Below are 72,089 nucleotides of genomic sequence, written 5' to 3'. Positions count from 1 at the left end.
TGTTTTCAGATGTATTGCTGGCAAATATGTTTTCCCATGCTTCAGTCTATTATGCAGTGTTTTAGTTCTACTTATCAAAATCTGTGATGTGTTGAGAATGAGGCTCCGTGGTAGAGTGCTTGCCAAGCATGCATGAAAACCATGGTTTGATTCCTCCGTACCACATAAACAGAAAAAGCTGGAAATGGCACTGTGGCTCAAGTGGTAGAGTGCTAGTCTTTTTTTTTTTTTTTTTGGGTCCGGTCGTGGGGCCTGAACTCTGGGCCTGGGCGCTGTCCCTCAGCTCTTCAGCTCAAAGCTAGCGTTCTACCACTTGAGCCATAGCGCCACTTCCGGCTTTTTTCATTTTGCTTATGTGGTGCTGAGGAATCGAACCCAGGGCCTCAGGCATGTAAGGCAAGCACTCTACCACTGAGCCACCTTCCCAGCCCATAGTCTTAAGCAAAAGAACTTCATGTACAATGCCAAGGCCCTGAGTTCAAACCTCAGGACTGGCAAAATAAATAGAATCTGTCATAAAATTATTCAAATACCTAAAGGCCTTACACTGTTATTTCATACATATCTGCTATGATCCTAAGAACAATATACTCCCTGTTCTCCAGATAGCTGATTTATATTTTAAATTGGCTCATGCCTATTTGCTTATTTTTGCCAGTACATGAGCTAGAACTCAGGTTTTGTGCTTGTTCACTTTCCTCTCTCCTGGGTCAAGGATATGTGAGCCATGCCTCCCATTCAGCTTTTTTGCTGGTTAATTGAAGCAAATGTCTTGTAGGCTTCTGGGTCTGTGCTTGCTCTATTCCTTGATCCTCATATCTCAGCCTCCTGACTATGGGGGCTTACAGGCAAATTCCATCAATCCCTTGCAGGCACAAGCCAACAGTGCCTACATGGTTTTTTGCTTTTATCTCTTTTGCCATACAAAATAAGATGAATATTCAAATGCCATAAAGCATGTCCCAATCTGTTTGGACCATACTCTCTCTCTATATATATACATATACATATACTCCGTTTTAGTTGGGGAAACTCAGGCATTCACACACACACATATATGAGAAAACAACACACTGTCTGTGGTTTGACATCATCAGCAGAGAAACCATGACCATTAATATTCCTTACAAATAACAAATTTCTTTATATGTATGCACCTATGTTTGTATATAAATATATAAACATATACACACATGCATATATATACACACTTGCACACTCATGTATATATTATATGGTATATATTAACATATATTTTGTATATACAAATGAAGCAGAGTTTCGCTATGTAGCCTATGTTGCTCTCAAAGAGGTGAAAATCCTGTCTTCCTTCACTATGTTTTGAATTATAAACCGGCTAAAACATACCTAGCTTACTCTATTAATTTCAGATGAATACACTACTGTGCTCAAATCAAATGAGTTCCTAATTATTAAGGAAGGGAAATGTTTAGAGGAACTACTAAATGAACTAGCTTCACAACCCTATCAAAGAAACTTATCTTTCTGTTTTAAGAGGATTCCTTAAAAGTGTGCATTATTACAAAATGAAGTTCAATTACTACAATGGTATTGATTCCTGTACATCAGTCAAACATGCAAATGTTAGTACTTGATCTCATTTCCTAGGTGCTGTTCTTGATCTTCTTTGCTTAAGGCTAGTCCTCTACCACTTGAGCCACATATCTTTTACTTATGACCTTTATGGTGGTTAATTGGGGAGAAGAGTCCCCTGTTCATTTTGCCCAGGCAAGCTTCAAAGATTGATCTTCAGCTTTCAGAATTGCAAGCATGAGCGGCCTAAGTCCAGCAGCTTTACATATTGGTATTTACATGCCTTGAATTATTGCTGGTACTGAATAAGGGCTTCGATGTTTGTTTGCTTTTTTGCTGGTCCTGGGGCTTGAACTCAGGGCCTAGGTGCTGTCCCTACACTTGATTGCTCATGACTAGTACTGTATCACTTGAGCCACATGTTCCCTTCAAGCCATTGGGTGAATTGGAAATAGTAATTTCAATGACTTCTGCAGCTGGGCTGGTTTTGAAATATGATCCTCAGATCTCAGCCTTCTGAGTAGATAGGAGTACATGTGTGAACCACAGGTGCCCAGCTGCTTCACAAGTGTTCTGAGACCTCTTAAAATCAGCCAAATACTTTACACTGACCCAACAGTTTTCATCAGGTGAGTTTCAGACACTCCTCAGGGTGAAAGGGAGAAAAAAGCTGAGTTGGGAACTAGGAATATTCTCAGGTGCTAATGTGTCAGAGAAACTATTCATGGGAGATGAATGTGTTTTTCTTTTATTAAGGAGGTGCCATGGACTGGCTCTGTCGGGACTCGGAGGACACCTAGTGGAGGTAACTGGAATAGGTGGGGAGATGGCCAACAGACAATTCACACAAGAGGAGTGACTGCTGAATGCGATTTACTGCAGAGGATAACAAGCTTTTATAGAATAAGTCTCCATGAGAAAGGGCAAAAGGTTACACAATCTTGCTGCAAGGCTTCGTTCTTGGGTGGTCATCAGCTGCTCGCCTGATCTTGTTTTTTGCATGATGAGCTATGACGATAGGCACTTGTTTTTGGCTTTACCTCTATTTTTAAGAAATACAATTGTTTCGAGATGTTTATCACCTATTAACCATTAACCAGAGCATATGGGCAAGGTGCTGGACAGAAAGGCATGAACTCTAGTACTTTATTGTTACTTTTGTTTAGTTTTGTACTTTATGCATTTCAAATCTTTTCTAAGCAAATATTCTTCTTTGCCATTTTTTAGAGGGTCCCCATTTTGTGGCCAAAAATCATGATATTCAGTATACTTAGTTAAATCTGGCCATGTATCTAATTCAAGCTCATAGTGTCTTCTCTGTAACCCTTTCACATAATCGTTTTCTCCTCTCCATAGAGGCCTTGACTGTCTCATAAGATCATTCTTGTTCCTTTTTTGATAGTAAGCACCAAGGAGGCCTAGATCTAGCAAGTCTCTCAGTAAATGCAAGAGAGTAATAGGAAGTTCTTTCTCCTAAGTAGTTTTCCCAATGGTTGCCATCCTTATCATACACACCTGCAAAAGGTTATGGATCTGGGTAAGTCTCTGGGGTCCTCTTGAAAATGGAGGATCCCAATATTTTCCTCTGACCCATTGCCACCTTCCATCTACCAACCTTTTAGGAATCTTATTAAGCTTTTGGTCTAAATATTCCTCTACTTCTTTCTTATCTACAGGATATCTATATGAGTCTATTGTCTATGCTCCAGGATTAAAGGGAAGTCTCCAATAGCCATACACTCTTTCTGCTCTAGCCATGCCTACAGCTTCTTGTAAATTTCTTACAAACAATTCCTTTTGCTGAAGTGACGTCATGAAACCTCCCAATACTTTTATATTTGCTTATGACTTGTCTAATAGCCTCCATAAGAGGGGCTTTCAGGGTAGCACTTAACTCTGGTGAGTAGTCATGTTCTCAGGACACTCATCAGATGTTGGAGTCGTCAACACTTCCAAGAAAGAGCCCTGAATAAGGGAAAGTTGAGCATGAGTAAGTAGAACAAGCAACAGGAGCAGTAAAAGATTAATAGGCACTCCTATTCAGCGAACAAAAGAAAAACAGGAACATATCTTTCCCAGGGGCTTGCCAGCCTTTTTAGGAGGTAGGCCTCTTTGAAGCCCCATTCTCTGAGGTAGACTTCTGTGAAGTCCCATTCTCTGAGGTAGGCTCCTGTGAAGTCCCATTCTCAGAGGTAGGCTTCTGTGAAGCCCATTGTCTGAAGTAGACTTTTGTGAAATCCCAAACTCAGAGGTAGGCTTCTGCTTAGTAGCACCAATGATTGTGGAAAAGATCTACCAAAATGAATGGTGATATGGAGGGTTATGGATGGATTCAAGTGACTGGTTGAATTTGTACTGATATATATGTATATTTACATACATAGATATGCACACACACACACACACACAATGTAATCACACCGGTGACCTGCTGATGCATGCCTTCCCTTGTAATTTGTCACTCAAAGCCAAGAGGTTCACATTCATGAACCATTGGGACATTCTCAAGTATGTCTCTAAAGTCCTCATAAGCTGTTGCTATGGAGACATGTTCATGTGGGGCTTCAGAATGCTGTTTTTACACATGGGATTGTGGAATGTTAAGTGTATATTATGTTTTGTATTTTTTAGCTCCAGGACTGGGACTCAAAGCCAGTACATGATACTTTTGCTCACTTGCTAATGCTCTAACAACTATGCCATACCTATATTCCTTAAAGTATGTATTTTGTCTATTCTGTTGTGAAAGACAATATGAATATATGACAAATTCTACCAGCTCTATAAAAATTATAGAACTGTTCATTTCCGGGGGGGGGGGGGGGAAGACACTGTTATAGAAGGTATTCTAGGTTTACAGAAAAATTTGAAAATTGCTTTCCACATAAAATCTGAATGGACTCTATGTCACTTTAATTGAATTTCACCACATAAAATAAGTATTTACTAAATCAACTTTATTACTCATCTTTAATCCTCAAATATTTCTCATTTTTAAGTGTTACAAATTCCTTAAATCAATTTCTTTATAGATTCTATAAACTACTTATTTTCCTAATTTATAACATTTCAGTTTTACTTTCGTAAGTTTTGTAAACACCTTTGAAGAAAGTAGACTGCTTCCCAATGATAGGACTCATGATACTAAATACAACAACCTCAAAATTAGAGATGTGGCACAAAGGGTAGAGTGCTAAGCTTGAGAATAAAAGCCAAAGGGAACTAAAGGGCTATGAGTTCAAATGAAACTAACAGCAAAATAAAAGGAAAAAGGTAAATATCATCCTAGAATTTGGGAGATCTACAAGAAGATGATCTCCCAATAGAGAATGTTAGAAATGGAACTTGAGATATTTTAGAAGATGGACATTCAGGGAAGAATGACTGAGAGTTTACTTAGAACGTTTTTGAAAAAATTTCTACATGTTTTACATTGCCATGATTTCTCTTGTGTGTGTGTGTGTGTGTGTGTGTGTGTTCAATGATGAACCCTGAGCTGTGCCTACTGGTTGAAGAACTCCACATTTGCTACCTTGAGAAGGTTTGTATCCTGTGTTGGTTCTCTATTGCAAACTGACTTTTCTTCTAGATGAAAGACTTTCCCTACTTGTTACATTCTAGAGATTTCTCATTTGGGTGAATTTTCTTATATGCTAGGCTGTGGCCTCCTGTTGACGGTTCTTTCCACATTTGTTGCATTCATAAGGCTTCTCTCCTGTGTTGTGCTCTCTGATGAAAAATAAGGGTTGATTTCTGTGTGAAACTCTTTCCATAGCTGTTACATTCCTAAAGTTTTACTCCTGTGTGTTCTCCAATGGACAGTAAGGTTTCCCCTGTGGCTGAATGACTTTCCACACAGATTACATTCATAAGGTTTCTCTCCTGTGTGTTTTGTCAGATGGACAGTAAGGTGTGTCTTCTGGCTGAAAGACGTTCCACACACATTACATTCATAAGGTTTCTCTCCTGTGTGTGTTAGCTGATGGACAGTAAGCTGTGCCTTCTGAGTGAAAGACTTTCCACACAGGTTACATTCAAAAGGTTTCTCTCCTATGTGTGTTGTCTGATGGACATTAAGGGTTGTCTTCTGGGTGAAAGACTTCCCACATTTCTTACATTCATAAGGTTTCTCTCCTGTGTGTGTTCTCTGAAGGACAGGAAGATATGCCTTCACGTGAAAAGATTTTCCACACTTGTTACATTCATAAAGGGTCTTTCTTGTGTGAATATTCTGATGAAAAGTAAGGTTTCCCTTCCGGGTGAAAGACTTTCCACACACGTTACATTCATAAGGTTTCTCTCCTGTGTGTGTTTTCTGATGGACAGTAAGGTGTGCCTTCTGGATGAAAGACTTTCCACACACATTACATTCATAAGGTTTCTCGCCTATGTGTATCCTGTGGTGATATGTAAGTTTTGACTTCCGCATGAAAGACTTTCCACACAGGTTACATTCATAAGGTTTCTCACCTGTGTGTGTTCTCTCGTGGGCAGTAAGGATTGCCTTCTGGGTGAAAGACTTCCCACACTGGATACATTCATAAGGCTTCTCTCCTGTGTGTGTTCTCTGATGGACAGTGAGGTATGACTTCTTGCTGAAAGACTTTCCACAAAGCTTACATTCATAAGGTTTCTCTCCTGTGTGTGTTGTCAGATGGACAGTGAGGTGTGCCTTCTGGCTGAAAGACTTTCCACACACATTACATTCATAAGGTTTCTCTCCTGTGTGTGTTAGCTGATGGACAGTAAGGTGTGCCTTCTGGCTGAAAGACTTTCCACACAGGTTACATTCATAAGGTTTCTCTCCTGTGTGTGTTGTCAGATGGACAGTAAGGTGTGACTTCTGGCTGAAAGACTTTCCACACACATTACATTCATGAGGTTTCTCTCCTGTGTGTGTTAGCTGATGGACAGTAAGATTTGCCTTCAAGTGAAAAGATTTTCCACATTTGTTACATTCATAAAGTGTCTTTCTTGTGTGAATTTTCTGATGAAAAGTAAGGTTTCCTTGCCGGATGAAAGACTTTCCACACACGTTACATTTATAAGGTTTCTTTCCTGTGTGTATTCTCTGATGGACAGTAAGATTTGCCTTCAAGTGAAAAGATTTTCCACATTTGTTACATTCATAAAGTGTCTTTCTTGTGTGAATTTTCTGATGAAAAGTAAGGTTTCCCTTCCGGATGAAAGACTTTCCACACACGTTACATTCATAGGGTTTCTCTCTTGTGTGTGTTGTCTGATGGACAGTAAGGTGTGCCTTCTGGCTGAAAGATTTTCCACACACATTACATTCATAAGGTTTCTCTCCTGTGTGTGTTCTCTGATGGACAGTAAGGTGTGTCTTCCGGGTGAAAGACTGTCCACATTGGTTAGATTCTTTAACTACAGGAGATACTCCAGGACTATAAGCAGCACACATCCCATTAGACTCGCCATGGAGAAGCATGTTCTGACACTGCCTGAAGTCCTCTGTCCTTATCCCTAAGGAGTTCCTATTATTCCTAATCAGCTCTGACTTAGGTTTGGATCTCAAATTAAAAGTTGTTATTAATTTCACATTTTTCTCCCCTGTGTTAGTATTCATGACTCCGACTTCAGACAGACAATCATAGGGACTCCTCTGAGAGGTCTTAGTCCTGTACTCCTTTTCTTGGACATCTACAATGAGATATAGAAAGACAGATAAAAACAGAAATGAGACCTCAAGATTCCTTAATGTAACAGTAAAGGCATTTCCGTACATCCTAACTGTTACCAGATTTTAAAAGATCAAAGCAGGAACTCTTTGATGCAGAATATAAGCTTTTCTCTGTAATGTATTAGTTAACAAAGTAGTACTGACATTTTACAATGGTAAATAATGTTTTTCTGTTTGTTTTTTTTCAGTTTTTCTCAAGGAATTAATTACGCAAATGATTCAGCTACACACTATTAGTTATAAACTGAGTACTGAACATTTGCCTTTAATACCCTCGAGGTTTGGTCCTAAGGGAATAGCTATTATTTTTCTTTTAATTTGTGGAAATAATTTATCCATTTTGCTGCTTTGCTTCTCAACCACTAGGTGAGGAACAGAAATACTGTCTAGATTTAGGGACCATTAGGGTGTTTGATACATCCCTTGGCCTTTCCGCTAAGCATGGAAGGTTCCTGAGAGTAAGGATTTATACCTCCATCTCTTCAGTTCTAACTTCTCACTAAGAATTACTTTAGGGATTGGTGGCATTTTTAAAATTGGTTTCCCTCACCCTTAGTCAAATTCTCATCAAATTTCCTTTTCTAACACTCCTGCTCCTTCACAACCATTCAAGACCAAAGATACTACAGCTCACCACCCAGGTAGTCATCCCCTATGAACCAAAAGCTTTGCTTCTGAATCTCACTCACTTCCACCATCACCAAGAAGCAATTTTCCTCTTCACAGGATAGCAGTCCTGGCATACTCCTTATTTCCTCATACCTGCATAGCCCTTGTTTCAATGAAAATGAGACCTCATTTTCTACATTTCTCATTTTCTTTTTCTGTTTAAGAATGACTTCTACAAAGTAAAAGAAAATTGCTCACTTTAACTATACTGGGACAGCCAAATCAGTTTGTTTCCATGTAAATTCTTGATTGTCATGTCCTTAAGACAAAGGATCACCTAGTTCTCTGCCACACATGACTCAGGGAACTAGGAACATTATTGCTCAGTACAGCTCATTAAACTTACCAAGTGGACTCTGGCTACAAAACCACCATGCAAGATGCTTTATCTCACCTGTGAGATTCTTGTCTGAGGCTTCTCTTATCCATGCTTCTGCACCTTGCTCTAGCTTGGCAATCAATTTAGGTTTAGGAACACAGTGTCCTGTTATTAACAAGTGGAGAAGAACTATTGGTAGGCTGGGTCATCATTACTGTAAGGTCTTAGACATCATGTTCACAAACTTGCTCCTAAACCTTGTTTCTCATTTCTTAACAACTTCCTGGTTGATATTCCCCAGCTTTCAACTTATTTTGCCAATTGGGTGGCTTGAACTCAGCTCTTTTGCTCAAAGCTAGCATTCTGCTAGTTTTAGTCCCAGCTACATTTGTAGATTGTGAGGGGATTTGGAGATAAAAGCCTCATGGTCACTTTTCTGTAGTTGCTGGCTTCAAACCAAAATCCTCACATTTCTGCCTCCAGAGAAGCTAAGATTACAGGTGTTAGCCACTGCACCCAGGATCAGGGTTGATTAAAAATAACCACTTTCAACTAGTGATTTTCAGATCATACTTCAAATAGTGATGTACTTTCTATTCTAGAGTATATTTACACCTACAATAATCACCCCAAGTTTAGGAAGACAGTCTTCTTTCTATTAGTGGAATGCAGTTTAGATTTTGGGTCCAAGTGCTGATTGGGTTTCTTGATGAATGGGAATAAAATTGTCTCCAATTACATAATGAAGTGGAAAAAATGGACAGGAATTTTATATTCCCACGGACTGGAATCGTCTACCGAAACAACATAAATATTTATATATCTACTTAAAAAAGAAAACAGCCTTTGATCTCGCATGTTCAAATGACTTTTGCTCACCTAAAGACAAGAGGTTGCTGTAGGTCTCCAGCATTACATCTTTATGCAGGGTCCTCTGAGCATGATCCAGGTCTTGCCACTCCTCCCAGCTGAAGTCCACAGCCACATCATCAAATGATACCAGCTTCTGTAATGGCACATTTGAATCAAGTAATTAGCCCAAGTCAGGAAGGTCTGTGGGACTCATCCCCAATTAGTCACCAGGAGAAAAGCAGAACTGGTGCTATGGCTCATGTGGTAGAGCACTAGCCTTGAGGGGAAGAATTCAGGTACAGTGCTCAGGTCCAGAAATCAAACCTCACAACCAACCAATACACACACACACACACACACACACACACACACACACACACACACACACACGGTATCTCATAAGCAATCACAACACATTTAGGACATCACATGGAATACATAGCACATTACTGATTCATGAAAAGTAAGTGTCCACATAAATGTTAAAGGCAGTAACAGTACTTAAAACGTCACTAATGATGGATTGGCCCTTATAAGATCTGATTTACTTCCCATATATAAATATCCTATGTTAACTATATTGTAGTTTAAGTGCTAAATACTGAAGTATGGTCATAGATACCCTGATATTTCTTTCCTATGTATAAAAGAACTGCTAGAAGGAAGTTTTGTGAACTTGGCCTATCTTCTACAATCCACAATATAGTTGTGAGGGGCATACCATGTTCCCTGACTACATTTTCATTTAAATATGCCTTCATGGAAGGATGGAGGATGGATAGAGGCTCAAGGAACATTCAAGATGACAAAAAATGAAAAATAGGACCACGACAAGCAAGACAGAGAAAAATTAGAAGAGGGATGTAATCTAAAGATACAGAAGACAAATTTACAAGTTGGAAGGAAATAAGAGTGCTAATTTGCCTGCAGAGGCTAAGAGGAGAGGTTTTGAACTCCCACACTGAACCCTATTACAAATGATGAATGGCCAAGCCAGCCATGCTTGGCAATAGCAGAGGTGAATGCTGACTAAGACACCAAAGGGAAATATATATGTGAAGAATTGAAAGAAAATAACATTCAATTCACAATCCATTGGGCAGAGGAACTCTACTAAAAATGTAGATTGAAGATATGGTCAGGGAAAGAGAGTTGATTAATTACACATCTGCATTTTACGAGTGTTACAAGAGAAGTGCTTCAAGAGAAGAGCAAAATGAGTGCACATATATATACAGGTAGGACAAAAAAACTAAAATGGTAAATGTGTAGGTAAGTATAAAGGAATATATTGGTCATATATTTTATGTAATATTTCTGCAATAGTTTGTTGAAATAAAACTTATAGTACCATATTCATGATTCACAATGCATGAAGATCCAATATATAAACTCATCACTTTTTTAAAAGAAATGTATGTAGAATACTCATATGCATAAATAAATATTGCAATTACAAGGCAAATCGGAAGGCCTCAGTTCAAAGAATTAATTGTACCAAAAAACAGGGTACTAGATTTAGGGCTGGGAATGTGGCTTACTCCAGAGCGCTAGTCTAGAATGCACGGGTTCAATTATTCAATGCCATGTGAACAGAAAAACTAGAAATGGGGAAAACGATTGAAGACACTTTAAAAAAAATCTACAAATAATTCCTTGAAATATACAAAGCTCAGTATCAATAGTCAGGAGAAGAATTCAAATCAAAATTCTACAGAAATAACTACTTTATATATGTTACTATGGACAGTTTTAAATAAAAACAACAAATATCCTTCCAAAGTCTAACAAAGGCTGGGAAGGATGTGAATTCAATTTGAACCTTGCTGCATGTCTGGCAGGAATGTAAAACAATCAAAGATGGTATGGACAGAGCTAAAAAGAACTAAATAGAGAATTACATAGGAATATGGTCCAGCACTTCTATTTCTAGATTTGTACCCAGCAGAAGAGAAAGCAGGGAGGAGAAGTAGTATTAGAGAATTACTTCAGAGCAAATACTGACAAGAACCAAAAGACAGACACAGGTAAAAGAATAGATAAAGACATTGAAAAGGAAGACAAGTTTGCTACATTTTATAGCAGGGTTGATCTTTGAATACATTAAGCTAAGTAAAATACACCAGTCATAAAAGCACAGCCATGGTATGATTTCCCTGACTGAGCTTTCAAGGATCAACAAAGTCATAGAGCCAAAAAGTAAGATGGTTCCAGAGACTGGGGTAGAGAGGAAAAGGAGCTGCCTATTAATGATTATACAGCTTCATACATGGAAAATGAAACATGCTGTACATGGATGGAAGAGATGGCTGCACAACAACGCAGACATATGAACGATCAGTGAACTCTGAATTGAAAATGGGTAATGTAGCCACACAGGATGGAACATACCTATACACCCTGACCTTGGGAAATTCAAAAAGGATGACCAGCCAGGCTAGCTTCCATAACAATTTCAAGAGCATGCTGGACTACATATCAAGACCTGTCTTCAAAAGGAATAGGGAATGATTTGTATTGACAAAGCTCATAAAATTCACAAACTTTATAGACCATGACAATGACAATTTGCCTTGAAGGTGAAAATGTGTTTTTGACTTCAACTAAGCATCTCTGTTCCACAATACTGTGACATATGTGAAATTTAAATAATCACTTTCTCTCAATGTAAACAACAAAAAAAGAAAATTCAGAGAAGGGGTGGTTTAGGAGCAATGGGTGACAGACATCTTCTATTCACATATTGTTTTGTAGAATGGCAACTTCTTTGTACAACTACTTAAACCTAATAATAAAATAAATTGTTTGAAAAAAGGAATATGGAAAAATCAAATTTTAGACTCTCTGAATAGGATCAGAGATATAGGTGCCATGTGTGTCTATTTTCCAGTTAAAATAACAAATTAAAATTTAAGAACAAACGTTAAGTCACATTTTAGCTGGAAACATACAGCTACAAATAGCATTAGTAACAAACACACATAGACCAAAAATGCAAAGTATTCCTTTTTTTTTTTTTTTTAATCGGTTGTGTAGCTTGAACTCTAGGCTTGGGCACTCTCCCTCAGGTCTTCAACTAAAGCCTAATGCTCCACCACTTGATCCACTGTGCCACTTCCGGTGTTCTGAGTGATTTATTGGAGATAAGTGTCTCATGGACTTTCCTGTCCAGGCTGGCTTTGAACCAGGATCCTCAGCTCTCAACCTCCTGAGTAGCTAGGATGACAGGTGTGGGCCACCGGAACCTGAACAAAAATGCAAATTACTCTAATCTGTGCATCTTAATTTTAGTTTTTGTATATCTTTTCACTGACTATTTTTCAAGTGTATCTCATATTGCTGAATCAGTTCTCTAGTAAGCTTCCCAAGGATATTTCTTGCTGTTCTTTTTGATGGGCTTATAATGTACTATATGATTTTTTTTTTGTTTCTTTGTATGTTCTTCTGCCATGGCATAAACCTTGTTGTCACTCTCTTTGATTCTGGTGTCTTGCATATTGTATATACATTTTTCTAATTGAGGAGGGGAACAGAAATTATAAAATGCTGAAATAAGAATACAGGATGGCCCATTGTAACAATGACTTGTACAAGGAACTATGTTGAAAAGGAACCTAACCTGACCTGCTAGGCTCAGCTCCACACAAAGGGAAGTCTCCCAGCCAGGGCTCCAGCCCCAGGAGTGGCTTTCTTCACTGAGAAGAAAGAGGCTGCCCCTCCCTATAAGAGCCTTGACAATCAATTGAAATTCAGTAAACATAAACCCTGAGAATGGCTTCAGGCTGGGCTCTGAGAGTCTCTCAGAAGCTAGTCCCTCAGGGAAAAGCTACTGTTTGCTGAAAGGCCTCAACTCTATCCAGAACCTAGCCTCTTCACAGCATCTCCACACTAGAGGAAACAGCCAACTCCATCTTTTGTGATACTCAGAACAGATCTCCCTCCCATTAAATTGCCCTGGGAGAAGGATCACAAACTCCTGTGTAAAGCAGAGCAGTTTTCTGCCTGCTCAAACAAATTGACCTAAGAAACCAACCAAGCCACAGGAAAATCAAATACTGCAAGAGGATCAGAGACTGTAACAAGAGACTGGTTAAGGACACAAGGGATCTTCCCATAACCTTCCCCCACAAAAAAATCAAATAGTCTTTTTTTTTGTACCTTTCATAAAAGTTTTTTTCTAAAACTTTAATTTCATGTTTTTATTGTGAAAATACTGCACAGATGGGTTACAATTACATGGGCAAGATAATGAATACATTTCTTATCAAGCATTGTAGCCTCCTCCTTTGTTTCCCCTTCCCATCCCTTCCCAGCCTCTCCTGGCGCCCCCACACAATCCTCCCCTGCACCAAATTTGAAAAGTTTGTCTAAATCTTTCTTTAATTTTTAACTTAAAAAATTGTTTTGTATTAACTTTTTTTTCCCCTCCTCTTATAATTTTTATTTTAGGGGTATAAGTTTGTGTGCTTTTTTTTCTTTAAAAAAATTTTTTTTGAGCTGGAAGTGGTGCTGTGGCTCAGGTGGTAGAGCGCTAGCCTTGAGCTGAAAAAGCTGAGGGACAGTGTCCAGGCCCAGAGTTCAGTCCCCACGACCGGACCAAAAAAAAAAAAAAAAAAAATAATAAAAAAAAAAAATTTTTTTTGTTTAGCTCTACTGACCTTTTGATCCTTTTTTTCTTTCATTCCCATTCTTTTCACCTTTTCTTCTCTTTCATTTTTTTTGCGTGACAATTGGTTTTCTGCTTATCCTGATATACCCTTAGTCGATTACTAGACCTAATACCCCATTGTGTACAACTTAATCCAGAAATTTATTACTGAATTCAAAACCTCTTAGACTTCAATTCATTAATAGCAGTACTCTTTATACCTATATAATATTTTAAGCATTTTAAAAACATTTTTTCTAGTCTCTTTAGCCCTCCACTTCTATCATTCTATCCACCTTCTTCTTGGAAATTATGTTTTTAAATTTGAAGTCAGTGTTTCACTGTTTAATTTTTAATTTTTATTTTCCTATTTTTTCTTGTCTCTTTGTTTCTTTCTCTTTCTCCTTTTTTAAGCTCTCTTACTTTCATTCTATCCAATCTATTTCCCACTTTGAGATTAGGACTTAGTTAATTCTCCCTCTGCCTTTCCACATCCCTCTATTCCTATTTTTACCCACATCTCTCAATAAACCTAATAATTTCTGGTTTGTCAAATTCTTCTTTGCGCTTCTTAGCCCATGAATACACAGTTGTTTGATGTTGAATAGTATATCTGTTGAACTAGATTGTATCTGCAGACTTTTGACTGTGCAACTACAGACTTTGGATGATGCTGGCCTTAAGATAGTGTTCTAGCATAAAAGTGGTGTTACTTTCATCTCTAATGGGCAGAGCAAGCCAGAAAAACACAAGAAAAATGGCAAGTCCAGGCATCTCAACTCCCACTAAGGATAATCAGCTGACAGACCAGATAATGAATAATCCAGAGGGGAGTTCCCAAATAGCTCTACAAACACTGCTTGTAAACATTGTAAATGAAAAGACTGAAAACCTGCAAAGGACTCTGTGAGCATGATACGGAGAGAGAGGAGACAAACCAAAGGTTAATACAGGAATATCATGAACGTGAGGAAGCTACTCAAAAATTGATACAGGAATTGGTTGAACACCTTGAGAACACTCAAAGAGAAATAAAGGAATCCATGAGCTGGCAGAGATCAGTCAAAGGGAAAGAGGAATGGCGTGAGCAGGCTGAGAACACTCAAGGAGAACTACAGGAATTGGATGAACTTGAGGAAGCTAAGCAAAGAGTAATACAGGAATTGAGAGATAAGGATGAGCATACACAAAAATCACTAAATGCATTCATGGAATCCATTAACAGAGAACTGAAAGAAGTAAAGGAGACCACAATGGGAATGCTGAATGGAACCCAACAGAAGGAATGATAGCCAACAGAAACCATAACCAATCACCTAAGTGATTTGTGAATAAACAATACCAAATTAAGGAAGTCCAGTGCTTCATACACGATCTAAAACAAAGTTCCAACAAAGAATTTGAAGCCATCAAAGCTGACCAATTAGAAGGAAAAGAAGTAAAAAAACAAAGTAGAAAAATCTTGACAGTAGGTTAGACCATTCAGAAGATCAAATCTTAGGGACTGAAGACAACCTAGATATTACAGAGAAAGAACATATAACCATCCAAGACAAATCTAAGAAATATGATAGATCTATTCAACACTTGGAAGACACCATCAGAAGGCCCAATTGGAGGAGAATAGGTGTAGAGGAGAACCTAGAGACAGTAGTTAATGGTCTAGAAAATTTGTTTAACAGGATCCTAGCAGAGAACTCCCAAACATGCAAAAAGATAGGCCTATTCAGATACAAGAAGCAAACGGCCCCCATAAACAGGCTGCAGTTGCAATCCTAATACCAGGTAAAATAGACTTCAAAGTAAAATTTGTGAGAAGAGATAACGAAGGTTGCTACATACTAATTAAGGGATCTGTCCTTCAGGAGGATATTACAATTCTAAATATCTATTCACCAAACAACGGAGCACCCAAATTTATCCAAGAAACACTACTTACCCTCAAATCCCACATAGATTCAAAGACAGTAATTGTTGGGCACTTTAACACACCACTCTCCCCACTGGATAGATCAACTCGGCAAAAACTCAACAGGGAAACCTAACAGATCCTAACAACTGCATAGATCAACTAGATTTAACAGACATCTACCAAATATTTCACGCAACAGCATCAGAATACATGTTTTCCTCAGAAGCACATAGAACATTTTCCAAAATAGACCACATTTTAGACCACAAAGCAAACTTGTCCAAATTCAGAAACATTGAAGTAATACCTTGCATTCTCTTAGACCAGAAGGGAATAAAATCAGAACTCCACACCAAAAGCAACCAAAGAAAGTCCTGTAATACATGGAGGCTGAACAACACACTGCTGAATCACGAGTGGGTCACGGAAGAGATTAGAAAGAACATTCAAATATTCATGATATTCAACCAAAATGAACACACAAATTACCAGCTCCTCTGGGACACAGCAAAGGCAGTAGGCAGGGGCAAGTTTAGAGATCTGAGTTCCTACATCAACAAATTGCAGAGATCTGAAATCAACAATTTAATGAGACATCTGAGTCTCCTTGTAAAAGAGCAGCAAGATAAACCCCAATCCAGTAGACAGAAAGAAATAATAAAAATTAAATCAGAATTACATGAATTACAATCCAAATAAAGTATAGAAAGAATCAACAAAACAAAGAGTTGGTTCTTCTAAAAAATTAACAATATTAACAGACCCTTAGCAAATCTTCTTAGAAAAAGAAGAGAACACACCCAAATAAATAAACTCAGAGATGAGAATGGAAACCACCACAGAAACAACCAAGATTCAGAACATTACAAAGGAATACTTCTTAAACATTTATGATAAGTTTGAGAACTTGGCAGAAATGGACCTTTTCCTAGCAAATATTGACTTGTCGAAACTAAACCAAGATGAGTTAAACCATCTAAACAGGCCCATAACAAGCATTAAAATAGAAACATCTAAGAAAAGTCCAGGACCAGATGGTTTTACAGCGGAATTCTACAAGGCCTTCTAAGCAGAGCTCACACCAATACTCCTCCAACTCTTCAATGAAATTCAAAGAGAAAGTTCACTACCGAACTCATCCAATGAAGCCCTCATAACCCTCATCTCAAAACGAGGCAGGGACTCATCAAAGAAAGAGAACTTATAGACCCATTTCTTTGATGAACATTGATTCAAAACTTCTGAACAAAATTTTGGCCAACTGACTTCAACAATTCATCCAAAAAATCATACAACACAATGAAATAGGATTCCTTTCAGGGTTGCAAAGCTGGTTCAATATATGCAAATCAACTAATATAATTCATCACATCAACAGGAGCAAGAATAAGAACCACATGGTTATCTAAATAGATGCAGAAAAAGCATTGGACAAGATCCAACACCCCTTTATGATGAAGGTTGTGTAAAAATTAGGAATCCATGGAACATTCCTCAATACAATAAGGCTGTATATGACAAACCTACAGCCAGCATTATACTCAATGGTGAAAAACGAAAGCCATTTCCTCAACTCAGGAACGAGACAAGGATGTCCACTATTTGCACTTATCTTCAATCTAGTATTAGAATGCCTAGCTACTGCAATAAGACAAGATGCAAACATAAAGGGGATTCAAATAGGGAAAGAAGAAATAAAACTCTCCCTCTTTGCAGATGACATGATCTTATATTTAAAGAATCCCACAAACTGCACTCCCAAATTACTCAAGTTGATTCAAAAGTTAGGTGAAGTATCAGGGTATAAAATTAACCCTCAAAAACCAATGGCTTTTTTGTATGCCAACAATGAGAAAAGTGTGGCTGAATTTAGGAAAGCAACTCTATTCGTAATAGCCCCCCAAAAATAAAATACCTAGGAATTAACTTAACCAAAGAAGTGAAGGGCCTCTATGCTGAAAACTGAAAAACTTGAAAAAGGAAATCAAAACAGAACTTAGAAAGTGGCAAAAACTCCCATGCTCCTGGATTGGAAAGATCAACATGGTGAAAATGGCAATACTTCCCAAGGCAATCTACAAATTCAATGCGATACCAATAAATATTTCAACTTCCTTCTTCAAGGAAATAGAAGAGGCAATCCAAAAATCCGTATTCAACAATAAAAGACCCCGATAGCAAAAACGATCCTCAATGGAAAGAACACAGCTGGAGGAATAAGAATACCAAATTTCAAACTCTTCTACAATGCTATAGTAATCACAACATCTTCTTACTGGCACAAGAACAGACTTCAGGACCAATGGAATAGATTGAAAATCCAGAAATGAACCTACAGACCTATAGCCATTTAATCTTGGATAAGGGAGCAAAAAAAGAAAAAAAAAAGAATGGAAGAAAGACAGCCTCTTCAGTAAATGGTGCTGGCAAAATTGGTTAACTACTTGTAAAAAACTAAAGCTGGATCCTTATATATCACCCTGCAACAGAAGCAATTCCAAATGAATCAAAGCCCGCAGTGTCAAGGCAGACACTCTATAAACCATACAGGATGGAATAGGAGAAACCATAAGTCTCCATGGCATAGGCCAAAATTTAAAAATAGAAATCCAGAAACAAAAAAATCATAGAAAGGTTGGATAAATGGGATTGCATGAAATTGCAGCACTTCTGCATGGCAAAGGCCATAGCTAGCAAGATCAATATAAAGCACAGGGATAGGAAGAAGATCTTCACTAGCCATACAATGGATAAGAATCTCATATCTAAAATATACCTGGAGCTCAAAAAATTAAATCCTCCAACAACAAATCTTCATAGAAACAACTGCCCAATAAATAAGTGGGCTAAAACTTAAAGAGAAACTTCTCTGAAGAGGAAAGAAGGATGGCCAATAGACACATGAAGAAATGCTCAACTTCTCTAGACATAAAAGAAATGCAAATCAGGGGCTGGCAACATAGCTCAGTGGTAAAGTGCTTGCCTTGCATGCCTGATGACCTGGGTTCAATTCTTCAGCACCACATAAGCAAAAGAAAAAAGTCAGAAGTGGTGCTGTGGCCCAAGTGGTAGAACGCTAGCCTTAAGCTGAAGAGCTGAGGGACAGTTCAGGCCCCACGACCTGACCGCAGAAAAAAAAAAAAAAGAAATGTAAATGAAAACAACATTGAGATACTACCTCACCCCAGTTAGAATGGCAAAAATCAAGAACTCTAATTAAACAACATATGCTGGAGGGGATGGGGACAGAAGGGAACATTACTGCATTAGTGGTGGGAGTGTAAAATTGTTCAACCACTTTGGAAAGCAGTATGGAGGTTCCTGAAAGAACTCCACATAGAGCTCCCCTATGACCCAACAATCCCACTTTGGGGCATTTACCCAAATGTTCACAAACAAGACCACACTAAAACTACCCTCACAACTATGTTTCTTGCAGCCTTATTTACCATAGCTAGGATATGGAACCAACCCAGATGCCCCTCAGTAGATTATGGATCAAGAAAATGTGGTAAACATGGGTGAGGAGAGGATGGAAAGGGATGAGAAGGAGAAACAAAGGAGAAGGCTATAATGCTTGATAAGAAATGTACCCATTATCTTGCCCATGTAATTGTAACCCCTCTGTACAGTATTTTCACACACACCAAAAAAGAATAACATAGGAAAGGTCTCTCACAAACTCTGTTTGGCTCTAAATGTAATATTAATAGAGATTTTTAATTTTTTTTTTTGATGTACTCATGGTAACCTTCCTTGTGTGAACCCAAATGAAGATGCTTAGTTGAAGGAATTCGGGGCACAACTGGCAGTGAGCTTTAGGACCCCTACTTCCTCCCTATCTCTCTGTCTGTGCTTTTGTGTTTTTCTAATTTTCTTTAGCTCTGGACTCTTCATAGAAGTACCTCGGCTTACATTTAGCAACATGTTTCCTTCATAATGGGTAAAAACATGTTAATTCTAAGAGTCATGTCAATAAAGGAAAAGTGATCAGTAAGAAAAACTAGTTCTAGTAGGGCACTGGTGACTCACGCCTGGAATCCTAGCTACTGAGGAGGCTGAGATCTGAGGATCACGCTTTAAAGCCAGCTCAGACAGAGAAGTCCCTTAGACGCATAGCTCTAATAAACAACCACAAAACTGGACGAGGGACTGTGACTCAAGTGGTAGAGTACTCGCCTTGAGCTGAAGAAGTGAGAGACAGTACCCAGGTCCAAGAATTCAAGCCCTACAATGGACAAAAAAAAAAAGAAAACAGAAATACTAGCTCCTAGATACAGCATTTGAAGCAAAGAAAAAAGCAAGAGACAGATGGAGGGAGGAGGGTCTGAGAGAAACAATGAGAAAGAGAGAGAGAAAAACAGATGAAATCAAAGAGAAGAGAGAAAGAAAGCTAGAGAGCAAGAAACAGAGAATGAATAGACAAAATACAGACAAAAATCTAGTCAGGAGTTCTTTGAGAAACATGGAGGGATTTCTAGAAAGGATATACACTATATAATGAAATATAGCCTAAGTTTCAAGTAGAAAAAGCCTATGAAGCAGTCGAAGAACTAGTAATTTAAGTACACATATGTTACTCAGTACACTTCAATAGTTGAAGGTATATGTGACTACAGTTTTCAGAAAGTATAGTAAAAATTTCATTAGGACAGTTTAATGTTATTCATAGGGATGTGATCTCTGACCAGTTGCTTCCATGAGCAGTCACCTCCTCGGTGTCAGTGAATCCCTTAACAATTTTGACTACTTCTAACAACATCAGAACAACTAGAAACAAACTGAAGTAATCTACTCATTTTAGCCAGAATGTCAGATTAATAATGTGCAAAATCTACAAGCCATCTTTATCTGATTTAGGAGCATGTTCCTCAAGTTGAATCTGTTTTTCTGTTTTTCAATCTTGTCCACTATTAGGTTCAAAAAATGGAATGTAAAACAGAGAAATCAAAAGCAACTTACCACAGATCCTTTCATTCTTTCTTGCTGTTGACAATGGACAGAAGATTCTGGAAGCATGGCTGGGAGAAAAGGCAAATGAGGTAGTCAGGAAAGAGTCTGTGTGATTTTGCCCCAGGTTTTCCTGCTTATAACATTACCCATGGGCCGGAAAAGCATAAAGCCTTCTTATGGGAGAACAAGTATGGTTTATGTCTGAAGTAGTGCATTAATCAAACATTCCAGTAAAGATGAAGCCATAGTCGATTAATTGGTAGATAGATAGAATAAAAGCAATTCATTTCTAGGTTAAGATACATTCCGTATTCCTAAAAACTAATACCCCACAAAAATAATTGAAAAATAAAAACATACCACATTTCATTAAAACTAGTTTTTACTGAAATATACTTAGGGATGCAAGAACTATTTTTTCCTTTAACGCAAAGGGATCCTAGCACTCCACTGGGCATTTGTACTCCACCTCATTCATTTCCAGATTCTCATACCAGGGAAATCATGTATAGTATAGCTCAGTATTTTTCACAAAGGGTATACAGGAAGGACATATGCAATGCATGTTTCTAGTGCTATAATGTTGGAAATGGCACATTTCCTTATATCCAAATACGCAGAGCACCCTTATACCAGGACTTTCAATTTGCCATTTAAGCTACTTTGGCCAAATGGACATCACTGAAGATCTTATGTCAGTAATGCTCACTTTCCTGAACAGTCATATGAAGAACCTTGGCCATAATGCTGAAGGTACAGGGCCTAATAAGATGAACATAAAATACTGGGTCATAGGAGAGACACAATTCCAATCAACCATCCTCAGGGAAGGATTTAGAAGATTAAAGTCTTATCTGTGATTTAAACAATATTAACACAAAATAGCAAGTTGAGGGCACCCCAAAATGTAGATCCATAAAAGTTAAATCGGTATGGGAATTGTTTGGTACTTGTTGGTTGGTTTCTTACACAGGAAATGCTGTTATCCACAGATCATTTGTTTCTTTGCACAATTATGTAGAATTGCGTTTAAATTATATTATTAGATTATATTTAACTTAATTTTCTATATTATTAAATGATTTATCAAGTGTTTGGGAATGCATGTTGAGGCAGTCTCTCTCATTTTAAGTAATGTAAAATAGCCTCATTAGCATATGGAGAAGTTGCTGTTTCTCAGAAACAAATATAGTGCAGAATATCCCTAACATTTTAAAGTTGCAGAAGCCATAGGATATGAAGAGGATAAAAATAGGATCAATATGTATCTATACGATATTTTAAAGGACTGTTTATGATTCACTGACTTCAAATACCAAAAAGAATTTTCTATGTAAAATAATACTTCTTTGAGCAGATTTTAACACAACGGATAACACAAGCTAAATCTTCAGGACAGGTTATATCTATGCATCATATATCCTTGAGCAATATACATTACCTCCAACTTTTTTCTATATATTTTTCATAGAAGTCCAAGTTTCTAGATCAACACTTCCTGAACGGCCAGGAAAAACTTAACATGTTACAAGTAGCTTCAGGAAATCCACTGATGAGACATCTGGATTAAGTCTGAGGGATCCCATACTAGAAATGAGAGTGGGAAGAGGTTGAATCAATCAGTGGGAATAGGATTAGGGATCTAGTACATAGAGAGACACTTTCAGATGTGACATTTATCCCTCCAGCCCAAACCACAGTCTCATGCCCCCTCTGATTACTAGGCTTCGGCTTAATCCTCAGGCCAGATGCGTCCCTCCTGAAAGAGGGTCTAAACCTTCCAACAGAACCAAGTGATTTGAGAAGAGTTGGCGGGAAGAGTATCACGTCAATCTTGTGCTCTGGGAAGGAGATTCCACAAGCTGGATCCAAACCCGTGTGAACTCCAGCCCAGAGTGCTAAGAAGGCTGCCAAGCAGGGGCAGAGCAGAGACACCTCTAGCAGAAACAACACAGAAGCCCAAAAGGCAACTGCCATGGAAGGAGACTCAACCCTGGCACACACACTTCACAAGGTCACGACAACCGTTTCCGTGCTCAGCTTACAGCTGGGCAAAGTGAATCAGGTGGCGTGGGTGCCGGCAGCATCTCTCAGTCGTGGCGTTCACACGCACAGCTCCCGGCTCTCCTAGTCTGGAGAGCCACCCAGCTTGCTCTTGGGGTTCCGGGAGCCAGTGTCCGGTTTCTGGAGGCTCGCGGGCCAATGGCAGCACAAGCACTTGAACCCCAAACAAATCACCAAGCCCAGACAGGAGGCACACGTGGGGCTGACTCCGGTCCTGCACCCAGCTTGCCGTTCATACCTGAAATCGGATCCGCAGCCTGAGATTCCTTCAAGTTACAGCTCCCAAGGTCCCCTGAAGAGCGGCTGGGCGCCTGCCTCGGGGCTTGGACCTCGGGAAAGCAACACCGAACTTCCCAGAACTTCTAGCAGAGGGGGAAAAGGAAAGAACCCGGAATTACCGGACAGAAAAAAAAATCAACAGTGGGTGGGGAGACGCATGCGCAGAAAGAACTTCCCGCCCCTTGCCCCAAATCATCTGGTTCCAAGGTCTGTGCCTCAACTAAGACTACAATTCCCACAATGCACGGCGCACAGAGCCACCTGGACCTGGTTGGGATTGGCCCTGGGATTCTGACCAGTACCACACCTCAGGTCCCAGAATTGCATGGAGGTCTGCAGATCTTGCTCTCTTGGCAGTGGGAGCAAAGGCGAGTTTCTTCCTGAAAATTATTGTGTGGCTCCTGAAATATTCAACGACTAACCCGAAGATGGAAATGTGTTAGGAGCATTGCATAAGTTGGCTTTTTAATTCTTAGTTCTAATCATGCAATTGAGGTGATGAGACTGTGTTGTTATTTTCAGTTTTGTTCAACTCTTATGTTCTCCTGAATATAAATTACATCTCCGTTTTGCCTTCAGTTTTTTAATATCTCTCGTCTCACTTTAAAACGGTATTCGCAGCCCCTAACATTTTCCACTGCTGTAATGTAGACGTTGAAATAAAATAGGTAGATAGGCAGCATAATCCTTTTCTCAATTTAGATTTCTCAAAATCGATTTCCCTGAAACTCCCAAATTCCACCTATGAAAGCATAAGGAGTTTTTGGTTGTTTGTTTCTGAATTTTGTCTTTCCGCTTAGACATTTTTATTTTCTTTTCCTTTTTTTGCTGTTGGTCCTGTGGCTTGAACTCAGACCTTGGGCACCATGTGTGAGTTTTTTTCTGTGCTCCATTTACCAGTTCTTTAATAGTTTCTTCAGCTAATTTGTGACACGTTCCCTCACAGGGCTTTCTTAGACCATGGATCATCACCTCCCTTGCTCTTCAAAGAGATGGTGTTTTGGGGGATCTGGAAGAGTGTGGGTTTGGGTAGAAGAGTGAAGTTTAGGGTAGGTCTGTTTTGATGTGAAGTTTGATCATTTCCCCCATCCAGTCTGTTTTTGTGTTTCAATCTTTGTTTTGAATTCCTATCTCTTCTGTGATCCTAAATGTTCCTTCCTCTCGGTAACTCAATGCTGCATACCTAGGAAACCTCAGACTGGTCTTCCCAGACCTTATCCATTAAACTGTGGAATACATCTGTTGTCTCCTTCCCTCATATCTGAGATCCTATTCGTGTCTCTTAAAGGTTTACTGTGATATTTGCTGAACCTGTTCATTGGTTCCTGCAAGGTTTAGGGAGGGAAACTTTCGTGCCTACTATTCAGTCCTCCAGTGTGTGGGTTCTCCAGGACTCTTCAGTGGACCTCAGTTATTCCTTATGAAAGTGGAGATCATAGAACATAGATGGGTATATAGACTTCAACGAAGTGCATATATAAAAATATACAGAAAAACCCAATAAATATATTCTGTAAAAGTCAATAGGTTCAGAGGCAAGGAGAAAAGGATCAAGTAAAAACTGGAGTGATTCCAAGACTAGGTTTGACATGTACTTTTCATTGTTCAAGATTATATTTCTCATCAATTTCTCTTTTATTCTCTTTCTTTATTTCCTTTATTTTCCTTTACCATTCCTAGGACTTCAACTCAGGGCCTAGGCACTGTCTGTGAGCTGCTTTAGTTCAAGACTAGCACCTTACTATTTTAAGTCATAGCAGTGCTTTCTGCTTTTTCTGTGGATGTGGTACTGAGGAATTGAACCCAGGGCTTCATGCATGCTAAGCAAGCACCCTAACTCTAGCCACAGTCCCAACCCATATATGTATTTTTCATTTCTTTAAAGCAGTATAAATAGTCTTGACTTCCTACATTAAATTAAAATTGTTCATTGCTCACATATATGTCCAATTATATTTATACAAAAATTATATCCTGTTAGTGCAGTGTATTCCACTAGTGACTCTAATAACTTTCAGTGTATCCTTGTGATTTTCTAATTAAAAATAATGTCAGCTTTGGGAGTCAGTGGCTGCTACCTGTCATCCTAGCTACTCAGCAGTCTGACTTCAGAGCCTTGGTCTTGGAAGACAGCCTGGGCATGGAAGTATATGGGAGCCTTATTGCCAGTTAACCATCAGAAAGCCAGAAGTAGAGCTGCAGCTCTAGTGGTAGAGCTCTAGCATTGAGTGAAAACGCACAGAGACAGCACATAGTCCCTGAGTTAAAGCCCCAGGATGGCACAAATAGAAAGTTAATGTTACCTGCACATAAAGATAATAACACCCCTTCTATGTGAAGTCTTTTGAGGAACCTCCATACTGCTTTCCAAAGTGGTTGAACAAGTTTACATTCCCACCAACAATGAAGTAAGGTTCCTTTCTGTCCACATCCCCTCCAGCATCTGTTGTTGTTAAACTTCTTGATTTTTGCCGTTCTAACTGGAGTGATGTGATATCTCAATGTTGTTTTGATTTGCATTTCTTTTATGGCTAGGGATGTTGAACATTTCTTCATTTGTCTATTGGCCATCCTTCTTTCTTCTTCAGAGAAGTTTCTCTTTAAGTCTTTCGCCCACTTATTTATTAGGCAGTTGTTTCTTTGAGGATTTGTTGTTGGATGGTTTAATTTTTTGAGTTCCAAGTATATTTTAGATATGAGACCCTTGTCCGTTGTATGGCTAGTAAAGATCTTCTCCCAATCCGTGGGCTTTCTATTGGTCTTGCTAGCTATGTCATTTGCCCTGCAGAAGCTCTGCAACTTTATGCAATCCCATTTGTCCAACCTTTCTTTGATTTGTTGTGTTTCCGGGTCTCTATTCAGAAAATTTTGGCCTGAGCCACGGAGACCTAGGGTTTCTCCTATTCTATCCTGTAATGTTTTCAGAGTGTCTGCTTTGAGTTCAAGGTCTTTGATCCATTTGGAGTTGATTCTGGTGCAGGGTGATATATAAGGATCTAGCTTAAGTTTTCTACATGTAGTTAACCAATTTTGCCAGCACCATTTACTGAAGAGGTTGTCTTTCTTCCATTCTATTGTTTTAGCTCCCTTATCAAAGATTAGATGGCTATAGTTCTGTACGTTCATTTCTGGGTTTTCAATTCTATTCCATTGGTCCTGAGGTCTGTTCTTATGCCAATACCAAGCTGTTTTGATTACTATGGCTTTATAGTAGAGTTTGAAATTTGGTATTGATATTCCTCCAGCAGTGTTTTTTCCATTGAGGAGCGTTTTTGCTATTTGGGTCTTTTATTGTTCCATATGAATTTTTGGATTGCCTCTTCTATTTCCTTGAAGAATGAGGTTGGAATTTTGATAGGTATTGCATTGAATTTGTAGATAGCCTTGGGAAGTATTGCCATTTTCACAATGTTAATCTTTCCAATCCAGGAGCATGGGAGTTTTTGCCATTTTTTAAGTTCTGTGTTGACTTCCTTTTTTAAGATTTTAAAGTTTTCATCATAGAGGTCCTTCACTTCTTTAGTTAAGTTAATTCCTAGGTATTTTATTTTTTGTGGGGCTCTTACAAATGGAGTTGCTTTCCAAATTTCAGCCACACTTTTCTCATTGTTGGCATACAGAAAAGCCATTGATTTTTGGGGGTTAATTTTATAACCTGCTACTTTGCCAAAGTTTTGAATCAGCTTGAGTAATTTGGGAGTGAAGTCTATGGGATTCTTTAAATACAAGATCATGTCGTCTGCAAAGAGGGAGAGTTTTATTTCTTCTTTCCCTATTTGGATCCCCTTTATGTCTGCATCTTGTCGTATTGCTGTAGCTAGGCATTCTAATACTAGATTGAAGAGAAGTGGAGAGAGTGTGTATCCTTGTCTTGTTCCTGAGTTAAGAGGAAATGGCTTTAGTTTTTCACCATTGAGTATAATGCTGGCTGTAGGTTTGTCATATACAGCCTTTATTGTATTGAGGAGTGTCTCATGGATTCCTAATTTTTCCAAAACCTTCATCATAAAGGGGTATTGGATCTTGTCGAATGCTTTTTCTGCATCTATTGAGATAACCATGTGGTTCTTATTCTTGCTCCTTTTGATGTACTGAATAATATTAATTGATTTGCGTATATTGAACCAGTTTTACATCCCTGAAATGAATCCTGTTTGATTGTGGTGTGTGACTTTTTTGGATGTTTTTTTTGTTGATGTCGATTGGCCAAAATTTTGTTGAGAAGTTTTGCAACAATATTCATCAAAGAAATCAGTCTATAGTTCTCTTTCTTTGAAGAGTCCCTGAATGGTTTTGGGATGAGGGTTATGATGGCTTCATAGAATGTGTTGGGTAGTGAGCTTTCTCTTTCAATTTCATTGAAGAGTTGGAGGAGTATTGGTGTGAGCTCTGCTTTGAAGGCCTTGTAAAATTTGTGGAATGATATTTTAGTGTGTGCTTGGCTTACAGTGCTTGGACGCTGTCCTTGAGCTTTTTTTTTGGTCAAGACTAGTGCTCTACTCGTTAAGTCAAAGCTCAACATTCACCTTTTTTGATTGTTTTGTATCCTTTCATAATCAACTGGAGATATAAGTGTTCTAGGCTTTTCTAATAGGGATAATTTGGAACTATTATCCTCAGATCCCAGCCTCCGGAGTAGTTAGGATTACCGGCAAGAGTCACCAGCACCTGGCTGACTGAACATTTGTAAAAAATATCTTGGATATATTATTTTACACACACACACACACACACACACACACACACACACACACACACACACACACACACACACAAACAGACACAGGTACATATGATAGTGTCCTGAAGGATTGCAGTTACATGAGCAAGGTAATGAGTCCATTTCTTAATGAGCATTTGTTACCCCCTCATTTGTTTTTCCCCTACCATCCCTTTACTCCTCACCTCCCCAAGGCTTCCTGCCCACCAAAATTGTAAAGTTCCTTTTCAACATAGTTCCTTGTACATGAGATTGTTACAATGTGTCATCCTGTATCGTTATTTCAGCATTTTGTTACTTCCCTTCCCCTCCTCAATTAGAAAAAGCTATATACAAGATGCAAGACACCGGAATCCAAGAGAGTGACAACAAGGTTTATGCCATGGCAGAAGAACATACAAAGAAACAAAAAATATCATATAATACATTATAAGCCTATCAAAAACAACAGCAAGAAAAATAAAATTTCTTCTTTCCCTTCTTGGGCTTCATTTCGCTTAGCATCAGCTTATATGGTCATATGTACACAGCTTTTGGCCACTTCTGCTTGTCCTAGACATGGACTAGTTATTGCACATAAGGGAAACTACTTTTTCCCTTACATTTAATTAGTGTATATTTGTTGAACAAAGGAGGTTCATTGTGTATTTCCATTATGTATGTGAATGGACACTCATTCTATTCCTTTAATAACCAGTGGGGTGGGAAGGATACACCCCGTGGTGATGTCATTGCCCAAGGGTCTGGGCCACTGAAAGGGGCACAGGGTGTCCATCATGGTTGTGAGTGGGTGGTTTGGGGGAGGAGGGTGAGTGGCAGATGAAAGTGTTGGAGGCGGGAAGGGGACACTGCCTATATATAGCCTGCATATTCCCATGGTGAGGGGTGGAGATTGAGATGGCATAGAAAAGGACAGTAAGAGGAGCCTATTGCAGCAGATCAGGGCCTGATCAGGCAGCAGATCTGAGGCTCCAGGCCTCTGGAGAGGCCAGTGGCAAGGCATAAGACCTGCAAAGAGGCCTGAGTTGAGTGGAGAGGCCTGCAGAGAAGGAAGAAGGAAGCAAAAGGAAAAGCCTTCCCCTTTGGAGCTTGGCAGCTTTGGAGCATTGGAGCTTTGGAGATTTTCAGACTGACTAATAGGAGGTTTGCAGTCCAACTAGTAAAGGTAGGAGCTGCCCATTGGAGGCTTGGAGGTTGAGGCTGCTCTTGGTTCTGGGTACGCAGGCATGCACAAGGTAGTCGCAGGCCCTCTTTCTGGTGTAAGTAGTGTAAATAACGTTCCTTTCTCACCTTTAACTGTGCTTTGATAGATTGTCATGACATTCCCTTCCTCATCCCCTTTCTGAAAACAATATGAACACATTCCATTGTTACATTTGCATAAATATATATAAGGATTGTTTCATCATTCAGGCCTCTTTATCCTATCTTCCCTGCTCCTACTGGTACTCCTATCCTCATCAGAAACTATTAGTGTTACTTGTTTATTCTTTTTAATTTTTACTATAATGGTGATGTACAAACAGATCACAGTTCAATAGTCATGCATTGAGAACATTACTTTTTGAACTGTGTTATTTTTTGTTTTTTATATTTTTGTTAGTTGCGCAAATTTGTTTCACCTAGGGACAGAGCCCACCCCAACAAAGTTGTTAATAAAGAAGCAACATGATTGAGAATATTCCTACACTGACCAGTCAGAGCCGCAGCACAGTCTTGTGAGCTGAAACTGGGACCTGGAGCAGCCAGATTCTTTGTTTTTAAAGGCAAAATCCATGAGGTCGAACCTGGTCACTTGCAGGTGACCAATGGGATAGTAACACACGAAGGATTGTACAGTCCTACCAGACCACAAACAGGTGGCCAACAGCCGGAGTTTACCATAAGCATGTGCAAAACACAGGGTTACCTGAAGCACCTGGTGTCAGTAGTTGGAGCCAGATTACAATGTATCTGTCTCAAGGGTGAGACTTTAAGTCAACAATCAATGGTCGGTTAGGTTGTTAAAGGGAGGGGTACCAGATGCATTTTTTTAATTCTGGGAATTAGGTCCATCAAGACTAAAATCCCTAAAACAAAGGCAAAGCTCAAAATGGAATCATACCAGCTGGGGCCTCATCTCAGGGTCCACTTCAATATTACAATTTTGGTTTAAGAATGTGATTGTACAATATGCATATGCATATCCCTTAAGACCCCATTCCATTCCTTTATAGAAGACAAAAAACATAATATTTACCTGTAATAACCTAATTTATTTCGAATAACAAGTCACTATATAGTTACATTCTTTTAGCAGTAAATGCTGTATTATCTCGTTTGTAGCTGAATAAGGGCCCAATGAATATGCATATTACATTTTCTTTTTATTTATCCTGAAGGTGTTTATGTTGCTGTTTATCCAGCGATAACTAGGAATACAAATCTGGTAGGCAGAAAGAGGGCTACACCATGTGGGCATACACAAAGCTTATTGAAATAGCACATGCTTGCATACAGTATACAGGCAGGAAAGTAAATCTTCACACAAGGGCAAGAAAGTCAATCTTAAACAGTTTAAGCAGAATACAGATGATGAGAATTTACTTTAAGTCAGTTAGCAGAAAGAATTAATCCTTGACAACAAAGGTGAGGTAACTCTAGTGATCAAAGATTACTGAGAGTAAGCAAGGCACAGATGACCTACGTTAGACACACAAAGGGAGTCTAGAGGCCTTGTTCTATGGGATGAATAGGAGGGGCAAAACCTTCACTTTAGACTTGATGCTTGGCGTGGGACTTTTGCACTGACTTGGAAGGGGCGTTCCCCTTTTCTGTGCCCAAGGGAATGCATGCGGGCATATTGCATCCTCATGGCACCCAGGACCTCAGATGGGGTCACAAACGTTCATGCTTTCAAGAGTTGTTAATACAATATCTCTTGATCAATGTCACTCAGGTCGACATACTCATTCATCCCTCCCCTACTTATCCTTTGGCTTTTCTTAATTTTGTAAGGTATACATTGGATTTCAGACTGCATTTTCCTCTTCTTTTCTTGTCTTTCTCTTTAACCCAACCGCATGCTTTTCAAGTACCCACTTCCTGGTACAAATTTTGCAAATCTGATTCCCACCACCTTTTGTACCTACTCTACTTAATTTTTGTCAGTTAGTCCTTCTGCCTACTAAGAGGAGAAGTATCATAATACCCTAATACAAAGATGGAAGTTGAGTTGTAGTTCTTTGCATTATAGTGATTGATACAAACTGAGACATATATATTTTTTTGGGGGGTCCAATCATGGGGCCTGAACTCTGGGCCTGGGCTCTTCAGCTCAAGGCTAGCGCTATACCACTTGAGCCACAGCACCACTTCCAGCTTTTTTCTTTTTGCTTATGTGGTGCTGAGGAATGGAACCCAGTGCCTCAGGCATGCAAGGCAAGCGCTCTACCACTGAGCCACCTTCCCAGCCCTAAGCTGAGATATCTTAATCCTTAATTATGTAATTTTTTTAAACTGTGGTACAGAGGTCAGGCACATATTCCTGAATTCAAGAAATAAGAACCCACTCATTTAATCATGGAAAAAACAGACCCCTTTTACTTGGGATTTCATTAAATATTCCAGAGTTTCAATCATTTCCACATTCTTTAACATCTTCACAGACTACCCTGTCTTTAGCTGACCGTGTAGATTACGGTATACTGAATCAAGTTGACTGTTTTTGTAATTCACTAACACTGAGACTCAGGCATAGTTAAAAAAACCCTTTGGATCTCTCATATCCCTTCTATACAATGGCAGAAATAAATCCATGCCTCTGTAATGTGGAGATTGATAGTTCTGACATGATAGCATTGTTAGCAGAAGGGAAGGATATCATATAGAAACTGCCTAGATCTTGGTCTATGTAAGCCACATTTTCTTTGTCTATTCATCAACGGTAGTACTTCCAGACTGCTTCCAGTTTGGCTCTTGGGTATAGGGGTACAATAAAGTGGGTGTAAACATGACCCTGTTCTCTCCTGACAAATTCCTTGAGTTCCAGAAGGATGGTGGAGCAGAAGCTGGAGGCTAATCAAGCTCTCCCATAAAAGCAGTTTTTAATGTTCCAGTGAATAGTCCTAAGCCAAAGAATCACACCAAGTGTGCCATGACATTACAGAGAGTTAGTCCAGAGAGGGAAAATCCAGGCAAGGAGACAGATCTGAGAACTTGCAAGCAGCCGTGGCTGTGGCTGTGGCGGTGGTGGCAGCGGCGCCGTAGCCGCCATACCTGCAACATAGAGAGTCTGGGACAAAGGTGTCAGACCCTGCAGATGAGCCGATTCTACTCAACACCAGCAAGAACTGACAAGGAGCAGACATCTTCATCCTGCAGTTTGCAGACGAGAGACGACCCAGGAACCAAGACTCCAGTGTGAGTAGAAGCCTGACATTCTCACTCCTTTTCAGGGAGCAGAGGAGGGAAGGCCACCCCTCCCCATCCACTACTGAAGATCTCCATCTTTGATACTGACAAAGGCCTGGCTGAGCATCTAGCTCCAACTCAGGCCTTGGAAGAAAACTAGAGTCATTTAGCAGGTCACTGGAGTCTATAATGGCCTGCCAGGCTCAGCTCCACCCACGGAAATATCACCAAGCCTGGGCTGGCTGCCATCCCCAAGAGTGGCTTTCTGCACTGGGTAAACAGAGAAAGAGGCTGCCCCTCCCTACAGCAGCCTTGACAATCAATTGAAATTCAGTAACCATAAACCCTGACAATGGCTCCAGGCTGGGCTCTGTGAGTGTCTCAGAAACTAGCCCCTCAGGGAAAAGCTACTGTTTGCTGAAAAGGCCTCAACTCTACCCAGAACCTAGCCTGGTCACAGCATCTCCAAACTAGAGTCAACAGTCATCTCCTTCTTTTGTGATACTCAGAGCAGATCCAACTCCCATTGAAATAGCCTGGGAAGAGGATCACAAACTCCTGGGTAAAGCAGAGCATTTTTCTGCCTGGTCAAACAAACTGACTTAAGAAACCAACGAGCAAATGATTTGCATTTTAATGATAAATAAACGAAAGCCGGCAAAAAAAAAAAAAAAAAAAGAAACCAACGAATCGACAGGAAAATCAAACACCACGAGCAGACCAGAGACTCCAACAAGAGACTGGTTACAGACACAAGAGAGATACAGGATCTTCCAATCCCCTCTAAAAATATCAAAGAAGTCTTTTTTGTACCTTGAATAAAATTTTTTTTCTAAAACATTTTTTAATTTTTCATTTTTAACTTTAGAAAAATTGTTTTCTATTAACTTCTTTTTCTTCCCCTTATAATTTTTATTTTAGGGGTACATGTGTGTGAGGTTTTATCTTTTTTGCTTTTTTCAGTTTTTTTGTTTAGCTCTACTGAACTTTTGATCTTTTTTTGTCTTTCTCATTCTTTTCATCTTTTCTTTACTTTTGTTCTTCTTTGCGTGACTTAATTGCTGTTCTGCTCATCCTCAGATACACCCAGAGTCCATTATTAGCTCTTATTCCCCATTGTGTATACACTTAATCCAGAAATTTATTACTCAATTCAAAACTTCTTAGACTTAAATTCCTTTATAGCAGCACTACCTCTTTTTACCTGTGTAACATTTTAAGCATTTTTATTTTTAAATTTTTCGTGTCTCCTTTATATTCCTCCCCTTCTCTCATTCTATCCACATTCTTCTCTGAATATTTCGTTTTCAAATTTGCATAACTTTTAAGTGTTGCAGTTTTTAATTTCTAATTTTTGCTTTTCTATTTTATCTTGTCTTTTTTTTCTTTCCCTTTCTTTTTTCTCTTTGTCTACTTTCATTCTATTCAACCTATTTCCTGCTTTGAGAATAGGACTTAGTTAACTGTCCCTCTGCCTTTCCACATCCCTCAATTCCTTTTTTACCCACATCTCTCCTCAAACCTAATAATTTCTGGTTTGCCAAATTCTTTTTTCTGGTGTAGCCTATTAATACATAATTGTTTGATGTGGAATCGGTATATCTGTTGAACTAGATTGTATCTGCAGACTATTGACTGTGCAACTACAGACTTTGGTTGATGCTTGCCTTAAGATAGTGTTCTAGCATAAAACGTGTTACTTTCATCCCTAATGGGCAGAACAAGCTGGAAAAACAAAGAATAATGGCAAGTCCAGGTACCTCAACTCCCACTCATGATAATCAGGGGACAGATCAGATAATGAATAATCCAGAGGAGAGTTCCCAAATAGCTCTACAAACACTGCTGGTAAACATGGAAATGAAAAGATTGAAAACTTGCAAAGGACTCTCTATGATCATGATAGGAAGAGAGAGGAGGCAAACCAAAGTTTCATATAGGAAAATATTTGATACAGGATTTGCGTGAGCAGCTTGAGAACACTCAAAGAGAAAGACAGAAATTCGAGGAGAAAGCTGATTAGTCAAAGAGAAAGTCAGTAATGGCATGAGCAGACTGAGAACACTCAAAGAGAGCTACAGGAATTAGGTGAACATGAGGAAGCTAATCAAAGAGAAATAGAGGAATTGCGAGAACAGTATGAGAATACACAAAGATCACTAAAGGCTTGCATGGAATTCATTAACAGAGAGCTGAAAGAAGTCAGGAAGACCACAAAGGGAATGCTGAATGAACCCAACAGAAAAAATGGGAGTCCAAGGAAACCATAACCAATCAACTAAGTGATTTGAGAATAAACAGTGAACACCAAATTAAGGAAGTCAAGTGGTTCATACACGATCTAAAACAAAGCTCCAACAAAGAATTTGAAGCCAGCCATCAAAGCTGACCAATTAGAAGGAAAATAAATAAAAAAAAACAAAGTAGAAAGCCTTGACAGTACATTACACCATGCAGAAGATCGAATCTCGGGGATTGAAGACAGCCTAGATATTATAGAGCAAGACCATACAACCATCCAAGACAAATCCAAGAAATATGATAGATCTATTCAACACTTGGAAGATACCATCAGAAGGCCTAATCTGAGGATAATGGGTGCAGAGGAGCACCTAGAAACAGAAGTTAATGGTCTAGGAAAATTGTTTAACAGGATCCTAGGAGAGGACTTCCCAAACACGAAAAAAGATGGGCATATTCAGATACAAGAAAGTTTTAGAAGTTAAAATAGACCAGACCAGAATAGAACATCCCACCATCACATTATATTCCTCACAGAATCAAGTCAGACCAAGGAAAAGATCCTTAAGCTATCAAGGAGAAAAGATCAATCACCTATAAAGGGAAACAAATTAGAATCACCTCAGATTTCTCAGCAGAGACAATGAAAGCAAGAAGAGCCTGGAATGATATATGCCATGTCCTAAAGACAAACAACTATCAGCCAAGAATACTGTACCCAGCTAAGCTCTCATTTATAACCGAAGGTCAAATTAAAACCTTCCACAAGAAAGAAAAATTGAAACAATATATCTTCACCAAATGAGCCCTACAAAAGATTCTTAAAGATGTCCTACACATAGAAAACCAACAAGAACACAATAAAGGCCAAGAAACCGCACCCAAACTGAGAATCCAAGAACCATAAGAAGAACCCAGTTGCTGCAGCCTCCAACAAGGTGGATTAAATGGCAGGAACTCCCAAATACCTCTCAGTCCTCTCTCTCTACATAAACGGACTTAACTCTCCAATTAAGGGACATAGACTGTCTAGTTGGATTAAAAAGCAAGATCCTTCTATCTGCTTCCTTCAGGAGTCACATCTTTCCCATAAAAACAAACACATTTTCGATGTGAAAGGCTGGAACAAAATCTCCCAAACAAATGGCCCCCATAAACAGGTGGAGTTGTAATCCTAATATGAGATAAAATAGACTTCAAATTAAAAGTTGTGACATGAGATAAAGAAAGTCGCTACATACTAATTAAGGGATCTCTCCTTCAGGAGGATATTACAATTCCAAATATCTATTTGTCAAACAACGATGCACCCAAATTTATCCAAGATACACTACTATCCCTCAAATCCCACATAGATACAAAGGCATTAATTGTTGTGAACTTTAACACAACACTTTCCCCACTAGACAGATCAACTCAGCAAAACTCAACAGAAATCACAGATCTAAACAACTGCCTAGATCAACTAGATTTAACAGACATCTACCGAATATTTCACTCAGCAGCATCAGAATAACGCTTTTCTCAGCAGCACATGGTTCATTTTCCAAAATAGACCACATTTTAGGCCAGAAAGCAGACTTGTCCAAATTCAGAAACATTGAATTTATACCTTGCATTCTCTCAGACCACAAGGGAATAAAATTAGAACTCAACACCAAAAGCCACCAAAGAAAGTCCTGTAACACATGGAGGCTGAACAACACACTGCTGAATCACCAGCGGGTCATGGAAGAGATTAGAAAGAAATTCAAATGTTCATAATATTCAACAAAAAGGATCAAACAAATTACCAGCTCCTCTAGGACAGAGCAAAGGCAGTACTCAGATGCAAGATTATAGATCTGAGTTCCTACATCAACAAATTGTAGAGATCTGAAACCAGCAATTTAATGAGACATCTGATCCTACTTGAAAAAGAGCAGAAAGATAAACCCCGATGAAGGAGATATAAAGAAATAATTAAAATTAGATCCGAATTAAATGAATTAGAATCCAAAAAGAAGTATAGAACGAATCAACAAAACAAAGAGTTGGTTCTTTGAAAAAATTAACAAAATTGATAGACCCTTAGCAAATCTTCTCAGAAAAAGAAGAGAACACACCCAAATAAATAAACTCAGAGATGATAATAGGAACATCACCAAAGAATAAACCAAGATTCAGAACATTATAAGGGAATACTCCTCGCAAATACCTACATGCTGAAACTAAACCAAGATGAGTTATACCATCTTAACAGGCCCATATCAAGCATTGAAAAAGAAATAGAAATAAGTGTCCTCCCATCTAAGAAAAGGCCAGGACCAGATGGTTTTACAGCAGAATTCTACAAGGTCTTTAAAGGAGATCTCACACCAATACTCCTCCAACTCTTCAATGAAATTGAAAGAGAAAGTTCACTACCGAACTCATTCTATGAAGCCATCATAACCCTCATCCCCAAACCAGGCAGGGACTCATCAAAGAAAGAGAACTATAGACCCTTTTCTTTGATGAACATTGATGGAAAATATCTCAAAAAATTTTGGCCAATCGACTTCAAAAATTCATCCAAAAAATCATACAACACTTGAAAAAGGAAATTAAAACACAGCTTAGAAAGTGGCAAAAACTCCCATGTTCTTGGATTGGAAAGACCAAGATTGGGAAAATGGCAATACTTCCTAAGGATATCTACAAATTCAATGCGATACCTATCAAAATTCCAGCCTCATTCTTCAAGGAAATAGGAGAGTGAATCCTGAAATTCATATGGAACAATAAAAGACTCTGAATAGCAAAAATGATCCTCAACAGAAAGAACAGTGCTGGAGGAATTTGGTATTGACCAAATTTCAACCACTACAATAAAGCCGTAGTAATCACAACAGCTTGTTACTAGCACAAGAACAGACCTCAGGACCAATGGAATAGAATTGAAAACCCAGAAATGAACTACAGACTTATGGCCATCTAATCTTTAATAAGGGAGTGACAAAATTAGAACTGAAGAAAGACAGCCTCTTCAGTAAATAGTGCTGGCAAAATTGGTTAACTAGTTGTAGAAAACTAATGCTAGAACCTTATATATCACCCTGCAGCAGAATCAACTCCAAATGGATCAAAGACCTCGGCGTCAAAGCAGACACTGTGAAAACATTACAGGATGGAATAGGGGAAACCTTAGGTCTCCTTGGCACAGGCCCAAATTTTATTGAGACCCAGAAACACAACAAATCAAAGAAAGATTAGACAAATGGGATTGCATGCAATTGCAGCATTTGTGCATGGCAAAGGACATAGCTAGCAAGATCAATAGAAAGCCTAAAGATTGGGAGAAGACCTTCACTAGCCAAACAATGCACAAGGGTCTCTTATGTAATATATACCTGGAACTCAAAAAATTAAATCCCCCAACAACAAATCTTCAAAGAAACAACTGCCCAATAAATAAGTGGGCTGAAGATTTAAAGAGAAACTTCTCTGAAGAGGAAAGAAGGATGGCCAATAGACACATGAAGAAATGCTGGGAAGGTGGCTCAGTGGTAGGATGCTTGCCTTGCAAGGCTGAGGCCCTGGGTTCAATTCCTCAGCACCACATAAGCAAAAAGAATGAACCCTTAGATATGTATTTTAATGTTTTTTTTCTTTCATGCATGTTTTTCTAACGCATTTATAAGATTATCTCTTTGTTGCTTTGTATGTCCCTGCCCCACAGTATAACCCCTGCTTTCATTATATTTGATGTCAGTATAACTTGTGGAGGAGATGGGGAAAAACCAGTTGTTTAAGGATACAGGTGGACCTGTTGCAACAATGAGAAGTACAAGTTGTCATGTCCAAAACGAGCTTTACAACGTCGGTGCAGGGGGGGGAAGGGGGGGAAAGAGTCGGATTGGGATTGGGGGGAGGGAGGAGGCTGGGAAGGGATGTGAAGGGTAAACAAAGGAGGAGGCTGCAATGCTTGGTAAGAAATGTACGCATTATCCTGCCCATGTAATTGTAACCCCTCTGTATAGTATGTTCACAAATAAAATTAAATTAAATTTAAAAAAAACTAAAGTACTTTATGTTTATATGTATGCACGTATTTTTGTATATGAATATATAAACATATATACACACATGCATATATATATACACACTTGCACACTCATGTATATATTATATGGTATATATTAATATATTATATATTGCATGTATTCAAATGAGGCAGAGCCTTACTATTTAGGCTATGATGCTCTCAAGGAAGAAAACCCTTTCTTCCTTTATTTGGTTTTGAATTATAAGCCTACCGAAACACACCTAGCTTACTAACTTTATTTCAGATGAATACACTGCTGTGCTCAAATCAAATGAGTTTCTCATTATTAAGGATGGATAATCTTTAGAGGAACTAATAATGAACTAACTTCACAGCCTTATCATATTAACTTATTCTTCTCTTTCTAAGAGGATTCCTTAAAAGTGTGCATAATTACAAAATGAAGTTCCATTACCACAATGGTATTGATTTCTGTACATCAGTCAAACATGCAAATGTTAGCATTTGATCTCATTGCCTAGGTGCTTTTCCTGAGTTTCTTTGTTTAAGGCTAGTCCTCTAGCACTTGAGCCACATATCTATTACTTATGACCTTTATGGTGGTTCATTGGAGATACGACTCTGCTGTTCATTTTGCCCAGGCAAGCCTCAAAGTTTGGTCTTCATATTTCAGAATTGCAGGTATGAGTGGCCTGAGCCCAGCATCTTTACATATTGTTATTTACATGCCTTCACTTATTTCTGGTGCTGAATAAGGTTTGTTTGCTTTTTCTGCTAGTCCTGGGGCTTGAACTCAGGGCCGAGGTGCTGTCCCTGAACTTTTTTGCTCGACTAGTATCACTTGAGCCACATGTTCACTTCAGGCCTTTGGGTGGTGAATTGGAAATAGGAATTTCAATGACTTCTTTAGCTGGGCTGCTTTTGAACTATGATCCTAAGATCTCAGCCTCCTCAGTAGACAGGAGTACAAATGTGAACCACATGTGCCCAGCTGCTTCATAAGTGTTCTGAATCAGTGTTTCTGAATACTTTACACTGATCAACAGTTTTCATCAGATGGGTTTCAGACACTCTTCAGGGTGAAAGGGAGAAAAAAGCTGTGAGGGGGAACTAAGAATATTGCTCAGGTGCTAATGTAGCAGAGAAACTATTCTTGGTGAGATGAATTGTGCTTTTATTTACAATCAATGAAATTCCTTGACTTTTAGTCTCCTTCTTTGTAAGAATCTTCACCTCTTGGGTTTTCAATTCCAAATAATTTGAATAAGCTTACTGCTATCACTTCTTTGTGGACTTGATCATACAATAAATGAGTTTCCTCTTTTATGTGCCTGTATTTAAGGGTCTGATATGGGTCTGTGCTCTGTTGCACCATGTCTGCTCCTGAGATGAGCTGCTTAGTAGAGCCAATGATTGTGGAAAAGGTCTGATAAATTGCAAGGTGCTATGGAGGATTATGGGTGACTGGATGAAGTTTACACACAAGACCACACTAAAGCTACCAGCTCAACTATGTTTATTGCAGCCTTATTGACCATAGCTAAGATATGGAACCAACCCAGATGCCCCTCAGTAGATGAATGGATCAAGAAAATGTGGTATATATACACAATGGAATTCTATGCCTCCATCAGAAAGAATGACATTGCCCCATTTGTTAGGAAATGGAAAAACTTGGAAACAAATTTCTTTATATGTATGCACCTATGTTTGTATATAAATATATAAACATATACACACATGCATATATATACACACTTTCACACTCATGTATATATTATATGGTATATATTAACATATATTTTATATATACAAATGAAGCAGAGCCTTGCTATGTAGCCTATGTTGCTCTCAAAGAGGTGAAAATCCTGTCTTCCTTCACTATGTTTTGAATTATAAACCTGCTAAAACATACCTATCTTACTCTATTTATTTCAGAGGAATACACTACTGTGCTCAAATCAAATGAGTTCCTAATTATTAAGGAAGGAAAATGTTTCGAGGAACTACTAAATGAACTAGCTTCACAACCCTATCAAAGAAACTTATCATTCTGTTTTAAGAGGATTCCTAAAAAGTGTGCATTATTACAAAATGAAGTTCAATTACTACAATGGTATTGATTCCTGTACATCAGTCAAACATGCAAATGTTAGTACTTGATCTCATTTCCTAGGTGCTGTTCTTGATCTTCTTTGCTTAAGGCTAGTCCTCTACCACTTGAGCCACATATCTTTTACTTATGACCTTTATAGTGGTTAATTGGGGAGAAGAGTCCCCTGTTCATTTTGCCCAGGCAAGCTTCAAAGATTGATCTTCAGCTTTCAGAATTGCAAGCATGAGCAGCCTAAGCCCCGCAGCTTTACATATTGGTATTTACATGCCTTGAGTTATTTCTGGTACTGAATAAGGGCTTCGATGTTTGTTTGCGTTTTTGCAGGTCCTGGGGCTTGAACTCAGGGCCTAGGTGCTGTCCCTACACTTGATTGCTCATGACTAGTACAGTATCACTTGAGCCATATGTTCCCTTCAAGCCTTTGGGTGAATTGGAAATAGTAATTTCAATGACTTCTGCAGCTGGGCTGGTTTTGAAATATGATCCTCAGATCTCAGCCTTCTGAGTAGATAGGAGTACATGTGTGAACCACAGGTGCCCAGCTGCTTCATAAGTGTTCTGAGACCTCTTAAAATCAGCCAGATACTTTACACTGACCCAACAGTTTTCATCAGGTGAGTTTCAGACACTCCTCAGGGTGAAAGGGAGAAAAAAGCTGAGTTGGGAACTAGGAATATTCTCAGGTGCTAATGTGTCAGAGAAACTATTCATGGGGAGATGAATGTGTTTTTCTTTTATTAAGGAGGTGCCATGGACTGGCTCTGTCGGGACAACGGAGGACACCTAGTGGAGGTAACTGGAATAGGTGGGGAGATGGCCAACAGACAACTCACACAAGAGGAGTGAATGCTGAATGCGATTTATTGCAGAGGATAACAAGCTTTTATAGAAAAAGTCTCCATGAGAAAGGGCAAAAGGTTACACAATCTTGCTGCAAGGCTTCGTTCTTGGGTGGTCACCAGCTGGTCGCCTGATCTTGTTTTTTGCATGATGAGCTATGACGATAGGCACTTGTTTTCGGGTTTACCTCTATTTTTAAGAAATACAATTGTTTCGAGATGTTTATCACCTATTAACCATTAACCAGAGCATATGGGCAAGGTGCTGGACAGAAAGGCTTGAACTCTAGTACTTTATTGTTACTTTTGTTTAGTTTTGTACTTTATGCGTTTCAAATCTTTTCTAAGCAATTGTACTTCTTTGCCATTCTTTAGAGGGTCCCCAATTTGTGGCCCAAAATCATGATATTCAGTATACTTAGTTAAATCTGGCCATATATCTAATTCAAGCTCATAGTGTCTTCTCTGTAACCCTTTCACATAATCGTTTACTCTTCTCCATAGAGGCCTTAACTGTCTCATAAGATCTTTCTTGTTCCTTTTTTGATAGTAAGCACCAAGGAGGCCTAGATCTAGCAAGTCTCTCAGTAAATGCAAGAGAGTAATAGGAAGTTCTTTCTCCTAAGTAGTTTTCCCAACCGTTGCCATCCTTATCATACACACCTGTAAAAGGCTATGGATCTGGGGGAAGTCTCTGGGGTCCTCTAGATAATGGAGGATTCCACTATTTTCCTCTGATAACCCATTGCCACCTTCCATCTACCAACCTTTTAGGAATCTTATTTAGCTTTTGGTCTAAATATTCCTCTACTTCTTTCTTATCTACAGGATATCTATATGAGTCTATTGTCTATGCTCCAGGATTAAAGGGAAGTCTCCAATAGCCATACACTCTTTCTGCTCTAGCCATGCCTACAGCTTCTTGTAAATTTCTTACAAACAATTCCTTTTGCTGAAGTGATGTCATGAAACCTCCCAATACTTTTATATTTATTTATGACTTGTCAAATAGCCTCCATAAGAGGGGCTTTCAGGGTAGCACTTAACTCTGGTGAATTAGTCATATTCTTAGGACACTCATCAGATGTTGGAGTCGTCAACACTTCCAAGAACGAGCCCTGAATAAGGAAACGTTGAGCATGAGTAGATAGAACAAACAACAGGAGCAGTAAAAGAGTAATAGGCACTCCTATACAGTGAAAAAAAGAAAAACAGGAACACATCTTTCCCAGGGGCTTGCCAGCCTTTTTAGGAGGTAGGCCTCTTTGAAGCCCCATTCTCTGAGGTTAGATTCCTGTGAAGTCCCATTCTCAGAGGTAGACTTCTGTGAAGCCCATTCTCAGAGGTAGACTTCTGTGAAGCCCCATTCTCTGAGGTAGACTTCTGTGAAGTCCTATTCTCAGATCTAAAAGCAGGTGTTCCATGCTAAGCAGACTACACCAGAGTATGCGTGGCAAGGAGTCTATTTTTATTTTTATTTTTTTGGGTCCGGTCGTGGGGACTTAACTCTGGACCTGAGCGCTGTCCCTCAGCTATTCAGCTGAAGGCTAGAGCTCTACCACTTGAACCACAGTGCCACTTCTGGCTTTTTCCTTTTTGCTTATATAGTGTTCGGGAATCAAACCCAGGGGCTCATGCACGTAAGGCAAGCACTCTACCACTGAGCCACCTTCCCAGCCTTGCTTTTATTTTCAGTCAATGAAATTTCTTCACTTTTAGTCCTCTACTTTTAAGAGTCTTCATTTCTTGGCTTTAAAATTCCAAAAAATTTAAATAACCTTACTGCTATCCCTTCTTTGAGGACTTGATCATACAGTAAAGGACTTTCCTCCTTTATGTGCCTGCATTCAGGTCTTGATATGGGTCTGTGTTCTGTTGCACCATGACTGCACCTGAGATAAGCTGCTTAGTAGAGCCAATGATTGTGGAAAAGATCTGACAAAATGAATGGTGCTATGGACGGTTATGGATGGATTCAAGTGACTGAATGAATTTGTACTGATATATATATATATATATATATATATGTATATATATGTATATGTATATTTACATAAATAGATATGAATACACACACAAACAATGTAATCATCCCGGTGACCTGCTGATGCATGCCTTCCCTTGTAATCTGTCACTCAAAGCCAAGAGGTTGACATTCATGAACCATTGGGACATTCTCAAGTATGTCTCTAAAGTCCTCATAAGCTGTTGCTATGGAGACATGTTCATGTGGGGCTTCTGAATTCTGTTTTTACACATGGGATTGTGGAAAGTTGTGTATATTCTTTTTTTAAAGCTGCAAGAATGGGACTCAAAGCCAGTACATGATACTTTTGCTCACTTGCTAATGCTCTAAAAACTAAGCCATACCTCTATCCCTTAAAGTATGTAATTTGTCTATTCTATTGTGAAAGACTATATGAATATATGACAAATTGTACCAGCTCTATAAAAATTACAGAACTGTTCATTTCCAGGGGTGGAAGAGACTGATGTTATAGAAGGTGTTCTAGGTTTACAGAAAAATTTGAAAATTGTTTCCCAGAAGAAATCTGAATGGATTCTATGTCACTTTTATTGAATTTCACCACATAAAATAAGTATTTACTAAATCAACTTTATTACTCATCTATAATTCTCAAATATTTCTCATTTTTAAATGTTACAAAATTCCATTAAATCACTCAATTTCTTTATAGATTCTATGAAACTACTTATTTTCCTAATTTATAACATTTCAGTTTTACTTACATAAGTTTTGTAAACACCTTTGAAGAAAGTAGACTGCTTCCCAATGATAGGACTCATGATACTAAATACAACAACCTCAAAATTAGAGATGTGGCACAAAGGGTACAGTGCTAAGCTTGAGAATAAAAGCCAAAGGGAAGTAAAGGGCCATGAGTTCAAATGAAACTAACAGCAAAATAAAAGGAAAAAGGTACATATCATCCTAGAATTTCATGAAACAGGAAATTAGACATACTCATCTTCTTGTAGATCTCCCAAAAGAGAATGTTAGAAATGGAACTTGAGAAATTTTAGAAGATGGACATTCAGGGAAGAATGACTGAGAGTACTTAGAACTTTTTTGAAAAACTTTCTACATGTTTTACATTGCTATGATTTCTCATGTGTGTGTGTGTTCAATGATGAACCCTGAGCTGTGCCTTCTGGTTGAAGAATTCCACATTTCTACCTTGATAAAGTTTGTATCCTGTGTGGGTTCTCTATTGCAAACTGACTTCTCTTCCAAATGAAAGGCTTTCCCTACTTGTTACATTCTAGAGATTTCTCATTTGGGTGAATTTTCTTATATGCTAGGCTGTGGCCTCCAGTGGATGGTTCTTTACACATTTGTTGCAGTCATAAGGCTTCTCTCCTGTGTTGTGCTCTCTGATGAAAAATGAGGGCTGAATTCTGTGTGAAACTCTATCCACAGCTGTTACATTCCTAAAGTTTTACTCCTGTGTGTTTTCCGATGGACAGTAAGGTTTCCCCTGTGGCTGAATGACTTTCCACACAGGTCATATTCAAAAGGTTTCTCTCCTGTGTGTGTTCTCTGATGGTCAGAAAGGTATACCTTCCTGGTGAAAGACTTTCCACAGCTGTTACATTCATAAGGTTTCTCTCCTGTGTGCATTATCTCATGGATGTTAAGTGCTGCCTTCCACCTGAAAGACTTTCCACACTCCATACATTCATAAGGTTTCTCTCCTGTGTGTAATATCTGATGTGATTTAAGGATCGACTTCTGGATGAAAGACTTTCCACACCAGCTACATCCATAAGGTTTTTCTCCCGTGTGTTTGCTCTCGTGGAAAATAAGGCCGATTTTCTTGGTGAAAGACTTTCCACACCTCCTACATTCATAAGGTCTCTGTCCTGTATGTGTTGCCTGATGAGCAGTAAGTTGTGACTTCATGGCGAAAGACTATCTACACACATTACATTCATAAGGTTTCTCTCCTGTGTGTATTGTCTCATGGATAGTAAGGCTTGTTTTCCGGGCAAAAACCTTTCCACACCTGCTACATTCATAAGGTCTCTCTCCTGTATGTGTTGTCTGATGGATCCTAAGGTTTCCTTTCTGGGTGAAAGACTTTCTACACACATTACACTGATAAGGTTTCTCTCCTGTGTGTGTTGTCTGATGGATTTTAATTTGTGCCTTCTGGGTGAAAGACTTTCCACATATATTACATTTGTATGGTTTCACTCCTGTGTGTGTTGTGTGATGGACAATAAGGGTTGTCTTCTGGGTCAAAGACTTCCCACATTTGTTACATTCATAAGGTTTCTCTCCTGTGTGTGTTCTCTGATGGACAGTAAGGTATGCCTTCAAGTGAAAAGATTTTCCACACTTGTTACATTCATGAAGTGTCTTTCTTGTGTGAATTTTCTGATGAAAAGTAAGGTTTGCCTTCCGGATGAAAGACTTTCCACAGACATTACATTCATAAGGTTTCTCTCTTGTGTGTGTTGTCTGATGGACAGTAAGGTGTGCCTTCTGGCTGAAAGACTTTCCACACACATTACATTCATAAGGTTTCTCTCCTGTGTGTGTTAGCTGATGGACAGTAAGCTGTGCCTTCCGAGTGAAAGACTTGCCACACAGGTTACATTCATAAGGTTTCTCTCCTGTGTGTGTTGTCAGATGGACAGTAAGGTGTGACTTCTGGCTGAAAGACTTTCCACACAGGTTACATTCATAAGGTTTCTCTCCTGTGTGTGTTGTCAGATGGACAGTAAGGTGTGTCTTCTGGCTGAAAGACTTTCCACACACATTACATTCATAAGGTTTCTCTCCTGTGTGTGTTAGCTGATGGACAGTAAGCTGTGACTTCTGAGTGAAAGACTTTCCACACAGGTTACATTCATAAGGTTTCTCTCCTGTGTGTGTTGTCTGATGGACATTAAGGGTTGTCTTCTGGGTGAAAGACTTCCCACATTTGTTACATTCATAAGGTTTCTCTCCTGTGTGTATTCTCTGATGGACAGTAAGATATGCCTTCAAGTGAAAAGATTTTCCACATTTGTTACATTCATAAATTGTCTTTCTTGTGTGAATTTTCTGATGAAAAGTAAGGTTTGCCTTCCGGATGAAAGACTTTCCACACACGTTACATTCATAGGGTTTCTCTCTTGTGTGTGTTGTCTGATGGACTGTAAGGTGTGCCTTCTGGCTGAAAGACTTTCCACACACATTACATTCATAAGGTTTCTCTCCTGTGTGTGTTAGCTGATGGACAGTAAGCTGTGACTTCTGAGTGAAAGACTTTCCACACAGGTTACATTCATAAGGCTTTTCTCCTGTGTGTGTTGTCAGATGGACAGTAAGGGTTGTCTTCCGGCTGAAAGACTTCCCACACACATTACATTCATAAGGTTTCTCTCCTGTGTGTGTTCTCTGATGTACAGTAAGGTGTGTCTTCCGGGTGAAAGAATGTCCACATTGGTTAGATTCTTTAACTACAGGAGATACTCCAGGACTATAAGCAGCACATATCCCATTAGACTCGCCATGGAGAAGCATGTTCTGACACTTCCTGAACTCCTCTGTCCTTATCCCTAAGGATTTCCCATTATTCCTAATCAGCTCTGACTTAGGTTTTGACCTCAAATTAAAAGTTGTTATTAATTTCACATTGTTCTCCCCTGTGTTAGTATTCATGACTCCGACTTCAGACAGACAATCGTAGGGATTCTCCTGACAGGTCTTAGTCCTGTACTCCTTTTCTTGGACATCTACAATGAGATATAGAAAGACAGACAAAAACAGAAATGAGACCTCAAGATTCCTTAATGTAACAGTAAAGGCATTTCCGTGCATCCTAACTGTTACAAGATCAAAGCAGGAACTCTTTGATGCAGAATATAAGCTTTTCTCTGTAATGTATTAGTTAAGAAAGTAGCGCTGACATTTTACAATGGTAAATAATGTTTTTCTGTTTCTGTTTTTTTCTGTTTTTCTCAAGGAATTAATTACTCAAATGATTCATCTACACACTATTAGTTATAAGCTGAGTACTAAACATTTGCCTTTAAGGTTTGGTCATAAGGGAATAGCTATATTTTTCTTTTAATTTGTGGAAATAATTTATATATTTTGCTGCTTTGCTTCTCAACCATTAGGTGCGGAACAGAAATACTGTCTAGATTTAGGGACCATTAGGGTGTTTGATACATCCCTTGGCCTTTCCGCTAAGCATGGAAGGTTCCTGAGAGTAAGGATTTATACCTCCATCTCTTCAGTTCTAACTTCTCACTAAGAATTACTTTAGGGATTGGTGGCATTTTAAAAATTGGTTTCCCTCACCCTTAGTCAAATTCTCATCAAATTTCCTTTTCTAACACTTCTGCTCCTTCACAACCATTAAAGACCAAAGATACTACAGCTCACCACCCAGGTAGTCATCTCCTATGAACCAAAAGCTTTGCTTCTGAATCTCACTCACTTCCACCATCACCAAGAAGCAATTTCCCTCATCACAGGTAGCAGTCCTGGCATACTCCTTATTTCCTCATACCTTGTTTCAATGAAAATGAGACATCATTTTCTACATTTCTCATTTCCTTTTTCTGTTTAAGAATGATTTCTACAAATAAATAGAAAATTGCTCACTTTAACTATACTGGGACAGCCAAATCAATTTGTCTCCATGTAAATTCTTGATTGTCATGTCCTTGAGACAAAGGATCACCTAGTTCTCTGCCACATATAACTCAGGGGAACCAGGAACATTATTACTCAGTACAGCTCATTAAACTTACCAAGTGGACTCTGGCTACAAAACCACCATGCAAGATGCTTTATCTCACCTGTGAGATTCTTCTCTGAGGCTTCTCTTATCCATGGTTCTGACCCTTGCTCCAGCTTGGCAATCAATTTAGGTTTAGGAACACAGTGTCCTGTTATAAACAAGTAGAGAAGAACTATTGGTAGGATGGGTCATCATTACTGTAAGGTCTTAGACATCATGTTCACAAACTTGCTCCTAAACCTTGTTTCTCATTTCTTACCAACTTCCTGGTTGATATTCCCCAGCTTTCAACTTATTTTGCCAATTGGGTGGCTTGAACTCAGCTCTTTTGTTCAAAGCTAGCATTCTGCTAGTTTCAGTCCCAGCTACATTTGTAGATTGTGAGGGGATTTGGAGATAAAAGCCTCATGGTCACTTTTCTGTAGTTGCTGGCTTCAAACCAAAATCCTCACATTTCAGCCTCCTGAGAAGCTAAGATTACAGGTGTTAACCACTGCACCCAGGATCAGGGTTGATTACAAATAACCACTTTCAACTAGTGATTTTCAGATCATACTTCAAATAGTGATGTACTTTCTATTCTAGACTATATTTGCACCTACAGAAATCACCCCAAGTTTAGGAAGACAGACTTCTTTCTATTAGTGGAATGCAGTTTAGATCTTGGGTCCAAGTACTGATTGGGTTTCTTGATGAATGGGAATAAAATTGTCTCCAGTTACATAATGAAGTGGAAAAAATGGACAGGAATTTTATATTCCCACGGAGTGGAATCGTCTACCGAAATAACATAAATATTTATATATCTACTTAATAAAGAAAACAGTCTTTGACCTTGCATGTTCAAATGACTTTTGCTCACCTAAAGACAAGAGGTTGCTGTAGGTCTCCAGCATTACATCTCTATGCAGGGTCCTCTGAGCATGATCCAGGTCTTGCCACTCCTCCCAGCTGAAGTCCACAGCCACATCATCAAATGACACCAGCTTCTGTAATGGCACATTTGAATCAAATAATTAGCCCAAGTCAGGAAGGTCTGTGGGACTCATCCCCAATTAATCACCAGGAGAAAAGCAGAACTGGTGCTATGGCTCATGTCGTAGAGCACTAGCCTTGAGGGGAAGAATTCAGGGACAGTGCTCAGGTCCAGAAATCAAACCTCACAACCAACCAACACACACACACACACACACACACACACACACACACACACAGACACACACACAGACACACACACGGTATCTCATAAGCAATCACAACACATTTAGGACATCACATGGAATACATAGCATATTACTGATTCATGAAAAGTAAGTGTCCACATAAATGTTAAAGGCAGTAACAGTACTTAAGAACGTACCTAATGATGGATTGGCCCTTATAAGATCTGATTTACTTCCCATATATAAATATCCTATGTTAACTATTTTGTAGTTTAAGTGCTAAATACTGAAGTATGGTCATAGATACCCTGATATTTCTTTCCTATGTATAAAAGAACTGCTAGAAGGAAGTTTTGTGAACTTGGCCTACCTTCTACAATCCACAATATAGTTGCGAGGGGCATACCATGTTCCCTGACTACATTTTCATTTAAATATGCCTTCATGGAAGGATAGAGGATGGATAGAGGCTTAAGGAACATTCAAGATGACAAAAAACGAAAAATAGGACCACGACAAGCAAGACAGAGAAAAATTAGAAGAGGGATGTGATCTAAAGATACAGAAGACAAATTTACAAGTTGGAAGGAAATAAGAGTGCTAATTTGCCTGCAGAGGCGAAGAGGAGAGGTTTTGGACTCCCACACTGAACCCTATTGCAAATGATGAATGGCCCAGCCAACCATGCTTGGCAATACCAGAGGTGAATGCTGACTAAGAGAGAAAAGTGAAATATATATGTGAAGAATTGAAAGAAAATAACATTCAATTCACAATCCATTGGGCAGAGGAACTCTACTAAAAATGTAGATTGAAGATATGGTCAGGGAAAGAGAGTTGATTAATTACACATCTGCATTTTAAGAGTGTTACAAGAGAAGTGCTTCAAGAGAAGAGCAAAAGGAGTGCACATACATATACACGTAGGACAGAGAAACTAAAATGGTAAATGTGTAGGTAAGTTTAAAGGAATATATTGGTCATATATTTTATGTAATATTTCTGTAATAGTTTGTTGAAATAAAACTTATAGCACCATATGATTCACAATGCATGAAGATCCAATATATAAACTCATCACTTTATTAAAAGAAATGTTTGTAGAATACTCATATGCATCAATAAATATTGCAATTACCAGGCAAATAGGAAGGCCTCAGTTCAAAGAATTAATTGTACCAAAAAACAGGGTACTAGATTTAGGGCTGGGAATGTGGCTTGCTCAAGAGCGCTAGTCTAGAATGCACGGGTTCAATTATTCAGTGCCATGTGAACAGAAAAACTAGAAATGGGGAAAACGATTGAAGACACTTAAAAAAAATTCTACAAATAATTCCTTGAAATATACAAAGCTCAGTATCAATAGTCAGGAGAAGAATTCTAATCAAAATTCTACAGAAATAACTACTTTATATATGTTACTATGGACAGTTTTAAATAAAAACAACAAATATCCTTCCAAAGTCTAACAGAGGCTGGGAAGGATGTGAATTCAATTTGAACCTTGGTGCATGTCTGGCAGGAATGTAAAACAATCAAAGATGGTATGGACAGAGCTAAAAAGAACTAAATAGAGAATTACATAGGAATATGGTCCAGCACTTCTATTTCTAGATTTGTACCCAGCAGAAGAGAAAGCAGGGACGAGAAGTAGTATTAGAGAATCACTTCAGAGCAAATACTGACAAGAACCAAAAGACAGACACAGGTAAAAGAATAGATAAAGACATTGAAAAGGAAGACAAGTTTGCTACATTTTATAGCAGGGTTGATCTTTGAATACATTAAGCTAAGTAAAATACAGCAGTCATAAAAGCACAGCCATGGTATGATTTCCCTGACTGAGCTTTCAAGGATCAACAAAGTCATAGAGCCAAAAAGTAAGATGGTTCCAGAGACTGGGGTAGAGAGGAAAAGGAGCTGCCTATTAATGATTATACAGCTTCATACATGGAAAATGAAACATGCTGTACATGGATGGAAGAGATGGCTACACAACAATGCAGCCATATGAACTATCAGTGAACTCTGAATTGAAAATGGGTAACGTAGCCACACAGGATGGAACATACTTATACACTCTGACATTGGGAAATTCAAAAAGGATGACCAGCCAGGCTAGGTTCCATTAACAATTTCAAGAGCATGCTGGACTACATATCAAGACCTGTCTTCAAAACAAATAGGGGATGATTTGCATTGACAAGGCTCATAAAATTCACAAACTTTATAGACCATGACAATGACAATTTGCCTTGAAGGTGAAAATGTGTTTTTGACTTCAACTAAGCATCTCTGTTCCACAATACTGTGACATATGTGAAATTTATGTAATCACTTTCTCTCAATTTAAACAACAAAAAAAGAAAAGTCAGAGATGGGGTGGTTTAGGAGCAAGGGGTGACAATGTTGTCAGACATCTTCTATTCACATATTGTTTTGTAGAATGGCAACTTCTTTGTACAACTACTCAAACCTAATAATAAAATAAATTGTTTGAAAAAAGGAATATGGAAAAATCAAATTTTAGACTCTCTGAATTGGATCAGAGATATAGGTGTCATGTGTGTCTATTTTTCCAGTTAAAATAACAAAGTAAAATTTATGAACAAACGTTAAGCCACATTTTAGCTGGAAACATACAACTACAGATAGCATTAGTAACAAACACACATGGACCAAAAATGCAAAGTATTCCTTTTTTTTTTTTTTTATCGGTTGTGTGGCTTGAACTCTAGGCTTGGGCACTCTCCCTCAGGTCTTCAACTAAAGGCTAATGCTCCACCACTTGAGCCACAGTGCCTCTTCCAGTGTCCTGAGTGGTTTATTGGAGATAAGTGTCTCATGGACTTTCCTGTCCAGGCTGGCTTTGAACCAGGATCCTCAGCTCTCAGCCTCCTGAGTAGCTAGGATGACAGGTGTGGGCCACCGAAGCCTGAACAAAAATGCAAATTACTCTAATCGTACATCTTAATTTTAGTTTTTGTATATCTTTTCACTGACTATTTTTCAAGTGTATCTCATATTGCGGAATCAGTTCTCTAGGAAGCTTCCCAAGGATATTTCTTGCTGTTCTTTTTGATGGGCTTATAATGTACTATATGATTTTTTTTTGTTGTTTCTTTGTATGTTCTTCTGCCATGGCATAAACCTTGTTACTGTGTTTGATTCTGGTGTCTTGCATCTTGTATATACATTTTTCTAATTGAGGAGGGGAACAGAAAATATAAAATGCTGAAATAAGAATACAGGACGGCCCATTGTAACAATGAATTGTACAACGAACTATGTTGAAAAGGAACTACAACTTTGATAGGGTGGGAAGACTTGGGGAGGTGGGAAGTAAAGTGATGGTAGGGGAAAAACAAAGGAGGGGGAAACAAATGCTCTATAAGAAATGGACTCATTACTTTGCTCATGTAACTACAATCCCTCTGGACACTATTATATATATATATATATACATATATATATATACATATATATATGTATATATATATATATGCCTGTGTGCGTGTGTGTATGTTTGTGTGTGTGGAAAATAACATATCCAAGATAATTTTTAAAAATGTTCAGTCAGCCAGGTGCTGGTGACTCATGCCTCTCATCCTAACTACTCCGGAAGCTAGGATCCAAGGATAATACTTCCAAATTATTTCTATTAGAAAAGCCTGGAAGACTCATATCTCCAGTTGATTATGAAAGGATACAAGACAAATAAAAAAGGTGAATGTTGAGCTATGACTTAAAGAGTAGAGCACTGGTATTGAGCAAAAAAAAAAAAAAAAAAAAAAAAAAAAAAAAAGCTCCGGACAGCTCTCAAGCACTGTAGGCCAAGCACACACAAACATATCATTCAACATATTACAAAAACACTGTCTACTATGAGACAGATGAGGATGGTGGCTTGGTGTGAAGCCTTTGCTCTGCATGTGTGAGGCTCAAGTTTTGAAATTTACTGCTAGAAATACAAATATTGTAAGGCAAGAATGAAGTCTTATCCATATGTAAACAATAGTGATTCATACTTAACAATATCAACCTGAAATTTCAAAAATGCATTTTGATATCATAGTTAATGATGTTACTTCATTAAAAAGGAACTGATGGAAGTTCCCGGAAGATGGCGGAGGAGAAGTTGGAAGCTAAACAAGCTCTCGCGTAGAAAGCAGTTGTAGTGTTTCAGTGAACAGTCCTAAGCCAGAGAATCACACCAGGTGTGCCATCACAGTACAGAGAGTTAGGTCAGAGAGGGAAAATCCAGTGAAGAGAGAGATCTGAGCACTTGCAAGCAGCCGTGACTGGGGTGGTAGCTGAGGCCATAGCCGCCATACCTGCAACAAAGGCTCCATATGTGGTGTGTGAGTCAATTCTACTCAAAACCAGCAAGAACTGAAAAGGAGCAGACATCTTCATCCTGAAGTTCCCAGACCAGAGAAGACTCAGGAACCAAGACTCCAGTGTGAGTAGAAGCCTGAAAGCCTCACTCCATGTCAGGGAGCAGAGAAGGGAAGGCTACCCCTCCCCCCACTACCAGAGATCTCCATCTTTGAGACTGACAAAGGCCTGGCTGAGCAGCTAGCACCAACTCAGGCCTTGGAAGAAAACCAAAGAGTCATTTAGCTGGTCACAGAAACCTAACCTGACCTGGTAGGCTCAGCTCCACCCAAGGGGAAGTCACCCAGCCAGGGCCCCAGCCCCAGGAGTGGCTTTCTTCACTGGTAAACAGAGACAGAGGCTGCCCCTCCCTATAGCAGCCTTGACAATCAATTGAAATTCAGTAAACATAAACCCTGAGAATGGCTTCAGGCTGGGCTCTGTGAGTCTCTCAGAAGCTAGCCCCTCAGGGAAAAGCTACTGTTTGCTGAAAGGCCTCAACTCTATCCAGAACTTAGCCTCATCACAGCATCTCCACACTAGAGGAAACAGCCAACTCCATCTTTTGTGATACTCAAAGCAGTTCTCCTTCCCATTAAATTACCCTGGGAGAAGGATCACAAACTGCTGGATAATGCAGAATAGTTTTCTGCCTGCTCAAACAAATTGAGTTAAGAAACCAACCAAGCCACAGGAAAATCAAACAGTGCAAGCAGACCAGAGACTGTAACAACAGACTGCTTAAGGACACAAGGGATCTTCCCATAACCTTCTGCCCCCGAAAAAAAAACAAATAGTCTTTTTTTGTACCTTTCATAAAAGTTTTTTTTCTAAAATGTTTTTAAATTTTTTTTTATTGTGAAAATACTGTACAGAGGGGTTATAATTACATGGGCAAGATAATGAGTACATTTCTTATCAAGCATTGTAGCCTCCTCCTTTGTTTCCCTTTCCCATCCCTTCCCAGCCTCCCCCCACTCCCACACACAATCCTCTTCCCCCCCACCAAAATTGTAAAGTTCGTCTAAAACATATTTTAATTTTTAACTTAAATTTTTTTTGTATTAACTGTGTTTTCCTCTTCTTATAATTTTTATTTTAGGGGTATATGTGCGTTTGCTTTTTTTTCATTTTTAAATTTCTTTTTGTTTAGCTCTACAGACCTTTTGATCCTTCTTTTCTTTCATTCGCACTCTTTTCACCTTTTCTTCTCTTTCATTTTTCTTTGAGTGACAATTGCTGTTCTGCTCATCCTGATATTCCTTTAGTGGATTTTTAGACCTAATACTCCATTGTGTACAACTTAATCCAGAAATTTATTACTGAATTCAAAATCTCTTAGACTTGAATTCCTTAATAGCAGTACTCTTTATACCTATATAATATTTTAAGCATTTTTAGTTTTAATTTTTTCATGCCTCTTTAGCCCTCCACTTCTCTCATTCTATCCACCTTCTTCTTGGAAATTATGTCTTTCAATTTGCATAATTCAGTGTTGCACTGTTTAATTTTTAATTTTTATTTTTCTGTTTTTTTCTTGTCTGTTTCTTTCTCTTTCTCCTTTTTTAAGCTCTCTCTACTTTCATTCTATCCAATCTATTTCCCACTTTGAGATTAGGACTTAGTTAGTTCTCCCTCTGCTTTTCCACATCCCTCTATTCCTATTTTTACCCACATCTCTCAATAAACCTAATAAGTTCTGGTTTGTCAAATTGTTCTTTGCAGTTCTTAGCCCATGAATACACAGTTGTTTGATGTTGAATAGTATATCTGTTGAACTAGATTGTATCTGCAGACTTTTGACTGTGCAACTACAGACTTTGGATGATGCTTGCATTAAGACAATGTTCTAGGATAAAACTGGTGTTACTTTCATCCCTAATGGGCAGAGCAAGCCGGAAAAACACAAGAAAAAATGGCAAGTCCAGGCATCTCAACTCCCACTAAGGATAATCAGCTGACAGAACAGATAATGGATAATCCAGAGGGGAGTTCCCAAATAGCTCTACAAACACTGCTTGTAAACATTGTAAATGAAAAGATTGAAAACCTGCAATGGACTCTGTGAGCATGATACAGAGAGAGAGGAGGCAAACCAAAGGTTAATACAGGAATATCATGAGCTTGAGGAAGCTACTCAAAAATTGATACAGGAATTGCGTGAGCTCCTTGAGAAAACTCAAGGAGCAATAAAGGACTCTATGAGCAGGCTGAGATCAGTCAAGAAGAAAGTGAGGAATGGCATGAGCAGGCTGAGAACACTCAAGGAGAACTACAGGAATTGCATGAACATGAGGAAACTAAGCAAAGAATAATACAGGAATTGAAAGACAAGGATGAGTATACACAAAGATCACTAAAGGCATTCATAGAATCCATTAACAGAGACCTGAAAGAAGTCAGGAACACCACAAAGGGAATGTTGAATGGAACCCAACAGAAGGAACAGGAGCCCATGGAAACCATAGCCAATCACCTAAGTGATTTGCAAATAAACACTGAATACCAAATTAAGTGGTTCATACAAGATCTAAAACAAAGTTCCAACAAAGAATTTAAAGCCATCAAAGCTGACCAATTAGAAGGAAAAGAAGTAAAAAAACAAAGTAGAAAAATCTTGACAGTACGTTAGACCATTCAGAAGATCAAATCTTAGGGACTGAAGACAACCTAGATATTACAGAGAAAGAATATACAACCATCCAAGACAAATACAAGAAATAAGATAGATCTATTCAACACTTGGAAGACACCATCAGAAGGCCCAATCTGAGCATATTAGGTGTAAAGGAGCACCTAGAGACAATAGTTAATGGTCTAGAAAATTTGTTTAACAGGATCCTAGCATAGAACTTCCCAAACATAGGCCTATTCAGATACAAAAATCAAACGGCCCCCATAAACAGGCAGGAGTTGTAATCCTAATACCAGGTAAAATAGACTTCAAAGTAAAATTTGTGAAAAAAGATAAAGAAGGTCGCTACATACTAATTAAGGGATCTCTCCTTCAGGAGGATATTACAATTCTAAATATCTATTCACCAACCAACGGAGCACTCAAATATATCCAAGAAACACTCCTTTCCCTCAAATCCCACATAGATTCAAAGACAGTAATAGTTTGGCACTTTAACACACCACTTTCCCCACTGGATAGATCAACTCGGCAAAAACTCAACAGAGAAACCGCAGATTCTAACAATTGCATAGATCAATTAGATTTAACAGACATTTAACAGACCAAATATTTCGTGCAGAAGCATCAGAATACACATTTTTCTCAGCAGCACATGGATCATTTTCCAAAATAGACCACATTTTAGGCCACAAAGCAAACTTGTCCAAATTCAGAAACATTGAAGTAATACCTTGCATTCTCTTAGACCAGAAGGGAATAAAATCAGTACTCAACACCAAAAGCCAACAAAGAAAGTCCTGTAACACATGGAGGCTGAACAACACACTGCTGACATTCAAATGTTCATGATATTCAACCAAAATGAACACACAAATTACCAGCTCCTCTGGGACACAGCAAAGGCAGTACTCAGGGGCAAGTTTAGAGATCTGAGTTCCTACATCAACAAATTGCAGAAATCTGAAATCAAGAATTTAATGAGACATCTGAGCCTCCTTGAAAAAGAGCAGCAAGATGAACCCCAATCCAGTAGACAGAAAGAAATAATTAAAATTAAATCAGAATTACATGAATTACAATCCAAACAAACTATAGAAAGAATCAACAAAACAAAGAGTTGGTTCTTCGAAAAAATTAACAAAATTGACAGACCCTTAGCAAATCTTCTCAGAAAAAGAAGAGAACACACCCAAATAAGTAAACTCAGAGATGAGAATGGAAACATCACCACAGAAACAACCAAGATTCAGAACATTACAAAGGAATACTTCTGAAACATTTAAGATAAGTTTGAGAACTTGGCAGAAATGGACCTTTTCCTAGCAAATACTGACTTGCAGAAACTAAACCAAGATGAGTTAAACCATCTAAACAGGCCCATAACAAGCATTAAAGTAGAAACATCTAAGAAGAGCCCAGGACCAGATGGATTTACAGCAGAATTCTACAAGGCTTTCTAAGCAGAGCTCACACCAATACTCCTCCAACTCTTCAATGAACTTGAAAGAGAAAGTTCACTCCCGAACTCATCCTATGAAGCCATCATAACCCTCATCTCAAAACCAGGCAGGGACTCATCAAAGAAAGAGAACTATAGACCCATTTCTTTGATGAACATTGATTCAAAACTTCTGAACAAAATTTTGGCCAATCGACTTCAACAATTCATCCAAAAATTCATACAACACGATCAAACAGGATTCCTTTCAGGGTTGCAAAGCTGGTTCAATATATGCAAATCAACTAATATAATTCATCCCATCAACAGGAGCAAGAATAAGAACCACATGGTCATCTCAATAGATGCAGAAAAAGCATTTGACAAGATCCAACACCCATTTATGAACCTTTATGAAGGATCTGTAAAAATTAGGAATCCATGGAACATTCCTCAATACAATAAAGGGTGTATATGACAAACCTACAGCCAGCATTATACTTAATGGTGAAAAACTAAAGCCATTTCCTCAACGCAGGAACGAGACAAGGATGTCCACTAACTGCACTTCTCTTCAATCTTGTATTAGAATGCCTAGCTACAGCAATGAGACAAGATCCAAACATAAAGGGGATCCAAATAGGGAAAGAAGAAGTAAAACTCTCCCTCTTTGCAGATGACATGATCTTATATTTAACGAATCACACAGACTGCACTCCCAAATTACTCAAGTTGATTCAAAAGTTAGGTGAAGTAGCAGGGTATAAAATTAACCCTCAAAAACCAATGGTTGTTTTGTATGTCAACAATGAGAAAAGTCTGGCTGAATTTAGGAAAGCAAATCTATTCGTAATAGCCTTCCAAAAATAAAATACCTAGGAATTAACTTAACCAAAGAGGTGAAGGATCTTTAATGCTCCTGGATTGGAAAGATCAACATGGTGAAAATGGCAATACTTCCCAAGGCGATCTACAAATTCAATGCGATACCAATCAATATTCCAACCTCATTCTTCAAGGAAATAGAAGAGGCAATCCGAAAATTCATATGCAACAATAAAAGACCCCGAATAGCAAAAACGATACTCAACGGAAAGAACACAGCTGGAGGAATAACAATACCAAATTTCAAACTCTTCCACAAAGCTATAGTAGTCACAACAGCTTGTTACTGGCACAAGAACAGACTTCAGGACCAATGGAATAGATTGGAAATCCAGAAAAGAAATCCAAATCAAAACAACATTGAGATACCACCTCACCCCAGTTAGAATGGCTAAACTCAAGAACTCTAATAATAACAGATGCTGGAGGGGATGGGGACAGAAGGGAACATTACTGCATTGGTGGTGGGATTGTAAAATTGTTCAACCACTTTGGAAAGCAGTATGGAGGTTCCTCAAAGAACTCCAAATAGAGCTCCCCTTGACCCAGCAATCCCACTTTAGGGCATTTACCCAAATGTTCACAAACAAGACCACACTAAAACTACCCTCATGACTATGTTTCTTGCAGCCTTATTTACCATAGCTAAGATATGGAACCAACCCCGATACCCCTCAGTATATTATGGATTAAGAAAATGTGGTAAACATGGGTGGGGAGAGGATGGAAAGGAATGAGAAGGGGAAACAAAGGAGGAGCCTATAATCCTTGATAAGAAATGTACTCATTATTTTGCCCATGTAATTGTAAGCCCTCTGTACAGTATTTTCACACACAAAAAAAAGAATAACACAGGAAACATAACTCACAAACTCTGTTTGGCTCTAAATGTAATATTTATAGAGATTTTTAACTTTATTTTTTGGGATGTACTCATGGTAACCTGGCTTGTGTGAACCCAAATAAAGATGTTTAGTTGAAGGAATTCGGGACACAACAGGCAGTGAGCTTTAGGACCCCTGCTTCCTCGCTATCTCTCTGTCTGTGTTTTAGTTTTTCTAATTTTCTTTAGCTCTGGACTCTTCATAGAAGTACCTCGGCTTACATTTAGCAACAAGTTTCCTTTATAATGAGTAAAAACATGTTAATTTTAAGAGTCATGTCAATAAAGGAAAAGTGATCAGTATGAAAAACTAGTTCTAGTTGGGCACTGGTGACTCATGCCTGGAATCCTAGCTACTGAGGAGGCTGAGATCTGAGGATCATGCTTCAAAGCCAGCTCGGAAAGAGAAGTCCCTTAGATGCATAGTTCTAATAAACAACCACAAAACTGGACGAGGGACTGTGACTCAAGTGGTAGAGTACTCGTCTTGAGCTGAAAACCTGAGAGACAGTAGCCAGGTCCAAGAATTCAAGCCCTACAATGGACAAAAAAAATAAAGAAAACAGAAATACTAGCTCCCAGATACAGCATTTGAAGCAAGGAAAAAAGCAAGAGACAGTGGAGGGAGGAGGGTCTGAGAGAAACAATGAGAAAAAAAGAGAAAAACAGATGAAATGAAAGAGAAGAGAGAAAGAAAGCTAGAGAGCAAGAAACAGAGAATGAATAGACAAAATACAGAAAAAATCTAGTCAGAAGTTCTTTGAGAAACATGGAGGGATTTCTAGAAAGGATATACACTATATAATGAAATATAGCCTAAGTTTCAAGTAGAAAAAGCCTATGAAGCAGTCGAAGAACTAATAATTTAAGTACACATATCTTACTCAGTACACTTCAATAGTTGAAGGTATATGTGACTACAGTTTTCAGCAAGTATAGTAAAAATTTCATTAGGACAGTTTAATGTGATTCATAGGGATGTGATCTCTGACCAGTTGCTTCCATGAGCAGTCATCTCCTCGGTTTCAGTGAATCCCTTAACAAGTTTGACTACTTCTAACAACATCAGAACAACTAGAAACAAACTGAAGTAATCTACTCATTTGAGCCGGAATGTCAGATTAATAATGTGCAAAACCTACAAGCCATCTTTATCTGATTTAGGAGCATGTTCCTCAAGTTGAATCTGTTTTTCTGTTTTTCAATCTTGTCCACTATTAGGTTCAAAAAATGGAATGTAAAACAGAGAAATCAAAAGCAACTTACCACAGATCCTTTCATTCTTTCTTGCTGTTGACAATGGACAGAAGATTCTGGAAGCATGGCTGGGAGAAAAGGCAAATGAGGTAGTCAGGAAAGAATCTGTGTGATTTTGCCCCAGGTTTTCCTGCTTATAACATTACCCATGGGCTGGAAAAGCATAAAGCCTTCTTATGGGAGAACAAGTATGGTTTATGTCTGAAGTAGTGCATTAATCAAACATTCCAGTAAAGATGAAGCCATAGTCGATTAATTGGTAGATAGATAGAATAAAAGCAATTCATTTCTAGGTGAAGATACATTCCGTATTCCTAAAAACTAATATCCCACAAAAATAATTGAAAAATAAAAACATACCACATTTCATTAAAACTAGTTTTTACTGAAATATACTTAGGGATGCAAGAACTATTTTTTCCTTTAACGCAAAGGGATCCTAGCACTCCACTGGGCATTTGTACTCCACCTCATTCATTTCCAGATTGTCACACCAGGGAAATCATGTATAGTATAGCTCAGTATTTTTCACAAAGGGTATACAGGAAGAACATATGCAATGCATGTTTCTAGTGCTATAATGTTGGAAATGGCACATTTCCTTATATCCAAATACTCAGAGCACCCTTATGCAAGGACTTTCAATTTCCCATTTAAGCTACTTTGGCCAAATGGACATCACTGAAGATCTTATGTCAGTAATGCTCACTTTCCTGAACAGTCATATGAAGAACCTTGGCCATAATGCTGAAGGTACAGGGCCTAATAAGATGAACATAAAATACTGGGTCATAGGAGAGACACAATTCCAATCAACCATCCTCAGGGAAGGATTTAGAAGATTAAAGTCTTATCTGTGATTTAAACAATATTAACACAAAATAGCAAGTTAAGGGCTCCCCAAAATGTAGATCCATAAAAATTAAATAGCTATTTGATTTGGCTGGTACTTGTGGTTGGTTTCTTACACAGGAAATGCTGTTATCCACAGATCATTTGTTTCTTTGCACAATTATGTAGAATTGCGTTTAAATTATATTATTAGATTATATATTAACTTAATTTTCTATATTATTAAATGATCTATCAAATGTTTGGGAATGCATGTTTAGGCAGTCTCTCTTATTTTAAGTAATGTAAAATAGCCTCAGGTGTATATGGAGAAATTGCTGTTTCTTAAAAACGAATATAATGGAGAGTATCCCTAACATCTTAAAGCTGCAGAAGCCATAGGACGTAAAGAGGATGAAAATAGGATCAATATGTATGTATATGATATTTTAAAGTACTGTTTATGATTCACTGACTTCAAATGCCAAAAAGAATTTTCTATGTAAAATAATACTTCTTTGAGCAGATTGTGACAAAATGGGTAACACTAGCTAAAACTTCAGGACAGGTTACATGTATGCATCATATATCCTTGAGCAATATACATTACCTCCAACTTTTTTCTATATTTTTTTCATCGAAGTCCAAAGTTTCTAGATCAACACTTCCTGAACGGCCAGGAAAAACTTAACATGTTACAAGTAGGGTCAGGAAATCCACTGATGAGACATCTGGATTAAGTCTGAGGGATCCCATACTAGAAATTAGAGTGGGAAGAGGTTGAATCAATCAGTGGGAATAGGCTTAGGGATCTAGTACATAGAGAGACACTTTCAGATGTGACATTTATCCCTCCAGCCCAAACCACAGTCTCATGCCCCCTCTGATTACTAGGCTTCGGCTTAATCCTCAGGCCAGATGCGGTCCCCTCCTGAAAGAGGGTCTAAACCTTCCAACAGAACCAAGTGATTTGAGAAGAGTTGGCGGAAAGAGTATCACGTCAATCTTGTGCTCTGGGAAGGAGATTCCACAAACTGGATCCAAACACGTGTGAACTCCAGCCCAGAGTGCTAAGAAGGCTGCCAAGCAGGGGCAGAGCAGAGACACCTCTAGCAGAAACAACACAGAAGCCCAAAAGGCAACTGCCATGGAAGGAGACTCAACCCTGGCACACACTTCACAAGTTCACGACAACCGTTTCCATGCTCAGCTTACAGCTGGGCAAAGTGAATCAGGTGGCGTGGGTGCCGGCAGCATCTCTCAGTCGTGGCGTTCACACGCACAGCTCCCGGCTCTCCTAGTCTGGGGAGCCACCCAGCTTGCTCTTGGGGTTCTGGGAGCCAGTGTCTGGCTTCTGGAGGCTCGCGGGCCAATGGCAGCACAAACACCCGAACCCCAAACAAATCATCAAGCCCAGACAGGAGGCACATGTGGGGCTGACTCCGGTCCTGCACCCAGCTTGCCGTTCATACCTGAAATCGGTTCCGCAGCCTGAGATTCCTTCAAGTTACAGCTCCCAAGGTCCCCTGAAGAGGGGCTGGGCGCCTGCCTCGGGGCTTGAATCTTGTGAAATATACACCGAACTTCTCAGCACTTCTAGCAGAGGGGGAAAGGAAAGAACCCTGAATTAAGGATAGAAAAAAAATCAACAGTGGGCGGGGAGACGCATGCGCAGAAAGAACTTCCCGCCCCCTTCCCCAAACCATCACTTTCCATGGTCTGTGCCTCAACTAAGACTACAATTCCCACAATGCACGGCGCACGGCGCCACCTGGACCAGGTTGGGCTTGGCCCTGGGATTCTGACCAGTGCCACACCTCAGGTCCCAGAATTGCATGGAGGTCTGCAGATCTTGCTCTCTTGGCAGTGGGAGCAAAGGCGAGTTTCTTCCTGAAAATTATTGTGTGGCTCCTGAAATATTCAACGACTAACCCGAAGATGGAAATGTGTTAGGAGCATTGCATAAGTTGGCTTTTTAATTCTTAGTTCTAATCATGCAATTGAGGTGATGAGACTGCGTTGTTATTTTCAGTTTTGTTCAGCTCTTATGTTCTCCTGAATATAAGTTACATCTCCGTTTTGCCTTCAGTTTTTGAATATCTCTCACTTTAAAACGGTATTCGCAGCCCCTAACATTTTCCACTGCTGTAATGTAGACGTTGAAATAAAATAGGTAGATAGGCAGCATAATGCTTTTCTCCATTTAGATTTCTCAAAATCGATTTCCCTGAAACTCCCAAATTCCACTTATGAAAGCTTAAGGAGTTTTTGGTTGTTTGTTTCTGAATTTTGTCTTTCCCCTTAGACATTTTTATTTTCTTTTCCTTTTTTTGCTGTTGGTCCTGTGGCTTGAACTCAGACCTTGGGCACCATCTGTGAGTTTTTTCTGTGCTCCATTTGCCAGTTCTGTAATAATTTCTTCAGCTAATTTGTGACACGTTCCCTCACAGGGCTTTCTGAAACCATGGATCATCACCTCCCTTGCTCTTCAAAGAGATGGTGGTTTGGGGGATCAGGAAGAGTGTGGGTTTGGGTACAGGAGTGAAGTTTAGGGTAGGTCTGTGTTGATGTGAAGTTTTATCATTTCCCCCATCCAGTCTGTTTTTGTGTTTCAATCTTTGTTTTGAATTCCTATCTCTTCTGTGATCCTAAATGTTCCTTCCTCTCGGTACCTCAAGGCTGCATACCTAGGAAACCTCAGACTGGTCTTCCCAGACCTTATCCATTAGACTGTGGAATACATCTGTTGTCTCCTTCCCTCATATCTGAGATCCTATTCGTGTCTCTTAAAGGTTTACTGTGATATTTGCTGTACCTGTTCATTGGTTCCGGCAAGGTTTAGGGAGGGAAACTTTCGTGCCTACTATTCAGTCCTCCAGTGTGTGGGTTCTCCAGGACTCTTCAGTGGACCTCAGTTATTCCTCATGAAAGTGCAGATCATAGAACATAGATGGGTATATAGACTTCAACGAAGCGCACATATAAAAATATAAAGAAAAACCCAATAAATATATTCTGTAAAAGTCAATAAGTTCAGAGGCAAGGAGATAAGGATCAAGTAAAAACTGGAGTGATTCCAAGACTAGCTTTGTCATGTACTTTTCATTGTTCAAGATTATATTTCTCATCAATTTCTCTTTTATTCTCTTTCTTTTTTTCCTTTATTTTCCTTTACCATTCCTAGGACTTCAACTCAGGGCCTAGGCACTGTCTGTGAGCTGCTTTAGTTCAAGACTAGCACCTTACTATTTTAAGTCATAGCAGTGCTTTCTGCTTTTTCTGTGGATGTGGTACTGAGGAATTGAACCCAGGGCTTCATGCATGCTAAGCAAGCACCCTAACTCTAGCCACAGTCCCAACCCATATATATATTTTTCATTTCTTTAAAGCAGTATAAATAGTCTTGACTTCCTACATTAAATTAAAATTGTTCATTGCTCACATATATGTCCAATTATTTTTATACAAAAATTATATCCTGTTAGTGCATTGTACTCCACTAGTGACTCTAATAACTTTCAGTGTATCCTTGTGATTTTCTAATTAAAAATAATGTCAGCTTTGGGAGTCAGTGGCTGCTACCTGTCATCCTAGCTACTCAGCAGTCTGACTTCAGAGCCTTGGTCTTGGAAGCCAGCCTGGGCATGGAAGTATATGGGAGCCTTATTGCCAGTTAACCATCAGAAAGCCAGAAGTAGAGCTGCAGCTCTAGTGGTAGAGCTCTAGCATTGAGTGAAATGGCACAGGGACAGCACACAGTCCCTGAGTTAAAGCCCCAGGATGGCACAAATAGAAAGTTAAGGTTACCTGCACATTAAGATAATAACACCCCTTCCTATTTACATAGATACATGTGTTTGTATTGTCAAATTGACCTTGCTACCAACTGCAGTACAGTGCAAGTTAAACGTGGTGAGAGTAGATGTATTTATTTATTTATTTATTTATTTTTGTCGGTCGTGGGGCTTGAACTCTGGGCCTGGGCGTTGTCCCTTAGCTCTTCAGCTCAAGGCAAGCGCTCTACCACTTGAGCTACAGCGCCACTTCCGGTTTTCTGGTGTTTTTATTGGAGATAGGAGTCTCACAGTCTCTCCTGCCCGGGCTGGCTTTGAACCGTGATCCTCAGATCTCAGCCTCCTGAGTAGCTAGGATTACAGGCGTGAGCCACCAGTGCCCGGCGTATTTATCTTTTTGCTGGTCTTATGCTATAAGTACATATGATTTCACTGTTAAGTTGGATACTGGCTATCAGCTGCTCATGTAAAACCAAGTATTTTTATTAACATATTTTAGTTTCACAGGGGAGATTCATCTTGACATTTTAATAGAAGAATACAACTTTACTTGATTGAACTCACTCAATTATTCTTCCTCATTCCCCCTCTTTCTTAAAATAATTTCAATAGCTTTTATTGATCTACTTATCTATATGCTTATATAGTACTTTGACAGGAAGAAAAGAAACAGTTGATATTGATCATTGGAATATATGAAAACACTGAATCATATTAAAACTACCACATGATGTAGGGAATGTGACATTGGGGTGATGGTGAATAGAATATATTACAAACATATATGGAAATATCACAATGCAATCTGAAGTATCGTAGAATGTATACATTTCCTTGTGTTCTAGTCTCGGCAGTATTTCTGAGCTGTGTATCTCCCTCAAGTCTTGCTGCCTACCATTTTGATCTCATGTCCACCTCCAGCATTTAGATTTCTGTTTAGACTGGCTATAATCCCTAATCCTCAGAACTCAGCCTCTTTGAGAGCTAGAATTATGGCATGAGCCACCAGAACATGGGTATGTATACAATTTATATATATATATATATATATATAAATATATATGTATATATTTATATATATACATATATATATACATATATATATATATATATATATATATATACATTTTACACTTAATCAACCTCACCATTTTCCCTACTTCTACCACTGAGCTCATCTTCCAAGGGAGACTTTATTGCCTGTATGTGATTATTATTGTCTTTTGTTTCCTTTGAAATCTTTCTTTTAAATTTGATGTCTGGATCCACTCACAACAGCTACCTTTTCCCGTGGTGTCATGCTTACTGACAATTTCCATATCTCATACTTTTTAATAAAAATGAAATAACATAGTATAGCAACTCTGGATAGGACTTGTATATTTCTCTGCTTACATCAAGACCCTTGGAGAATTCTGCTTTTGTACAGAGCTGTTCCAAGGGCCAAACCTGAACATGTACACAGGCTCTTCAGGGTTTACGAGGCAAGCTGCTGCTTCTATTGCCCTCAGCACTCTTAGAAGTTCCACTAACACTAGCTGATTATTGCCTTGTTTGTGAGAGGAAATGGGGGCCTAGGAAGGTGAGAGATACCTGTTCCCAGTCTTGGCAGGCAGACATCCCTACAATTACAGCTATGGGGAGGACTGCCCTGTGGAATTTCTGAATTGGGAGGATGTAAGTGGTTATTTATGGTGCATAAATGATCTTTTTTGTTTTCACCTATGTTCTTTAAATGCTCTCAAACAACTCTGGAGTAGTTACAAATCTTTTGTGTTTTCTTCTTTTATTGTATGTCCTTAGGTTACTCCCTGTCAATCAATGGTATTTCGGGAATTGTATAAATATTGTGGTATGGCACATGTATTTCATAAACACCACAACCGCCACTACTACCCTACTGATTCTTTCTAACACAACTGGGAAATGCAGGTCTGAGTCATTTCAGGGGGAACAAGTCCCTTATCTTGGACCTTCATAAGCCAGAGCAGGTATAATGATTGCTTACTTATTGCTACTCTGAGAGAAGCTCCCTGGTCTATTTCTTTTTTTTTTTTTTTAATTGTGAAAATACTGTACAGACGGGTTACAATTACATAGGCAAGATAATGAATACATTTCTTATCAAGCAATGTAGCCTTCTCCTTCGTTTACCCTTCCCATCCCTTCCCATTCTCCTCCCACCTCCCCATCCAATCCTGCCCAACTCTCACCCTCACTCCCCCCACACACCAAAGTTGTAAAGTTCGTTTTCGACACAACGACTTGTACATCTGTACACACCTCTATCCCAATTGAAACGATTGGTTTTTCCCCTTCCCCTCCACAAATTATACCAACATCAAATACAGTGAAAGCAGGGGTTATAATGTAGGGGAGGGACATACAGAGCAACAAAGAAATAATCTTATAAATGTGTTAGAAACAATCGCATGGAAGAAAAATACCATTTGAATACATATCTTAGGGTTCATTTCCCTAATATCACCTTATCTGACCTTTTCTGCTTGATTCAGACATATACTAGATGTTGCAAGTAAGGGAAACCATGGGATCTATGTTTCTTTGGGCTTGGCTTACTTCACTCAATAAAATTTTTTCCATGTCTTTCCATTTCCTAACAAATGGGGCAATGTCATTCTTTCTGATGGAGGGATTGAATTCCATTGTGTATATATACCACATTTTCTTGATCCATTCATCTACTGAGGGGCATCTGCGTTGGGTCCATATCTTAGCTGTAGTACATAGTGCTGCAATAAAATAGTGGTGCTGGTAGCTTTAGTGTGGTCTTGTTTGTAAACATATGGGTAAATGCCCAAAAGTGGGATTGCTGGGTCATATGGGAGCTCTATGTGGAGTCTTTTGAGGAACCTCCATACTGCTTTCCCTGGTCTATTTGTTAAATGTGTCATTCTATCTTCTAGCTCAGACTACTACCTGGCATTGAGTGGTATATGTATCCATAATTGTTGATTAAATTGTTTAGTAAATGTTTGAAATGAAAGTGGTTGACTGTACATATAGGGAGTACAGTGAAAACAGAGAGACTGGACTGGAATATCCTAGACACAGTCTATTTTACTAATGAGGGGAACCATGCACCAAGTGTTTCTTTGGGTCTGGCTTGCTTCTCTTAGTATAATTGTTTTCAAGTTGTTCTATTTCCTTATGAATGAGCAATGTCATTTTTTCTGATGCAAGCACAGAAATTTATTGTGTATATATACCACATTTATTAATCCCCTCATCCAATGAGAGACATCTGCATTTATCCATATCTTAGCTATGATAGGTAATGCTGTAACGATCATGGTTCTACTGTAGCTTTAGTATGTCTTAGGTTGTGGTCATTTGGATCAATGCTCAGGAGTGGGATTGTTGGGTTATAGGAAAGCTCTACATTTAGCCTTTTGGGGAATTTCCACGCTGCTTTCCAGCATGGTTGAATAAGTTTACATTCCCAAAAGAATGTAGTAGTTTTCCGGTTTGGCCATACCCCCACTAGCATATGTTATTTGTTTTCCTGATAACGGCCATTGTAACTAATGTGAAGTGGAATCTCAGGGTTTGATTTCTGTTTTTTGTTTGTTTATTTTTTGTTTTTGTTTTTTGCCAGTCCTGGGCACTGTTACTAGGCTTCTTGAGCAGTCTAGCACTCTATCACTTTAGCCAAAGTGCCAATTCTGAATTTTTCTGTTTATGTGGTATTGACCAATTTAACCAGGGCTTCATGCATGCTAGGCAAGCACTCTACCACTAAGGACATTCTCAGCCCCATGTTGTTTGGTAGGAATTTCATTTATGGTCATCGATGTGGTACATTTCTTCCTATGTTTTCTCTTAGCTCTTTTATTAATGTGGTTGTTGAATATTGAGGACATGTTTTTGGGAGGGGATAATATTTTTCATTTTTTAATTTTTTATTGTGAAAATAATGTACGGACCTGTTACAAGATAAAGAGAACATTCCTTATCAAGCATTGTAGCCTCCTCCTTTGTTTCCCCTTCCCATCTCTTCCCAGCATCCCCTCACCCCACCCAACAAAACTTACCTCCACCCCCCTACCAAAGTTGTAAAATCCGTTTTCGACATGACAACTTGTACTTCTCATTGTTGCAACGGGTCCACTTGTATCCTTATTTAAACGACTTGTTTTTCCCCTTCCCCTCCACAAATTATACCGACATCAAATACAGTGAAAGCAGGGGTTATACTGTGGGGGAGGGACATACAAACTACAAAGTAATAAACTTTTAAATGCATTAGAAACAAATGCATGAAATAAAAAATACATTTAAATACATATCTCAGAGCTCATTTTCCTAGCATCACCTTATCTGACCTTTTCTGCTTGACTCATACATATACTAGATATTGCAAATAAGGGAAACCATGGGACCTATGTTTCTTTGGGCTTGGCTTACTTCACTCAATATAATTTTTTCCATGTCTTTCCATTTCCTAACAAATGGGACAATGTCGTTCTTTCTGATGGAGGCATAGAATTCCATTGTGTATATATACCACATTTTCTTGATCCATTCATTTACTGAGAGGCATCTGGGCTGGTTCCGTATCTTAGCCATAGTAAATAATGCTGCAATAAACACAGTTGTGCTGGTAGCTTTATTGTGGTCTTGTTTGTAAACATTGGGTAAATTCCCAAAAGTGGGATTGCTGGGTCATCCGGGAACTCTATGAGCAGTCTTTTAAGGAACTTCCATGTTACTTTCCGAAGTGGTTGAACAATTTTACACTCCCACCAACAATGAAGTAAGGTTCCCTTCTGTCCACATCTCCTCAGGCATCTGTTATTATTAGAGTTCTTGATTTTTGCCATTCTAACTTGGGTGAGTTGGTGTCTTAATGTTGTTTTGATTTGCATTTTTTTTATGGCTAGGGATGTTGAACATTTCTTCATGTGTCTATTGGCCATCCTTCTTTCTTCTTCAAACAAGTTTCTCTTTAAGTCTTTAGCTCACTTCTTTATTGGGCAGTTGTTTCTTTCAGGATTTGTTGTTGGGGATTTAATTTTTTGAGTTCCAAGTATATTTTAGATATGAGACCCTTGTCCTTTGTATGGCTAGTGAAGATCTTCTCCCAATCGGTAGGCTTTCTATTGATCTTGCTAGCTATGTCCTTTGCCATGCAGAAGCTCTGCAACTTCATGCAATCCCATTTGTCCAAACTTTCTTTGATTTGTTGTCTTTCAGCCCAATGTTGTTTGGTTTGAATTTCATTTATGATCATCAGTGTGGTACGTTTCTTCCTTTGTTTTCTCTTAGCACTCTTATTAATGTGGTTGTTGAATATTGAGGGCATGTTTTTGGTAGGGGATTATTTTTTGAGCTCTAAGTATATTTTAAATATGAGTCTCTTTTCTCTTGTACCTAGATATACAACAAATCAATGAAAGTTTGGATACATGGGATGGCATTAAACCAGAGAATTGCTGAAGGCAAAAGACATAGCTAGCCGTATAAAGAGAAACCACACAGATTGGGACTAGATTTTCACTAGCCATGCAACATAGACATTATAGCTAAAATATGCTTAGTGCTCCAAAAATTAAATTCCTCCCCCAAACAAATCCTCAAAGAAACAGCCAACCAGTTAATAAGTGGGCTAAAGACTTAAAGAGATACTTCTCTGAAGACTAAAAAAGCATGTCCAATCGACACATGAAGAAATGTTCAACATCTCTGGCCACAAAAGAAATGCAAATCAAAACAGCATTGAGATTCTACTTCACCCCCACAAGAATGGTATACTCAAGGATTCTAGTAACAACATATCCTGGACGGTTGTGACCACAAAGGAACACCATTACACTGTTGGTGGGAGTGTAAACTTGTTCAACCACTCTGGGAAGCAGTATGGAGGTTCTTCAAAAGACTACACATAAAGTTCTCTATGACCCAGCAATCCCACACCAGGGCATTTACCCAAATGACTACAGACAAGGACATACTAAAGCTACTAGCACAACAATGTTCCTTGCAGCACTACTTACCAAATTGAAGATTTGTAACTAAACAGATGTACCTCAATAGATAAATGGATCAAGAAGATGTTGTCTCATTTGTAAGGAAATGGAAACATCTGAAAAGAAATATATTAAGTGAAACAAACAAGTCCTACAGAAACATAGGTTTCATGATATCCCTTATTTGTAATAACCAGAATATGTCTATGATATTCTTAGCAGGGGATCACAATAGCCCAATCCATATGTAGCATATGAAAATGAACTCCAAGAATTGGAAGCAAGAGGTTCTAATTATGTCCTGTATACAGATGTTTCTGTTTTTCCTTTTGTTTTAGTTTTCTATAGGTATCTGATCCATGGAAGAGAAAGGCAATCACAGAAACAGCAGGAGAAAGGATGAAACAATGCAACAATGATACTCACCAGACACTATGTTGGAAATGAAGTTGACAATGTGGGGGAGAGGGAGTGGGGAGAGGGGAAAAAATGAGGGAGGGTTAACATCTTTGAAAAGAAATGTTCTCATTACCATACTTATGTAACTGTAACCCTCTGTTCACAATAAATTTTATAATAAATTATAAAAAAATATATATATAAAAGGAGTTGGTTGTGGATGTCCCATGTAGTAACCTTCACAAGTGTTGAGATGTCTGCAATGTAGACTTCATACAAAGAGTCTGATTTTTCTTTTAGGGGTGGTCTTGTCGTGGGCCTGAAATCTGGGCCTAGATGTTGTCACTCCGCTCTTCACCTCAAGGCTAGTACTTTACCACTTAA

The 72,089-nt window shown here is 38.7% G+C and overlaps 2 protein-coding genes across 2 annotated transcripts; both read right to left on the bottom strand.

Annotated features, from left to right (window-relative positions):
* Positions 1-4,528: 4,528 nt before the first annotated feature.
* Positions 4,529-7,200, bottom strand: LOC138829670 (zinc finger protein 658B-like). Its single transcript, XM_070026143.1, has one exon. It carries the CDS (start codon positions 7,139-7,141, stop codon positions 5,333-5,335), a length of 1,809 nt encoding a protein of 602 aa, XP_069882244.1. The 5' UTR covers positions 7,142-7,200; the 3' UTR covers positions 4,529-5,332.
* A 36,963-nt stretch (positions 7,201-44,163) lies between these two features.
* LOC138829686 (zinc finger protein 25-like) lies at positions 44,164-62,952 on the bottom strand. The gene is made up of 7 exons (XM_070026160.1): positions 62,738-62,952; positions 54,754-54,892; positions 48,913-49,039; positions 48,109-48,198; positions 47,817-47,885; positions 46,171-47,034; positions 44,164-45,498 (listed from the first exon to the last, which is right to left on the bottom strand). Exons 1-7 carry the CDS (start codon positions 62,950-62,952, stop codon positions 45,221-45,223), a joined length of 1,782 nt encoding a protein of 593 aa, XP_069882261.1. The 3' UTR covers positions 44,164-45,220.
* Between the last annotated feature and the right edge of the window lie 9,137 nt (positions 62,953-72,089).

The sequence above is a fragment of the Dipodomys merriami genome, unplaced genomic scaffold (assembly GCF_024711535.1).
Source record: "Dipodomys merriami isolate MVZ:Mamm:240054 unplaced genomic scaffold, mDipMer1.0.p SCAF_175, whole genome shotgun sequence".
In the NCBI taxonomy this organism is placed as follows: domain Eukaryota; kingdom Metazoa; phylum Chordata; class Mammalia; order Rodentia; family Heteromyidae; genus Dipodomys; species Dipodomys merriami.
The sequence above is the reverse complement of the archived record's forward strand: the minus strand, read 5'-3'. Positions and strand labels throughout refer to the sequence as shown.

Excerpts from the sequence above, each read along its gene's own strand:
- LOC138829670 (XM_070026143.1), bottom strand. The coding sequence starts at position 7,141 with ATGAATACTAACACAGGGGAGAAAAATGTGAAATTAATAACAACTTTT.
- LOC138829686 (XM_070026160.1), bottom strand. The coding sequence starts at position 62,952 with ATGTGCCTCCTGTCTGGGCTTGATGATTTGTTTGGGGTTCGGGTGTTT. Across the intron at positions 48,199-48,912 it reads CAGCAACCTCTTGTCTTTAG|GACACTGTGTTCCTAAACCT; the intron begins GTGAGCAAAAGT and ends TGTTTATAACAG. Across the intron at positions 47,886-48,108 it reads CTCAGAGAAGAATCTCACAG|AAATCATTCTTAAACAGAAA; the intron begins GTGAGATAAAGC and ends ATTTATTTGTAG.